Source organism: Lactuca serriola, chromosome 2 (genome assembly GCF_051521515.1).
Source record: "Lactuca serriola cultivar US96UC23 chromosome 2, Lser_US96UC23_V15, whole genome shotgun sequence".
NCBI lineage: Eukaryota > Viridiplantae > Streptophyta > Magnoliopsida > Asterales > Asteraceae > Lactuca > Lactuca serriola.
Genome location: NC_136409.1, coordinates 74,075,467 through 74,147,555, shown reverse-complemented (window position 1 = coordinate 74,147,555; position 72,089 = coordinate 74,075,467). Strand labels below are relative to the sequence as shown.

The 72,089-nt window shown below is 37.4% G+C and overlaps 1 protein-coding gene and 2 pseudogenes across 2 annotated transcripts; 1 reads left to right on the top strand and 2 right to left on the bottom strand.

Annotated features, from left to right (window-relative positions):
* The first annotated feature begins 22,469 nt into the window (after positions 1 to 22,469).
* LOC145089339 (zinc finger BED domain-containing protein RICESLEEPER 3-like) lies at positions 22,470 to 23,015 on the top strand. Its single transcript, XM_079027786.1, has one exon. It carries the CDS (start codon positions 22,470 to 22,472, stop codon positions 23,013 to 23,015), a length of 546 nt encoding a protein of 181 aa, XP_078883912.1.
* Positions 23,016 to 36,286: 13,271 nt separating this feature from the next.
* Positions 36,287 to 39,464, bottom strand: LOC145090343 (isopentenyl phosphate kinase-like; annotated as a pseudogene). The gene is made up of 8 exons (XR_013701502.1): positions 39,298 to 39,464; positions 37,410 to 37,600; positions 37,175 to 37,297; positions 36,941 to 36,983; positions 36,780 to 36,841; positions 36,626 to 36,682; positions 36,452 to 36,486; positions 36,287 to 36,407 (listed from the first exon to the last, which is right to left on the bottom strand). The product of XR_013701502.1 is annotated as an isopentenyl phosphate kinase-like (transcript).
* On the bottom strand, positions 38,037 to 39,170 carry LOC145090344 (uncharacterized; annotated as a pseudogene).
* Positions 39,465 to 72,089: the final 32,625 nt, after the last annotated feature.

Here is a 72,089-nt window from a genome sequence, read left to right as displayed (position 1 = left end):
ATAGAGATTTTTATAGCGTTCATCGTTCTTATCTTTTGTAACCGTAATATCCTCTACAGCGGAAGTTCTTCATCGAGCTCTGCTGAGGATTGAGTTAATTGAATCATTCAACACATTCAAATTCATTCTTGTGTTTTATCTTACTGTTTTTGCTTTCTTGATTTACCTGTTATTGGATCTAATTGATCAAGGAGATTTATAAACTCATCAATTGGTATCAGAGCAGGAGGCTGTGTAATTCATACACATCTCTTTTGTGAAAGAAGTGATTAGGGTTTGTTCTGCATTAACTGATATATATTGAGTCGTCACTCCATAATTGACGTATCTCATTATTTATTCGTTTTACCCTAATATTACATATTACAAGTCTGATCTTGCAACAGGTTAAACGATCAAGCATGGACGATTCTCAATCTAATCCTATCAACATCTCAAACAGTATTGGATCTACAACAAAGATTCCAATTCTTTACACTCAAGATTACGAGGTTTGGGCACATCATTTCGAAGACTACGTCATCGGATCTAAAGATAATGGGTATCTAATATGGGAAGTTATTTTGTCTTGACCATTTGCTCATTCAGGAACATCCAGAATTATTAAAACTCAGAAGGAGTATAACGATCTGTTAAAGGATGTGAAAGACGTTGCTCATGATGAAAAGGAGAAGTTTCAGTGCAACATCAAAGCATTGAGACTGATTCGATTCGCTCTTCAATCTGACACGTTTAGGTTGGTGAGTTCCTGCAGTACCGCTAAAGAAATCTGGGATCGGCTGTGAGAGTTGTATTCCACAGATGAAGATTTGGAGCACTCCATTCAGACCTTGCTTTTGTCTGAGTTTGGAGAGTTCAAGAAAAATTCCGATGAGTCGGTTACTCAGACGTTTGATCGCTTCAATCATCTTCTCAGCAAGATGATCAAACATGATATCGAAAGGAAGCTTATTGAACAGAAGGTTACCTTTTTGAATGGCTTAAGATCCGAATGGAGAGCTGTTGTGTCTACAGTTAAAGCTCGCGAACAGTTCAAATCATATTCGCTGGCGAAACTGGTGGGAATTCTAAAATCCCAAGAAAAGATAGTGATGCAAGAGAAGATTGTGGTCTCAAACTTAGGTTCCTTGGCCCTCCTGTCTAAAAGTAAGAATGCAGTAGAAGACGAAGATCTGAACCTGGAGAACTACGATCTAACTTCAGAAGATTACGCTATGATGGTGTCCAATCCAAAAAGGTTCATCAAGAAGAGGTTTCCTACCAATAAGAACCGAAATTGGCAGGGAAGCTACAGTTCATAAAAAGTAAGGGAGGAGCCGAAGACTGAAGAACAAAAGAAAGAGGTGAAGGTTGAAGCGGATTCTGGTGTCAGCTGCTATTACTGTGGAGGAAAGAATCATTACGCCAAAGATTGTGTTTTGAAGAAAATGACGGAGAAAGATGAGGAGAAAGATGAAGAGGCAATCCTGATGAAAAAGCTAGAAGAGATTAAAAGGAAGAAAGCTGCTACTAATCCTTCTATGAATGCTCTTATTGTACAGGGTTCGGCAGAGGATGATGAGTTCGGTGGCGTACAGGTTTGGTCGACCGACTCAGAAGATGATGAGGTGAGAAAGCCTTCTCATGGAAAGGCTTATGTCGCAAGAGGTGGTGAAAGCAGTGGAAAGTGTCTGATGGTGACTGACGTATCTCACATGAGGGGATATAATATTGATGGTGGAAATGAAGACACCAAGGAGCGAGAGGACTTATGCTTCACAGCAAAACCTCTCAGTGTGCAGATCAGTGAACTTGATGAACTGATCAAGAAGGTACAATCTCTTTTTATTTCGTTCAAAATTCCACAGAAATCATATGAAAAGGAATTAAATAACTTAAATTCAAGAATCTCAAATCTGGATAGTTGTTTAACTCAAACACGGGTCACAAATTCTAACCTAACTGACCAAATAAGCAGGGTGTCATCCAAGAGTGAGGAGCGAAGGATGTGGATTGAACAGAAGGAGTCGGAGCTGATTAAGTCTAAGGATGAAAACATTTATTTGCAAAGAGACAATTTGAAACTGTTAAAACAAAGGAATGTTTTTTGTTTGATTGCTAAAAGACTTTACCCTAACATTACTCAACTGCATCTGAACTGTTAAATTGGGCAGAAGATACATCGCATGATTTTACCCTTCCTTGAGTTTAAGGAGGATGAAATCGATGCTAAAGCATACAACTGTGAAAGTGTTGTATCTTCCGATGATGTGAATCCTACTTATATGTACGGTCTTGACAAAATAGAATCTTTTATAAAGTCCAAAGACCATAAGGACATGCTTAAAAATCTTTTGGATGAAAACGATAAGTTGAAACTAAGGACCGAAACCATACAAAAATTTGACTCATTGAGTGCAAATTTAAGTTCAGAAAATAAAATTGATGTTGAAAACGCATCTGAACTTAATGAGGATGATGATATGAGTGAAATTTCCGTAGAGGTTGAAGTTGACTGTTCTGAGTTTGTCAAGAGCGAACCCGAAAATCACAAAAATCTAATTTCTGAAAATTTTGTGGAATTCGCACGTTTGTCCAAAAATAAGTCCCCGGCCCTTAAAGAAAAAGCTCTTGTGTTTCAGAAGGTTAGAACTACTCCAAATCAGGTATATAAAGTCACAGGAGTAACCGAACATCAAACAGCCGAACTCACTGCCATAGTGAACGAAGATAACGCAGATGGCTGTGATGAGTTTTTCTGGTCAGCTCCTATAGATAATGTAGACGAAATAGTTGGTCTATCAGAGAGAACGTCCTGGAAAACCAAAGGAAGATATGTACCAGAGCCGCTGAATAAGCCTGACAACTTTGACGTGCCAAGTACAAGTGGCACAAAAGAAATACCTGTAGAAGAAGTCACCTCCACAAGCAAAATCTCATCTATGAAGAGTGAACCAGCTGTCAAGAAGCTCAAACAAAAAGCCAATATCCACAGACATCCAAAACAGGTGAAAAATCAAAAGCAGTAGAGAAATCTTAGATACAAGAAGAATCTCTAAGAGCGAAAGCAGTTTTGGCGTTCTCAAAATCCTCATTACTCTTACAATGACAAAAATTCTAAGTCAGAGAAAAAGACTTTCGGACCACATGAAGCTCAGAACCGAAAGGATAGGTTCGGTCCCGAAAGCAACAGCAAACGAAAAGCAAGTTTCAGTCTGCCAAGTAATAACAAGCAAAGACCTAGTTTCAGTCCTTCAAGCTTTTACAATAAAAGATCAAGTTTCAGACCACCAGCCAACAACAACCAAAAATCCAACTTCAGCTCATCATCGAGCAGCTACCGAAGGTCCAGGTTTGGTCCCTCAAATGACCATAAACAAAAGGGTCATTTCGAACCTCAAGTCAGAAGAAATTCCCATTCTAAATTCTCTTTTTCTAATTCTTCTCATTCTCAATTCTCTTCTAAACCCAATTTTGTTCCTGCACAAAATTCAAAATCATCAACGAACTTGAAAGGAAAATCGAAGATTTCCTCGATCCAGGAAGACCGAAAGCAGAATAATGCCCAAACACCAGAATCTGAATCCAAAACACCTGTAGCTAACCCTAACAAAATCAAAGTGTTTACTATTAAAAGAAAAGTGAAACAACATTAATAAAACGAACATATCTTGTTGATGTTTCTCTTACTATTCCTGTTCCTGTGAAAAGCTCACGTGGACTCAAGAAACTTTGGGTTCCTAAATCTGCTTAATTTTTGCAGGTTATAAGTGACGAGCAGTTCGACGAAGAATGGTACATTGACAGTGGCTGCTCACGTCACATGACAGGAAGGAAGGAAGAGCTAAGGGAGTTTCGATCTCTTCAAAATGGTGGGAATGTCAAGTTCGGTAACAACTCTTATGGAACGATAAAGGGTTATGGGATGATAACTAATGGAGACTTCACAATAAGAAAGGTGGCGTACGTTGAAGGGTTGCAGCATAATCTCATCAGTGTATCTCAAATGGTGGGCGGTACCGATCTCAAGGTTTCATTCGACGACGAAGGTTCAGAGATTATAGAGAAGAAATCCAACAAGATCATTCTCAAATCAGACCGAAAAGGCGAAATGTTTCCTCTCAATCTCAAACCAATCAAAGGAAATCCAGCTATATGTCTTTTGTCTAAAGCTCATTCTGACGAAAGCTGGTTGTGGCACCGAAGGCTCTCTCATCTCAACTTCAAGGACATCAACAAGCTTGTCACCGGAGGTCATGTTCGGGGTCTTCCCTTGCTCAAGTTTGATCAAGAACACTTGTGCGCTGCATGTGAAATGGGGAAACAAAGTCGTCAAAATCACCCATCAATTATAAACACAAAAGTTGTTGAACCACTTGAGTTGCTTCACATCGACTTGTGTGGTCCATCATCAATCGAAAACATTGGCGGTAGCAAGTATATTCTTGTTATTGTTGATGATTTCTCACGTTTTACATGGGTGTTCTTTCTGAAGCACAAATCTGAGGCTACTCCTAAGCTAAAGATGTTTATCAAGCAGGTTGAAGTGCAACTGAGGAAAGTCGTTCGCAACATTAGGAGCGACAATGGACTGGAGTTCAAGAACAAAGAATTTGAAGACTTTTTGGCAGAAAAAGGAACCAGTCACAACTTCTCAGCCCCCTACACGCCTCAACAGAACGGAATTGTCGAAAGGTGAAACTGATCCTTGTGTGAGGCGGCCCGAACTATGCTAAGTTTTGCTTCTCTTCCATTATATTTATGGGCTGATGCTATTGCTGCAGCATGTTTTACGCATAATAGGTCTTATCTCAACAAGCGCTTCTCTCTTACTCCTTATGAGATCATCAATAACAGGAAGCTGAACGTAAAATTCTTCCATGTGTTCGGCTCACGATGTTTCATCTTCAACTCCAAAGAACATCGTAACAAGTTTGACGTTAAAGCTGATGAAGGAATTTTTCTGGGATACTCTCTTACTTAAAAAGCTTACCGGGTTTTAAACAAGCATTCTAGAAAGATTGAAGAAACTTATTATGTGACTTTCGATGATAGCTACGTCAAGAAGCTAAAGACTACTGAAGAAGCAATTGGAGAGATCTTCTCTCAAACAGGTCAAGTCACGGTCACGATTGCTAATTTGTTCGATCAGTTTGTGGACTTATTCGATGAACCTGAGAAAGCTACTCTATCGGAAGCCAAGGCAACAGACAACAAAATCGATCATCTGAAGCAAATCATCGAAGATGCAGCCAAACAAATGGATGAAGGAGAACAAGTTCCAAACGAACCCTCCTCAGCACGACACTTTAGTTGAGGGGGAGAATCCATTTTCTTCAAACCAACCGAACTCACACTTTCAAGGGGAAAATTCTATTCCTGTAACACCTAAAAGTCCTGTAGCACCCAAAAGCTCTGCTACACCCGAAAGTCCTGTAGCACCCGAAACCTCTGCTACACCCAAAAGTCTTGTAGCACCAGAAAGTCCAGGCACACCTGAGAGTTCTGTTGCACCCGAAGGTATGAATCAACCTGAATACCAAAGAGATTCATCAGTAGAGGGGGAGAATTCCAACATGTTTTACGATAACGACAGTCAATCTGAAATGGAAGAAATGGTCAACACCGAATTGGATCCATCTTATGATCCAAATTATCCTCCTCTTATTAAATGGACCAGAGATCATCATGTATCTCAGATAATGGGTAATGTCTCTGAAAAGGTCCTGACCCGATCCCAACTGAAGGCAAAGCAATCATCTCTATTCTCCAAAGTAGAGTTATGCATGTATAATTCTTTCGTATCCAAAGTTGAGCCAAAGACAGTTAACACAGGTCTTGATCATTCCGATTGGGTACAAGCCATGCAAGATGAACTCAATGAGTTTAAAAGAAACAAGGTATGGCGCCTTATTCCAACTCCTAAAGATGCCTCAGTCGTTGGTCTCAAATGGGTATTCAGAAACAAAATGGACAAGGAAGGGAATGTAATTCGAAATAAAGCTCGTCTCGTGGTGAAAGGATACTGTCAGGAAGAAGGAATTGATTACGAAGAAACTTTTGCTCCAGTAGCAAGGCTGGAATCTGTTCGAATATTTCTGGCTTATGCTGCACACAAGAACTTCGAGGTCTACCAAATGGACGTAAAATGCGCCTTTCTGAATGGAGAACTTGAAGAAACGGTTTACGTGGAGCAACCTCCTGGTTTTGTGAATGAAAAGTACCCAAATCACTGTTATATTCTGGACAAAGCAGTTTACGGTCTGAAACAAGCACCTAGGGCTTGGTATGAAATGCTAACTAAGTTCTTAAAGATGTCAAAATTCAAACAAGGTTCGATTGACCCAATCTTCTTTCGTAAGAAGGAAGGTAACCACCTTAGGATAGTTCAAATCTACGTCGATGATATCATCTTTGGCTCAACGAATCCTAGCTTAATAGCTGAATTCAGAAAGCTAATGGAGACTAAATTTGAAATGAGCTCAATGGGTCCGATTAACTTTTTCCTTGGTTTAAATATTAGATAGGGACTCGAAGGCATCTTTATCAACCAGGAAGCATACACCAAAACTCTTCTTGCTAAATTCGGCATGATGGGAGACTCAAAGGTCAAAGTTCCAATGGCGTTCGGCACCAAGCTCACACCATCCTTGGAAAAACCGGCAGTCGATATTACGTTATACCGCCAGATGATTGGTTCCTTGATGTACCTCACTGCTAGCCGGCCTGATATAATGTTTTCTGTGTGTTATTGTGCTAGGTTTTAGGTGAATCCTCGTGAACCACATATGCTTGCCGTGAAAAACATACTCCGGTATCTGAAACGAACCACCTCCCTCGGTTTATGGTATCCATCAAACTTAGGTTTCTTTGTTCAAGCCTACTCAGATGCAGACCTTGGAGGATGTGGTTTAGACAGAAAAAGCACCACATGAGGCTGTCAATTCCTAGATGGGAAGTTGGTTAGCTGGCAATAAAAGAAACAGACATGTGTTTCTCTGTCTACAGCCAAAGCAGAGTACATTGCAGCTGCCTCCTATACATCTCAAGTGATTTGGATCCAAAGCCAGCTCCATGATTATGGACTCAATATGAAAAAGATCCCACTATATTACGATTCAGAAAGTGCAATTAGGATCTGTCATAACCCAGTGCAACACTCCAAGACAAAGCATATAGCACTGAGGTATCACTTTATTAAGGATCATGTGGAAGATGGAAACGTCGAAATTCACTTTGTTCGCACCACTGATCAACTAGCCGATATCTTCACCAAAGCTCTTCCTGAAGAAAGTTTCAATAAAATTCTACAAGGGCTAGGAATGATGGAATCGGAGTCTGTACCAAAAACTACTTCTCAAATCTAAAAGCAAGAAGCGAAATGAACCGAACGTTCGGGTTCGGTTAACATGTGTGCCGAAATGCACCGAACGCTCGGGTTCGGTCCTATTCTCTTATCTTCGCTTATCACTCAAAGGTAGTTTCTTTGGTTGTAAACCTTTTGTATCCTTTTCTCAATTTCATCTCTCTTATTTTCAAAGTCCTTTTCTTTTTCAACTTAATTTTTTTTAAACCGAAATAGACCGAACGCTCGGGTTCGGTTCCAATTTTTTGTGTTTATTTTTTATTATTTTTTATTTTTTATTTTTATTTTTTTTCTTTAAATCAAAAATCCAAAAATAAAATTAAATCAAAAACTCCAAAAACATTTTTTTATTTTTTTGTGTTCGTTAATTTTTTTTGTGTGGATATTTGTGGGCAAATTCTTTTATTAGTTAAGTGTCCCTAGAAGCATGCTGTTGTATGTGTCCAAAGCCTCACCTGATTCTGAATAACAGCCTTACTGACTTGGTATATACAAACCTTGTCTTCCCAATCAGGCTTTTATATTTATTCTAATCATGAGCTACCTTACTCTCTTCTCACATGAGATAAGAGTTTTCTGCTTGGTCCTTATTTAAATAGAAGAGGTACTATGGTTTCTTTACACCATCTCAATTATTTTTCTCCATCATATTCCGATCTCATACACGTAACCCTTGAGACTCTCAGAAATTACCACTGAGGTTTATGGTTACACAATTTCTGTGTTCATGATCTTAGCTTCGTGCCACTACGTGCTAAGTGAAACCCAAAATTCACTACCTTCTATGCATTGACGGTGAACAATTAACTTTGATCTAGCTTTCACTAAAGAATTGACGAATATAGCCTTACGACTGTACCTGGAAATCTCTGCATTTTATCTTTGTGTTCTTCCTATGAAATTGTTACATCCCATAACATTTCTTCCCATGGAATCCAGTTTTTTTTTTTTTTTTTTTGAGATTTCATCTATAAATTTTTTTTCTCACCATGTCACTTAAATTCTTTTCAAACCTACTTGTTCAACAGACTTCATTGGTCTCACAAGTACTTCAGTCGATTTCTGTCTTATGTCAAGATCAGGACTTCTGAACTGAAGCGAAGCCACCCAAATTAGCCTGATTAAAAGAAGCCTTTCAACACTTCTCAATAAGTGTTTGATCGTAATTCAACGGGAAACCAAACAAACACTTTAAGGTCTCTCTTGACTTTGAAGGTAGAGATTCGTGCCCGGGATCCATTGTTTCGTGTCTTTATTGACATCACAATTTCCCACATATGTGTTGCTTTATTTCTTTTTCTTTTACACACTAAGCACGAAAATCTTTTTGATTTTCCACAATTCTGGTTTCATTACCTACAAGGCATTTTTTTGAACGAGTTGTGGCTTACTATGTTACACGTGGTCATTCTGCTTTATGATGACAGCTAACACAAAAGGGTATAAGCTGCTGACTCAGCCGGGAGTCAAATCACTTTGATTTTTAAACGGCGCTTGAAGGACAGCCGTGCGAAGTGGAACCGTTTTTTTTCAAACGGCGCCTGATGGGAAGGCGTGTGAATCGGGACAGTTTCTTTTTTTCTCCCTCCCGCGTAATCATCGGGGCTCCAAACTATCACGCGTCAATCACCTAAGGAAACCCTTTGTATTTCCCTCGAAGATTTGAGAACAGATTCTTCTCTCTCCTCTCGCCACAGTATAAAATGTAACTTCGACCATTATTTACCTCTTTACTGCACCCAAAATTCAGAGAGCAAGAAAAGCTTTGATTATTCTACTGTTCATCATCTCTCCCAACTTCTTCACTTCAATGGCGGATTCATCTTCTGTTCGTGCCACTTCCCACATTCTGCCGATTCGTCCTCAACAGAGTCTGATCATCGATCTCACTCCACATGTTTACGATGCCTTTATGTTCCCGATCATCGAATGTCTCAAATATTCGCTGCTAGCTCCCGCTCTCACCAAAGTTGAAGCTGTTCCAAGGGAATGTTTATCGCAAATCTTCGCCACAGCTCATTATGATAAGTCTGTCGATAGAATTTTCTTCGACATTCTTGATCACAAGGCATCCATCTCCAAGCAGCGATTCTGTTTGCTTTTAGGGTTTGAACCCGATTCATCTAGGGTTAACCCTGAATCCATTCCAGTGGGTCACTTGTTTTCCATGTTCTATAACATGGGATACACTGAGGTTTTGACGACGGTCACTAAGTTCAAGAAATCATGCTTGCCTCCTCAATGGAACGGGTTATTTACCGTGTTATTCAAGGGGTTATCGGAACGCAGTGCCGGTTCAGACGGAGCGAGTCGTCTGTTCATAACGATTCTTTATGGGGTATACAACGGCATCAACCTGAACTATGGGTCGGTTTTATGGAAGCAGCTGATTCAGAGTCTTGCCTCTACATCTCGCCATTCGGAGATCTCCTACGCTCGCTTCTGGACTCTGATCACAAAATGGGTGATGGATAAGTATCACATCGCCATTGTTGCTGATTCTCCACTCTCTTCGATAGGTACTTTCCATACTACGAAGATAATTGTCTCCGATGCATCTAAATTTCAGTTCATTGGCTCCATCCCTGAGTCGATGTTTGGAGACGTTCCTAGCGACAGCCGCATCATCAGAACCTACAAGGAGTTTCGTCGCTCTGGTCCTAGAGAACTCACTCCTGATATGATTAAGTCGATCCATGAGGCTGATAGGCCCGCTCCAAGGGGAAAGAAAAATGAAAAGGGAAAAGACAAGCAGGTTGGCAAGGGAGCGAAAGACCCTTCTCCGAAGAAACGTAAACCTACCAAGGCGGCTCAATCTTCTCCACTGAAGAAGAGGAAAACCCAACCTAGGCGAAAGCTGATACTTGCTTCCTCCTCAAGCGAATCTAAGGAAGAAAATTCAGACTCCGAAGAGTCCCCCCGTGGTAACACTCCTCCACGATCGCCTACCCCAGAGGTGCATGTTTCCAGTTCTCCTGTCTCCTCTCCACCAATCACCATTTCTATTTCCATTCCCCCCATAACCTCCACCACTCAAATACCACCTACCTCTATCCCAGTACCCCCTCCCATTTTCACTGAAGCTACCACAACAACCGCTGAAGTAAGAACCAACGTATCTGATACGGGGGATCCTACTAAAGCACCCGAACCCACTCCCACTACCGCACATACATCAAAACCCGAACCTACTTCCACAACCGAGCCTCCACCCTCATCTCCTGCTCACTCCGCAGACAATGAAGAACCTTTTCTTGGTGGGGAGGACATGACATTTGACTCGGTCTATTACAGTCCGTATCAGGTGCAAAGTGACGATGATGATGATGCTCCTGTCACCAAAAAGCATCTCAAGGAGCTTCACGAGAAGATTGATTCGCTCATTGCTTCCTCCTCTTCTTCATCACAGTCTACCCTCTCTGAGGCCGCTATTCAGAAGATTGTCGATGCTTTCTCTAAAGCTCATGAAGCCTCCCTCAGCTCAGCCACTGATGCTATTGACGCCTCCACCAAGGCCTGTGCTGCTGCGATCGAAAAAGTCGAAAAACTATTTGCTGATGCTTCTTCTCTTTTGCAGTTTTTACAGGAAACTGTCGATGCCAATAAAACGAAGCTTGACCCTGTTGTCAACAAGCTGGCTACCTCAGTTGCCTCAGAACTACAGTCCTTCGCCACTCTTCGTCAAACTCTCACCGATGACAACTCCGCATTTAAGGCGACTATTGAGGAGCGCCTCACTAAGCTACAAGAAGATCTAGCTGCTGAGAACTCACTCATGGACACTCTCGCTCGAAAGACCACTGCTCTCAAGGTCAAGAATCTTCAACTCTCCAGTTCTCAAAAGGAGATTGAATCTCTTCGATCTGAACGAGCGATTGTGTCCTCATGTGTTTCGGATGTCCACGCCGCCCTTTCCAACATCCTTGAAGCACATGATCCAATACTGAATTACTCAGTCAGTCGTACTCTCGCCAAAAAGCTTGCTCCTGCCCTTTCTCTCCTGAGCAAAATTGAATGGCTCCTTGAGTTCGTGTCCATTCCGAAACAAGGGGGAGAGGATGTATCTCAACCGCCTCCCACTTCTACAGCAACAAAAACAACCGAACCTCCTTCAACAGGCCAAGCCTCAGGTTCGGGTGTCAAAGACAAGGGGAAGAAAATTGCTAAAGAGAGCGATGACGATAAAGAGACTATTGCAGATCTCTTAAAGAAGCAAGGTCGCGATAAGGATGTTGATATGAGCGCTCGCGTTGCCAGAGAGGCTGAGGAATATGAAAGAAAAATGAAAGAGGCTCATGACCTTCTTGAGAGTAGGAAAACCCTCTTTCCTCCGTGGACTCTTGAGAAGCTACTGAAAGAAGCGATTGAAACTCCCAGCATTCTGTGGCTTGAACCGGTGATTTCACTGGATCGTATCAATTCTGTCGATTCACAGTTTGATATGCCACTGACCCGAAAGGCCTTCATCTTCCATGCCTTTGATAACGTTGCTGCTATCCCTCATCCTCATCCAAAGGTTGATAGGGATCTCGTCGAATTTTACCTGAAGGCTGCTCAACCACAGTATCAAACTTGGAGCGCTCAGAAAATAATCAACGTTCGGGTCCTCGAGCCATTTAGAGAAGGGAACTTCACGAACGTTCGGTTCAAGGTGCTGAGGGGTTCTGCTATGACCGAACATGCCATATCGCTAGCTGATCTTCCCAATTTGAATCCACATGATTGGATAATTTTGCACAACATCCTCCTCACAAATGAAGCAGAATATGGTCCGATCATTGATCACTTCAAGAGGATGCTTGTATGCTACATAATGGAAGTTTCCAAGATGGATCAGGAGATCGCTAGTGTCTTCAAGAAAAATCCCACTATCTCACATGTTGGCTCTGCCAGTGACCTAAACATGATCCAGATGGGAAAGATTGACCCGAAACGCAATTTTGTCATGTTTACCAGAAATGAAGGCCAAAAATGCCTGTTCGCTTTGGCAGACAAACATCTCTACACCACTGCATGCATGGAACATGTTTTAGGAATCATTCATCGTTGCAAGCAGAATTCGGTGGATGACAAGAAGTACTTCGATGACATGATCCAGTGGTACATTCGCTTCAGACAGACAATCCTCGCTCTTATCCCTCGTCTGTTTGATACCACTAAGAAGGTTCCTGCAGCTGGACCCAGCAAGAAGAAGTGATAGTCTCGCTCCAATTGACGCAAAGGGGGAGATTGTTAGGTCCAGTTAGTGTTGCGTCTTGGGCTCGATACTTAGTCCATTTAATCTCCGATATGGGCCTGTCCATCCGTGAGTTATTTTGTAGGGTTTAATATTTATAGATGCTTGCATGCATCCTTGAACGTAAGATTTTGATAGAGATTTTTATAGAGTTCATCGTTCTTATCTTTTGTAACCCTAATATCCTCTACAGCGGAAGTTCTTCATCGAGCTCTGCTGAGGATTGAGTTAATTGAATCATTCAACACATTCAGATTCATTCTTGTGTTTTATCTTACTGTTTTTGCTTTCTTGATTTACCTGTTATTAGATCTAATCGATCAAGGAGATTTATAAACTCATCAACATGTGATTCCAACACTTGGTCAAAGTGTTTTCTAGTCCCGGAAGGCGTTTCCTTTCATATAGTTTCTTATAAACACTATATTCATGCCAATATGTGTCATTATATGTCATTTAGGACTTGTTGTGTCCCAGGACTTCATTCATGGAACTTCTCATCCTTACACGCGTACCTGTTTGAATCACCCACATCAGGTGAGTTCATACCCCTTAATTAACCTTTTAAATATTTTTAAATGCTTTTATGGGGGGAATACAAGTTGAATCATACTAGTTATTATATCAATCACATGTGATTAATAACTAGCACACAAATGGATTTCACTATACTTTTAGCTGTTTTGCCAAACAAACTACTTCCAAATTATTTCTCAAACGCTTTTACATGTTAAAACTCTTTATCAAACTTGTTTTCTATACTAAATCTTTCCTTTCAAATCCTGTTATAACTATGTTTCAGACGAGGGATTTCTTATACTTTAAACTGTTTATATCAAATGAACTGCTTTTAAATCGTTTTATAAAGTGACATCAAGTCATCAATTTAATTATTAAACTCTTCAAATGTTTTACAAAACTTCTTTTAAACTTTTATATTGTTAAATGCATGCCTATATATGTATAGTTATGTAAGTAATGTTTAAAGGACTTAGGACTGCTAACTCGTGTTAATTCCTTTTCCTTGTTTGGATGCGGCCTTAGGGTATCGGTTATTTGTCCGAATGTCGTCTAAATATTAGTTACATATTATGTTTACATATGTAGACATAAAAGTTCTATTAGTCAGTTGAGTACCTTTAGGTAGCAAAGGCATACTTTCGTTCATTCATAGTTATAAATTTTTAGTAAACTTCAATAGGTATAGTTTAGAGGTATACTACTTACTATTACTAGTACAAGGTAATACACAAGAGTCAGTTCATTCATGAATCTGTACAAATATACTACATACTGTATGAAGAGACACTAAAACACACTAAATGAAGAGACATTAATACACACTAAACGAAGAGACACTGATACACAATATATGAAGAGACACTAATACACAGTATGTGAAGAGACACTAATACACACTAAATGAAGAGACATTAATACACACTAAACGAAGAGACACTAATACACACTATATGAAGAGACACTAATGCACACTATATGAAGAGACACTAATACACACTATATGAAGAGACACTAATACACACCATATGAAGAGACACTCTTACACACTATATACTATACTAGCAAACTCACTATGATGAGGATCAGGGAAGACATACCCTACATTAGTACATACATACACTACTCACTACGAGACTGACCATCCTACACCTGGCTGCTAGCTACAGCAGGATCTGTTCATCTTAGGATGTTCTCGGTTGTACTGTTCGGTGATTTACCGTGTCGTGTTTATCCTAGACAAATGGATACGATTTCAAGGATTATACAATTTTCCTTATTACCTTTACTTTGTGACACACTCACATAAACGATGAGGTAGAATATATTTTGATACGATATCAATAATTATATAATTTTCCCTATTACTTTTATCTTGTGACACATTCACATAAACGATGAGGTAGACTATATTTTGATAATAATACTTCAAAACAGTCGGGTCTTGGTAGAAGACTACTTTTTATACTAGTAGGGAATATGAGATTTTCTAGGGTCTTTCATACTTATACAAACTTTTCCTCAAACAATTACAAGTCTTTCATTATAGCTTTTACAAATCAATGACACTAAAATACTTATGAATTCACTAGCTTAAATGCTGATCTACGCTTTCAAAATAACTTGTATTCTCAGGTCAGCAGTAGATAGGTACGATGACCAGGTTTTGAGAAGACGGAGCAGTCAAGACTCGTCTTTTATTTTGATTACTTATTTTCATGTCTTATTCTATGAAAGAACACACACTTATTAAAATTATACTATTAATGCAATGGATGATGTTGTTGCTTGTTTACTACTTTGCACTATTGTAATACTTTACATGACGTCCTCCGCCCCAGAACGTTTCCGCCGTTCTTGGTTTTGGGGTGTGACATACACGACGATCGTAAATAAAATCTTTCCTATCTTAATTCTCTTCATTACACACCAAACGTCTGAATTGGTGTATAGATAGAAATGGCAAGAACCCGAAGTGGACTCAGAAATGCAAATGGAAATAGGAATCAACAGCCTCAACCTCAAGTGATTAAGCAAGTACCGATTGTAGCAGCAACACCTGAGCCAATCACGATGATCGGGGTACAAGTGATGATCCAGATCATGTTAGATCGTCAAATGGAGGAATCAAGGCGATTACTGCTACAAGATATGGATGAACCTACGATTTCTGTTGAACAACCCAAATTGAATGATGGGCAGTCTGAGGAGGGAAACTACAGCAGGACCATTGGTCAAGCTAATCCGCCGGTGATTAGGAGGAACAACCAAGATGACAGAGTCGAGAGGAATGTATGCAAGTACAAAGATTTTCTAACTTGCAAGCCATCGACTTTCACTGGGAAGGAAGATCCGATTGGAGTTATGGATTGGATCTCGGAGATGGAATAGCCTTCATGGAATGTGGTTGCAAAGGTAAGCTACAAACCACGTTTGCAGTGCGTCAGTTCAGAGGAGGCGTTGTTCGCTGATGGAACACCCTGGGGAAGACTCTAAGCCCCAATGAGCCCCTACAACTGACTTGGGCAGAGTTTTTGGTGCATTTAAAGTGCAAGTATTGCTCAACCCAAAATCTGCTAGAGCAAGAAAGCCAATTCCTGACTTTGAAGAAAGGAAGCATGTCCATTGATGAATAAAACAATAACTTCACGGACAAAATGGAGTTTGTTTTGCGTCTTGTCCCATACGAGCTGAAAAAAATTGACAAGTACACAAAGGGACTTCCCTGGGAGTATGTGTTGGATTAGATGTCTAAGACCATAAATATTAATGGTATGTATTCGAACCGACTTGGCATGGTCCATTTGGGTTACATTTCACCAGAAAAATTGGATAGACAAAATGAGAAAAAGGATACTAGTGATTTATATTAATGTATTATAAGTTCTAATATATTAATTTGAAATCTTATTATTTAATTAGTATTGATCAAGAATTAATTTAGAATTAATCTAGTGATCAAAAAGGAACTAATTAAATATGGACTCTTATATATATATATATATATATATATATATGTGTGTGTGTGTATGTGTGTGTGTGTGTGGTGGACCAAGTTGTGGTGGACCAACTTCATTTAGGTTGGGCTAAGCTTTCATGGATAGTCCATTGAGTTTTTAACACATGGATCCTATGGAAATGAAAGGTCATGGGTATTAGGGTTTACACGAATGAAACCCTAATCCTCCACACTATATAAAGAGGTCCTTGGTTCAAGAAATTGGACTAGTGCATAGAAATGAGGGCAATGCCGATTTCATAAGAGGAACCAAAGTATCCTTATTCTCTAGTTATTCCAAGTTGGTTTTGGTGATTTGTGATTCCACTTGAGGCTTCCATACTATTGGGGCTAAGCTCTTAAAGATCAAGACTTGAAGCTTCATCAAAAAGTATGTCTTATAACTTGTTTATATTACCCAAGTATTGAAGATTGTATGCTAGTTAGGGTAATACCTTGGAAAGTTCAAGTTTGCATGTATAATAGAGAAAACATAGATCCAATGTATTTAGGGTTGCATGTACACCATAGGAGTGTTAGAATGCTTAAAACACTTCAGTGGTATCAGAGCCAAGGCTTGTTCTCCTTTATACTTGATGCAACTTGCTGAAATAGCTTAAAAATCGAAAATTCTGGCTTTCTGGGCACTGGAATCACCGAGTCCATGAAGAAAATCATCCTACTCGTCGAGTAGGTTCATACACTCGACGAGTAAGAGCCCAGACATAATCTTTTCGAGTTTTGTGGCTGGAATTGGACTAGGAACATTACCCTAAGTTGTTTTTGAACTTGTAAACTTGTTTTCATGTGGTAATGTTCATGCTAATCCATATTCATATATAATTGTCAATAGATTCATGTTTTGTATTAGTTTAATGGTTAGGCTAATTACATGAAAAAGTGTTTGATTTGAATTATCTTGTTCTTATGAGTTGATTTAGATTAATAGAAATGTTATGTGATAATATGTTTTCAATCCAAATTAATCTAAAAGTTGTTCATAATATGTGCTTTTTGCAACTTGTCCTCAAGTTATATGAAAAGTCACATTTATGATTATTAAAACTCATAAGATTTCCATAAGTTATGAAAAATGGAGAGTCTCATTTTTAAATGTTTTAAAGTCTTCCATAACTTGTCCTCAAGTTATGGAACTTGAAGAGTTTTTTCATTAAAAATATTTTAAACACATAAGTTATGGAATTGAAAAGTTTTTGAATAGCTCAAAACTTGCCCTTAAGTTTTGGAATTTGTAAAGTTTCCCCTCATGAATACTTTAATTCCGATTTAAGCCCTTAGAATTTTAAAAGTTAAAATTCAACCCTTATACTTGATACTATTATAAGTTAATAATATATATATATATATATATATATATATATATATATATATATATATATATATAAGAGAAAGTCAGTCTTACCGTTAGTAGGCCTCATTCACAAAGCCGGTCTATAAGGGGGGTATAAGGTTACTGCCTATAAAATGGCAGTTTAATGGGTGTCCACTCTCACCCACCGCTTCCTTGACTGGTGGAGGTTCATTAGCCAAACGGGTAGGACAAGGACTAGAATTCTCCCTTCATTAAAAGTATTAATGATAAATATTAAGTAACTAAACCTTTTATAAATTCCCAATCTTAGTTACTTTAGGAAAATGTGAATTTGGTGCTAACCCATGAAATTACACTTTGCACTTTGCTTAAGTTGGTTAGTGGAGCGTGTGTGCTTAACCGGCACACTAGCTTGATTTAACAAGGTAGACAAAGGGTAACTTAATGTTTATCATAATATCAATGGAACGCTTGTGGTTAACTGGCACATCGATTGAGGGGTAAATATTAAGTGTACCAAGTATATTTGCATGGTTATTCACACCTTGTTTTGTGATCATCGACATCCCAGTCACAAAACTTGAAAGGGCACAATCGAGATTGAAACATGTCATTGAAAATTTCGATGAATCTCAAAAGATCTAGGAGTTTCAATTCTAATTAAAACCTAATAAATTATTTCATTTTTCATGGTGGAAATTGGTGAATCGTCCTTCGCCTACCTTCAAATATTTTATAGCTTAGATTACGGCATCCCTCTTCCAAGTTATAAAATATTGTGTTGGGTCCTAGCCTTAATATTTCATATTAGGTGTTATATTAAGGACTTTAAATCAACTATCTTGAATATCTCCCAAAAGATGTCTGGTTCAGACATCTATGATCTTCCCAAAAACTCTTGGAACAAGCTTTCCTAATCAATATGATGTCCCGAAAATCATCCTTCACTCCCTCCACCTCCTCCAATTATTCTCCCAAACCCACAAGTTCAAGGTCACTCAAGCCCTAATGGCAAGCAAGGTCTATGCGTGCTCACATCTTGGAGATCAAGTCACATATTGACAAGTCGGGAGAGTTGGGTGTCACAGTCTTGAGAAAGTTGGTTGTCCAATCACTTTCGAAGTCACATAGTGAGTTCCATTGGGACTACTATGTAACAGAATATCACATGACCCTTAATGATCTTATCTAGTTTCTTGGTGTTGCTGAATCAGCAATGATTTGGAGTTCTGGTAAAGTAAATTTGATTAGTAGATCAACTTCCCAGACTTCCATGGACATTGACAATGGTAACATTGATTATCCAGAAAAGCTTTCTCTTCCCAATGGAAAGGGATCGGCCATAGTCAACTTGGTTGACCAAATGGTAAAGAGAAAGGCAAGTCTGAGATAGTTCAGTGTACCATTTCCAAAGGATCTATATATGTCTATTGCCAAAGGAAGGGGCATTGGTTGCAAAGCTGCCCTAACTACCTAAAAGATCTAAGAGAAGATCTAGTCAAAAGTTTGACTCTGCTTCAGGTAAGTCCACTATCTAACTCTCTTAAGTTCCTATTTGAAGATTCTTATTACATTTTGATGTATGGCAGGATCAATCAAAGGGAAGGGAACTTAAAGAAAGAGTATGTTGAATCTGATCGCATAGATGGATTTCAATTGCATGGTTCGAAGATCGGATTCTTGAGCTACTACTTAGAGAGTTATGATAGATTGCAAGGAAATATGTAATAGCGTAATTTCCATTTAAAGTTGCATTGTAAGGAAAGTTTTTCCGCATTTGATAAATAAATAAAATTTTGTTTTATTTTATATGTCCTTGCAATGGCACTTATGGAAAATTGATGTTTGTATATTTCTAGCAATAAAGGAAATATGAATTTGATTCTTTCATTTGTGGTAGTGTCTAAATTTACCAATTAAGGAAAGATTCTCATCACCCAAGTTTTCAGTTGGATAGAAACTTGGAATCATACAAGTTGTATAGTATGATGAATGAGAATTTTCATCTTTGGAAAATTAAGACTAATTCCTTTATATGTGAGTCAAGTGAAGGACTAAGGGATCGAGTACACATTCTTATGCATTGGTCAAGTCTACCACAAAAGATCGATAAGACTATTCGTCATGATTTACTAGGGACGAGCAAAAACCGAACCGAAAACCGAAAAACTGAAAAAAAACCGACATAACCGAAACCGAAAAACCGAAACCAATGCAATAACCGACAGTTTAGGTTTGAATTTTACAAAAACCGAAAAATAACGGTTTGGTTCGGTTTTGACGTATAAAACCGCCCATAAAAACCGAACCGACGGCCATATATATTAATTATTATGTTTTATATATTTTTAATATTTATTATACATAATATTTCATATTGAAATTTTAAAATATATAATAAAAATGAAATACGTAATGGCCTAACGGGGTATTGAATATTAAGACCCAATAATCAATACTCACGATATATATTCTATTATCAAATAGACTAATATGCATTGACTTAAATCCCTAAAAGTCAATATTGTTCTCTTTTTCTTCTCGTCCTTCACAGTCGCATCGGCCATTTGCCACTCATGTATTGACCCAAATCCTTGGCTGTTTCCGCTCAATCTTTTATCTTGGAGGCAACCGACTAAAGGTATCTACTCCAATCTGTCTGCTTAAGAATAGGTAATTAACTAGTTTCTATAAAGAATACATTGTTCTTTATGTTTCTTACAATGTTTGATACTATGTATGACAGTTACTATGTTTCTGTTATTATGTTTGTTAGTGTAACATCATCATCTTTAATCTTTAAGACATTAACTATTTAGCAATATGTCAAGTAATCAAGTTTGTATCTTATGTTTTATAATTTCTTTTTTCCATTGTATAGACGATGATTTTGAAATTGACTAACCTCATTATAACTTATAAAATTTAATAAGTGGTAGCTATTTGTTAACTAAATTTAGAGCTTTAGCCAAACGTGTAAACTACAACCCTACTGATCTTTGTTTTTTTTCACCTTTTTAGAACTTTTCAAAACATTACTGGTAGTCTAGTATAATGTATTGAATAAAGAATATATATATATATATATATATATATATATATATATATATATATATATATATATATATATATATATATATATATAAGTATGTGGGTCTACAGGAACAACACTCTCATCATGTTTTTAGGCACATGGTTGACAAAAACTTCTCTTTCTTGTGTTTAATATGATCACTTTTTGATTTGGATACGTAATTGTGTATGAAACAAAACACTATGATATTACTCAAATAGAAAATACGATGCACATCATGAAAGGAAATCCAGAAAATCAGATTTCCAAAAACATGTCAATGACAATTCTAGTTTGTGACTTGTGTATGTTTGGTTTTGATGTGTTACTAGTTTAAGTAGGCATGTCTTTTGTTTTGTAGATGGAAGCAACTCAAGGAACCGGTAATGAAGTTGAAAGTAGGATTAACCAGCAAAGTAATCCGGTTATTGATGTTGATGCTGATAACAAAAATGATGAAGAAAAGAAGGGTGGTACCGGTGGTCGAAAGGTATCCTTCGTATGGGGACATTTCAAAAAAGTGGTGGGAAAAGACAAAGTAAAATGCACACATTGTAAGACGATGATGCAAGGAAATTCGAAACAAAATGGTACGAGTTCAATGGCCAATCATTTATACAACGTAGGTAAAACCTCACCTCTTTATAAGAAAAAGACTGATTCGAAAAAACAAGCCACGTTGAATTTTAAAAAATCAGGGGAATCGGGTGCTACTTCTTTGGTATCTCATAGCTTTAGCCAAGAAAAGTGTAGGAAATCCTTAATGCGTATGTGTATCAAAGATAACCAACCATTTAGTATAGTTGAAGATGAGGGGTTTAGAGAATACTCATGAGATTTGCAACCCTTGTTTAAAATACCGTCGAGGTGGACTGTTGCAAGAGATTGTTTGAAGTTATACAAAGAAGAGGCATCAAAGCTTAAGGACCTTTTGAAAAATCAAACTGTGTCTCTTACCACTGACACATGGACGTCTGTGCAAAATGTTAATTACATGTGTCTTACGGTACATTGGGTTGATGATCAGTGGGTTCTGAGAAAGAAAATTCTCAACTTTTGTCAGATAGCAAATCACCGGGGTGAAACTATTGGGAAGCTAGTTTACAATTGCTTGGAGAAGTGGGGTATCGAGAGAGTGTTTACAGTAACCGTGGATAATGCTTCATCTAATGATGGGGCAATTAGATATTTAGCGGCCATGCTCAAGGGACCCCATTCTTTCTTGGATTGCAAGTATTTGCATCTACGGTGTTGTGCTCATATCATAAATCTTGTGGTGAGAGACGGTTTAGAGGAACAATTCTCATCTATCTCAAAGATTCGAAATGTTGTAAAGTATGTGAGGTCGTCTCCTGCTAGGGCTGCGAATTTCAAGGATTGTGTTGAGAAAGTGAAGATCAATTGTAAAAGGAAACCAAGCCTAGATGTTGATACACGATGGAATTCTACATTTTTGATGTTGGAGACGGCAGAAAAGTATGAAGCTGCGTTTAATAGGTATTTTATGGGGAATGATTTAATTTTTAGGTGTTACACTATATTAATTTTTCTTATATTTTACATACTAACATTTTAAATTGTTTTCATTTTTACTATTAGGCTTCATTCTATCGATTCTGGTTATAGAGTTTTTTGTAGAGCTGATGTCGATGAGGATTATGATGGCAATACGAGAAAGAGAAGAAGAAATGATAGGGTTGTGGGGGCTCCTAATGATCATGATTGGGAGAATGCTAGGTATTTTAATTTTATATCTTATTTCATATATATTAGGTTTATTTGTGTTTAATGTTTGTCGGATTGTTTGTATAGGTATTTTATTGATTACTTGAGGATTTTTTTCAATGTCACTAAAAAGATTTCTGGGTCTAAATATGTGACTGCCAATATGTTTTTTGGTGAACTTGTGACAATGCATGCAAGCATTTCACAGATGTGCTCTTGTACAGATGAGAAAAAAAACGAATGGCTATCTCAATGAAAGAAAAGTATGACAAATATTGGGATAACATTGATAACATCAACTTCTTGTTATATGTTGATGTGGTTTTAGATCCCCGCAACAAAATATGTTATCTAGAGTATTGTTTGAATAAGATTTATGGTCCAAATTCTTCCAAAACAAAAGAGATTTTGGAGCGTGTGAATAAAACATTGGAAGGGTTGTTTGAGCACTTTAAGTGTAAAATGGAGAGCGAACATTCTCAAAAGACAATGGGTTCATCATCTTCTAGGTGTGTGCCTAATTATTTTGAAAGTGGCGATGAGGTTAATTTGGAAGATGATTTTGCAAAGTTTTTGGAACAACGTGGTCGTGGGGTTAAGAAGACGGAGGTGGAGATATATTTGTCAGATGCAATGGAAAAGAGGGTAGAAACGTTTGAGGTCTTATCTTGGTGGAGAGTCAATTCAATAAAGTTTCCTATACTTTCACAAGTGGCTAGACACGTGTTAGGAATGCCAATTTCTACTGTTGCATCAGAGTCGCCTTTAGTACGGGTGGTAGGGTGATTGATCAATATAGAAGCAATTTAATTGTTGTGACTGCAGAAGCTTGGATCTGCACCCAAGATTGGATACGGTTTTCCCCGACTGATATTGAGTAAATAACAATGTCGCCTACTGCTTTGCTAGAAATGCAAGATATGCTGGAAAAGATAGAAATTGGTATGTATTTTATGATTGTGCTTTTATATTGTTACAACTCATGCTAATATTATTTGCTATTTTTGGTTGTACTTTGTAGAGGAGTTACGTAACGAGCAAAGCACGACTGACTCATGTATGGATTTAGATGAGGATTGACATTGTTTTATTTAAAGGTAGATCAAAAGTTTTACCTAATTTGGACTATTTTTCTACAAGTTTTAAACTCTTTTGTATTGTGAGTTTTTTCATCATATTAGTGTAATATAATTATAAAAAAAGTTTTATTGTTTGATTGTAGAAAGATGGTGATTGAAGTGGAGGTGAGGAACTAGCGGAGATTAATGGATGATTATAAAAATCAAGTCGTGTTAAAGTTTTTTGCTATTTCAACTAAAACTTCTAGTTTTAGACTTTAGACTTTTTCCCTTTCGTACTTTTTTATTTTTAACAAACTGTTAATGGTGTTAAACTTTTATCTTTTGAACTCTTTTATGCTTATAGAATACTAGAATGCGAACTCTTTATTTTAGTATATTTAAAGTAGATACAATACTATTTATCGCAATATATTTTCACTAGGTCTAAACCCAAAAACTAGAAAAAAAAGGAGCTCATAAACCCACGGTTTAAAACCGAAAACCCATAAACCCAACCCGGAAAACCGAAAAACCGAACCATGCAAAAACCGAACCTATATGGGTTTAAAAACCGAAAAACCGACGAGTATGTCTTTTGTCACACCCCGAAAACCAAAGGCGGAAACATTTCCGGGGCGGACTCCTCGTTGACTATCAAATCCAATGCACATAGTAAGCAAGTAAACAACCATTACATTACATATTAGAATTTACATCTGTTAAAAGTAAAGTATTACAAGTGATGATATATATATATATATATATATATATATATATATATATATATATATAGAGAGAGAGAGAGAGAGAGACAAAAGTAGAGACGAGTCTTCTGTACGCTCCGTCTTCTCCAAAAAGGATCGCTGGGTACCTGTCTAAAATGGACCTGAGAATACAAGCAGTTTGAAAATCAGCATAAAGCTGGTGAGTTCATAAGATGTTTGTTTTCTGAAAATGTACAAGTTCCCTTTGGTTTTTCGAAAAGATTGTTATCCAAGAAAATCCTATATTTTCTTATATGTAAAGTTTGATTAACTGTTTTATTACACAATTCTGGTTATGAACAATTGTTATCCCAAGAAAATCCTATATTTTCCTAAAAGTAAGTTTAGTTATTGAATCCCAATTGTAATGTTTGATTGTCTATCATACTTGTTATATTAGCTAGATATTCTGATATCTTAATTATGTTACACTTGAATGTACCTAGATGCATGCCTTTATATTCGTATTCTTATTCTTAATCATATTCATATTCGTATTTTATATTTGTATTCGTATTTATATTTGTAGTCCTATTCGTATTCGTAATCGCATTCGTATTCGTATTCCTACTCCTAATCCTAATCCTATTCGTATTCGTAGTCGTATTCGTATTCGTATTCGTATTCGTATTCCTAGTCCTATTCCTAATCCTATTCGTATTCGTATTCGTATTCGCATTCGTATTCGTATTCGCATTCGTATTCGTATTTCTATTATTATCTTCGCATTATTACTTTAGTATTCCTATTCGTTCTATTCCTAGTTATACTTCCGTATTCATTCTGTTCCTAGTTGTACTTTTCGTATTCGTTCTGTTCCTAGTTGTACTTTCGTATTCGTTCTGTTCCTAATTGTATTTTTAGTATGAATTATTCGTAGATTATGAAATATAATTTAGATTGTAACACTTTATCAAAAAATCTATGATTAGTCTGAAAGCTAACTTCGTAATTCGAACTATTTAATTTAACACAGTTTTCGATATTAAAAACATATAGAATATAGACATTTAAACTGAAAACAATAAGTTTCAGTACAATATTTCCTTGTACTTTTGCTTGTATTCCCCCTGAAAACATTTGAAAAACATTTGAAAAAGGATAGGGGTATGAACTCACCGGTCGAGAAACGTGTCGGATTGGATGCTAAGTGTCGATTCTGGTCTTGATAAAGCGCGAGGTTCCTATGTAATATGAAATGATATAAAAGCGTATCTAATTAGACTTTAAATCACTAATTAGATATGATTATACACTCCAAGACGCGAAAACACTTCAAATCAAGTGTTTGAAGTGACCCGGGTGACATCTACGGACGTATATGGCTTGGATAAAGTGTTTACTCTTTGAGAGTAAACTCCTTATGGAGTTTTCGGCCCTAAGACCAACTCCACATGAGTTCACGGCCGTGAACTCATGGGTGAGGGTTTTATGGTGCTAAATGGCCTTATATGACTTGGGAAAATTAGCTAGGATCAAATCTAGGGCATAGGAATGTATTTTACTCACTTATGGACCATTTAATGGAGTTTACGGCAATAAACTAGGCGTTTACGGTCGTAAACTCCCCCATACCCATTCCTTATGTGTTTTGGGGGTGCTAGGACAATCATATGCGATTTGAACTCATTTTACAAGCTTTGGATGGAATTTTGGGCATCATTTGACTATGTTATAGGAGTTTACGGCCCAGGAACCCATCCTTAGGGGGTTTACGGCCATGAACTCCTAAGGGAGGGGTTTTCATTGAGTTTAAGGCTTCTAATTCGTTTATGGTTGATTCTAGAATTTATTCCAAGGCTATTGGTGTGTTTAAATGGCATTTTAACACTTTAAAATGAGTTTACTCTCCATGATATGGAGTTTATGGCCCAAGCATGTTCTTGGGCAGTAAACTCATGTTTACTCTCTAAAAATTAGTTTCAAGGTGTTCTAAGTCCAATTCCATAATTCTACAATCCATATCTAAGTCTCAATGGTGTTTTGGAGGGGTTTTAAGGCATAAATACCCCCTTTATATGTGTTTACGGACCAAGCATGTTCCAGGGCCGTAAACACATGAACAAGGTCCTAATTCATGATTTGAACTCGAATTTGAATGCTAAGGATGATATAATAGGAGTTAGGGAAGATACCTTGATGATTAGAAGCCTTAATTTGATGATTTTGGACCCTTAGAGTTGATTTGAGGAGAGAGGTTAGAGAAAGAGTAGAGAGAGAGAGAGCAAAAGCTTCAAATGGAAGCTTAATCCCCTTTAAATAGTTTCCAAGATTTGGACACGGTGGAATTCTACCCGATACCGACATTAAACGGGGCTTTTGGTCGCACCCGATTAAGTTATCGTAATCCGACGGGATAGAATTTAGAAATTTTCAAATTAATGATTTTGGGCCATTTCTATGAGTTTCTAAGGGATTTGAACACTCATGAGATTAAAATAAACTTATAAGTTTAAACAACTTAGCCCAAAAACGGAATAGGAACGAATCGCTATAGACGGGTTTTACGGGCGGAACGGGTTTTGGCAATGGACAACTTCGGGTTGTTACATTATCCCCCTGTTAGAGGGAATTTCGTCCCGAAATTCAAACTCTAGATACAATGTATGGATTCGAAAAGAAATACGGATACTTCTACTTTATTGGATTTTTGCGCTCTCAAGTGAATTCGAGTTTTAGTGTGGCTTTCCGGCGAATCTTCACTGTTGGGATATGAATTTGTTTCATACGTTTGGTCTTTCGATCTATGGTTTTGATTGGTTCTACCATGGGGTTCAGACTTTCATTGATTTCGGTCTTATCGAAGGAATTTCTAGGGTTTCATCGAGTAGACACTCCTTAAGGACAGAGACGTGGAATACCGGATGGATGCTGCTAAGTTCTGAGAGTAGTTGGAGTTTGTAGGCTACGGAATCAATCCTAACGAGGATTTTCGAAAAATTCTATGTACCTTGGGATACGCGTTTCAGAATGTAACACGCCATCTTTCTCATTGTTGGCTACCTTGATGGTGGACGTTTTGGTTACTAATTGAGGACTATGTTTATGAAGAGGTTCGAATGAATAGGTAACAGTTTATCTTTCAGGTCTAGAATTGAAAAGGATTGCAAGCAGAAGGGTTGTTGGTCTTTGAGTTGGGTCTCTTTCTTGGAGGCATCTTGATCTAATAAGATCAGGAAAGAGAGGGTGATAAGTCCTCCGAATTGAATTAATAGATATGATACAAGGGATATCTCATTATGACGGATATAGAATTCTATTAAGCGATAAAGCAGGAATGAATTATCAAAACAGATAAATTATCGCTAAAGGAATGATTGAGGAGCAACGCTGGGCTAAGGATCTCTATAACGGATTTGGCTCGAGAAATACTCCCATAGTATTTCTTGATTCGCTGTGACGACGGCTCGTTGTTAGGGGTATTAGGGTAAGTTTTAGGCATGTTGAACACCACAGTCATTCCCAAGCACATGTTGGTCGTGTCTCGAATAAATATAGTTGGCCAGGCTATATTGATCCTAGACACGACTACATAACTGCCCAGGTTTAACCGCAGTACACAACACCCATTTACTTATGTTTTGTTCTACTTGTAGTTACGGATCTTGACGGTTCGGTATACTTATATACTTTTGAAAATACTTATATTTTGAAGGATACTTTTAGTTCAGAGCACTTAGGCCCTTTAATGTTTATAGTCTTATACCATGTAAGGTTTGGTATACTCAGTTCACTATAAACAAGGGCTCTGATACCAATCTGCCACATCCCGAAAACCGAAGGCGGAAACATTTCGGGGGTGGACTCCTCGTTGAGTATCAAATCCAATGCACATAGTAAGCAAGTAAACAACCATTACATTACATATTAGAATTTACATCTTCTCAAAAGTAAAGTGTTACAAATGATGATACATATGTATATATATATATATATATATATATATAGAGAGAGAGAGAGAGAGAGACAAAAGTAGAGACGAGTCTTCTGTACGCTCCGTCTTCTCCAAAAAGGATCGCTAGGTACCTGTCTAAAATGGACCTGAGAATACAAGCAGTTTGAAAATCAGCATAAAGTTGGTGAGTTTATAAGATGTTTGTTTTCTGAAAATGTACAATTTCCCTTTGGTTTTCCGAAAAGATTGTTATCCAAGAAAATCCTATATTCTCTTATATGTAAAGTTTGATTAACTGTTTTATTACACAATTCTGGTTATGAACAATTGTTATCCCAGGAAAATTCTATATTTTCCTAAAAGTAAGTTTAGTTATTGAATCCCAATTGTAATGTTTGATTGTCTATCATACTTGTTATATTAGCTAGATATTCTGATATCCTAATTGTGTTACACTTGAATGTACCTAGATGCGTGCCTTTATATTCGTATTCTTATTCTTAATCATATTCATATTCGTATTTTATATTTGTATTCGTATTTATATTTGTAGTCCTATTCGTATTCGTAATCGCATTCGTATTCGTATTCCTACTCCTAATCCTAATCCTATTCGTATTTGTAGTCGTATTCGTATTCGTATTCGTATTCGCATTCGTATTCGTATTCCTAGTCCTATTCCTAATCCTATTCGTATTCGTATTCGTATTCGCATTCGTATTCGTATTCCTATTATTATCTTCGCATTATTACTTTAGTATTCCTATTCGTTCTATTCCTAGTTATACTTCCGTATTCATTCTGTTCCTAGTTGTACTTTTCGTATTCGTTCTGTTCCTAGTTGTACTTTCGTATTCGTTCTGTTCCTAATTGTATTTTTAGTATGAATTATTCGTAGATTATGAAATATAATTTAGATTGTAACACTTTATCAAGAAATCTATGATTAATCTGAAAGCTAACTTCGTAATTCGAACTATTTAATTTAACACAGTTTTCGATGTTAAAAACATACAGAATATAGACATTTAAACTGAAAACAATAAGTTTCAGTATAATATTTCCTTGTACTTTTGCTTGTATTCCCCCCTGAAAACATTTGAAAAACATTTGAAAAAGGATAGGGGTATGAACTCACCGGTCGAGAAACGTGTCGGATTGGATGCTAAGTGTCGATTATGGGCTTGATAACGCGCGAGGTTCCTATGTAATATGAAATGATATACAAACATATCTAATTAGACTTTAAAACACTAATTAGATATGATAATACACTCCAAGACGCGAAAACACTTCCAATCAAGTGTTTGGAGTGACCCGGGTGACATCTACGGACGTATATGGCTTGGATAAAGTGTTTACTCTTTGAGAGTAAACTCCTTATGGAGTTTTCGGCCCTAAGACCAACTCCACATGAGTTCACGGTCGTGAACTCATGGGTGAGGGTTTTATGGTGCTAAATGGCCTTATATGACTTGGGAAAGTTAGCTAGGATCAAATCTAGGGCATAGGAATGGATTTTACTCACTTATGGACCATTTAATGGAGTTTACGTCAGTAAACTAGGAGTTTATGGCCGTAAACTCCCCCATACCCATTCCTTATGTGTTTTGGGGGTGTTAGGACAATCATATGCGATTTGAACTCATTTTACAGGCCTTGGATGGAATTTAGGGCATCATTTGACTATGTTATAGGAGTTTATGGACCAGGAACCCATCCTTGGGGGGTTTACGGCCGTGAAATCCTAAGGGAGGGGTTTTCATTGAGTTTAAGGCTTCTAATTCGTTTATGGTTGATTCTAGAATTTATTCCAAGGCTATTGGTGTGTTTAAATGGCATTTTAACACTTTAAAATGAGTTTACTCTCCATGATATGGAGTTTACGGCCCAAGAATGTTCTTAGGCAGTAAACTCATGTTTACTCTCTAAAAATTAGGTTCAAGGTGTTCTAAGTCCAATTCCATAATTCTACAAGCCATATCTAAGTCTCAATGGTGTTTTGGAGGGGTTTTAAGGCATAAATACCCCCTTTATATGTTTTTCCGGCCCAAGCATGTTCCAAGGCCGTAAACACATGAAAAAGGTCCTAATTCATGATTTGAACTCGAATTTGAATGCTAAGGATGATATACTAGGAGTTAGGGAAGATACCTTGATGATTAGAAGCCTTAATTTGATGATTTTGGACCCTTAGAGTTGATTTGAGGAGAGAGGTTAGAGAAAGAGTAGAGAGAGAGCAAAAGCTTCAAATGGAAGCTTAATCCCCTTTAAATAGTTTCCAAGATTTGGACACGGTGGAATTCTACCTGATACCGACATTAAACGGGGCTTTTGGTCGCACCCGATTAAGTTATCGTAATCCGACGGGATAGAATTTAGAAATTTTCAAATTAATGATTTTGGGCCATTTTTATGAGTTTCTAAAGGATTTGAACACTCATGAGATTAAAATAAACTTATAAGTTTAAACAACTTAGCCCAAAAACGGAATAGGAACGAATCGCTATAGGCGGGTTTTACGGGCGGAACGGGTTTTGGCAATGGACAACTTCGGGTTGTTACATCTTTGTTACTAAAAAACAGATTTCAAGCATAATAACTACCTTATGTCCCAAAATAAACATAATTGTAGCTAAAAGTATTAGAAATATGTACCAAATACATGAATAATATGCACATATCACTGACACGAAACGATTATTATTGATTATTTTATTTTTATCGGATTCACTTAATTGGGGAACCACATTATTTCATGCTCTAGACTCAGCCACTGTGTAGAATATTTACTAGTTTTAACATAAAAAGTTAGACCCCAATGATCTTTATAAAGCTCTATGAATCCTAATGTATACAATTTTTAAAAAACATTTTTAGATACAAAACATTACGCCATGCACTAGGTTTGAAGTGTTAATGGTACAAGATCGGGGGAAAGCATGCGTATGGCTTGGTGTTATGCACTGTAGATGAGGACGAAAAGAAAATTTTGAGCAGGGTGGCTTACGAAGTAAATTAAGTATAAGAGCAAATCCAATGGTTAACCCATGTTATAACTTAAAGTTATTGTCACCTCATTATTTTACCTCTAAATAACTGACTTCACCAATGGTTAACCTTATTTTAATAGTTTTTCTATAAATTTACCTATTTTACCCTCATCTACATAAAATGTTTTATAGAACATCTAATTTAATTAATCATTTTTTAAACACAAATCATTTCTTAATATGAATATATAAAATACAACTATATCAAGGATTTATTTATATATCTAAAATATGACAAATTATTATGTTTTAGTCATAAAAATACAACAAAAATATTGAAAATATTATAAAATAGTTATAAAATGAAATATGTTTAAAGTGGAATGGGTTAAATGTACAACTTATGATATTATATTAACCACTCAAATATATATTGAGTGGTCAAACAAAAGAACAAACAAAAAAACAAAAAATTGTTTGCTCAGATAGTGTTAAGTGGTCATTTAAAAGACCAACTAATAATACACTATAAAAATATATGGCATTAAAGATACTCTAAAGGTAAATTATTCATTTTACATTGGATTCACGAATTAAAACAAAATTATCTTAGTTGTGGGACTGAAATATCCGAAAAGGTTACATAGTTTTTTAATATGATAATCACAAATATAAAAAAAATGTACGAATTTAAAATATAATATATTTTTCTATTATATAGGCTTTGTAACATTGTATACTATACTATTTATTTATAAAACTAAAGAATTTTTCTATCCAAGTTAGTTTGAATTAGTCATTTTGATCCATATGGTAGTAAGTTCTAGAAAAAAAAATTAACTTGTTTTCCAAATCTTCTAATTTTCAATTGTTTTTATAGTAAATTAGGATGGGATTTGTAAATTTTGTTTAAATATGTTTTTATATGGTTTAGCAATGTAAATTGAAACACTCTTTTTCCATAAAAATAATTATACATATTTTGTGAATTTGTTATTTATGTATTCTATATGAAAGATAAAATGAGACATAAATGTGTAATTGAGAAGTCTCTTTCAGTGTAAATTAGAAAAAAAGTTGGGAAGAAGATTGATGTACACATTAATCTCATTAGAACTTAAATAGTTGTATTCTTTACAAAATAACATAAAGATCTTTAGGTTGAAATACTTCATACTAGTAAATTGATTACTAAGTTATTTAAATAGTAAAATAGGTTTTCTTTATTTGTCATTACATTTAAGTGCAATTGTAATCATATATTTGCTTTTTGAAGAGACACAAAATGATACAATTACGATATACTAGGTATGTATAAAGGTAAATTAAAATGAAATAATTTAAAATTATTTAATAAAATATAAACAAATATAACATTGTTACTTATGTCAACTCAAACAAGTTGTACAATATATAAAATAATGGTACTAATGTATAGTTTTCAACATAATTACATCTTAACTACCATATTTAATAACTACATACATAAATCCATATATATAGAAGTCATGATAAAAAGTTTCAAGTCACGAGTGGAATATTAAGAAAAGCTACATAGTGTATCTTAAGCTTTTAAAGGTTGTTATTGTATCGTTTTTGATTTTCACAAGTGACATTGTTTGTGGTAAAAAGCTTGTTGGAGAAGAGAAGAAAATCCTAGAATATAGTGAGGACATTATTAAGAGTGGTTGTGATTTAAAAACAAGTTTATCGTGTCGTGTTCGTGATGAAATGCATGGAGTAGGGCATGTTAGAGATTACATTAAAGATGAGGTCCTCAATAAGTTGCGAGGAAAGGGCCAAGGTAAAGGGGAAGCAATGTTAAAAGGAAGTATAACAATAAATATGGATGATGATAGTCAATCGACGAATGGAGTTGCGATCAAATAAATTAATATAAGAAAAACGTCAACTAATTCAATTTACAATGTTGCACTTAGCACTGAAACTAATACCAATCAACAATATTCCAGTCAATATCCTAACACTCAAGTGTCTTCTAATGGAATGCCTAACAACCAAGATGTAGGTTTAGGTGGTGGAGGAGGGGGAGGCGGATCTGATGGTGGAGGCGGAGGAGGAGGAGGTGATGGTGGAGGAAGAGGAGGCGACGGTGGTGGTGGTGGTGGTGGAAAATAATCTACTATAAATTCAAATGCAACATCTATAATAATAAATTATAGAACATCATAAAACGCATATTAAATTATAATAACATTTGCATTGTTTGAATCTATATTATATATGCAAGTAATATCCTGTGGTGTACTATACAAACATAATTTAATCAATAAAGTTATCGATGATATATATATATATATATATATATATATATATATATATATATATATATATATATATATATATATATCTTATTGTTAGAGAAATGTCGACTTACAAAATAAGTTAGTTATATTACTAATAATACATATGTATATTGCATTGCACATAATCTGCAATCTAAAATAAAGAGAATAATAAATATGAGATAGTTTCTTATTTATTAATAGTTTGGTAGTTTAATAAGAAACTATTAAAGCAATGGACTAGATTTTCAATTGGTCGAATTTAATTAAACACCACATAATTATCTATTCTACTCTAATAAATGAATGTTTTTTTGCCACTTGTCATACTCTTATTCAATTTGACACATGTAATTTTATGGTTATTTTAAATTAATTTTTATTCCACATGCTATTTTATGGTTTTTCTATTTTATTAAATGTCAAATATTATTTAAATCTAATAATAAATGCATATCAATTTCATAAATGGACTTTACTTCTAATTTCAAAATTACTAAATTAAAGTTTCATTAATTTCCTTTATTTATTTATTTAAATTATTTGTTTAAATTTAAAAGAGAAAAAAAACATTTTAATTTTTATAATTCAATATTTTTCTCACTTTCTTATAAATTCAAACTTTTCAAATATTTTGAATTTTATATTAATTTGTTTTTAAATAAACTCATGTGATACATGAGTCTTACACCTAGTTATCTAATAGATAATTATGTTATAACTTAAATTGGATTGCTTTATGATCAATAAAAATTAAGGAGAGCCTTTATAAGCTTTCCGTTTCGCAACCAAATGTTAACATCTTCCATTCGATCTATCTCTCCCTTCTCTCTCTCTCTCTCTCTCTCTCTATATATATATATATATATATATATATATATATATATATTCACTCTTCCTCAAACTTGCAACGAAATCTAGAAACCAAAGATAAGGTGTATCTCTTACTCATTTAACAAGAAAGTAACATATTTATCTGTGAATCTCTAGTGGTTGAGATTAGAACGACAATGAGGAAGTATTGAGAGAAGAACTTAGTCATGGAGATTATGATGCGGAACTACAGTTAATCTCATGGATCTTTAGGTTAGCTAAAAAATAAATAAGTGTGGAATTATAAGAACAACTCATAGCGGAAACATAACATCAACATAACTAAATAAATATTAGCAATATATAAGAAGCCTTGTTGAATTGTAACTAGGTTTGGATGCAAACACTAAGTTAGTAAATGAAGAACAACAAAAGCATAAATGGAGATAAGGAGGCTTTGTATCTCATATAAACTGACTACAAGGAAGAAATGAAGCTTAGACACACTTTTGAATACTAACTCACGCCATCTATTCATGGTGAAACAATGTACTAGCTATTTACTGGATAATACGAAAAGGTATGGAGAACAGGTGGCCATGCTTTCCATGTCTGTTCTAAAAAACATCACGAAACACTCAAGGTTATAAAACGTTGGTTGGTGTACTCTAATCCTCACAATACAAAAACACTTGAACTCTTCGCGTTGTTTCCTGATTTCTAGTCTTCACATATCTTCACCAACAATATTATTCCCATAACCAAAACACTTCTCGCATTTATATACTTTAAAAAGGACTTTGCATGTCATTTCACTACTAGAAAAACAACCTTTTACGACGTGCAATGCGTGTCGTAAAACGCTCAGACAACGCGCAAATACGTGTCAAGGAAGGCCATGTCATAACGAGAGACAACACGCTTTTGCGCGTCGTCTATTTACGACGTGCATTTACGATGCACATTTACGACACGTATTTACGACACGCAATGTGTATCAAGGAAGGCTCTGTCATAAATGAAGACGACACACATTTGCGTGTCATAACCTTACGACGCGCCTTTAGGATACGCATTGCGTATGATTAAATCCCTTGTCATAAATGAAGATGACACGCATTTGCGTGTCATAAACATCAGCAACCATTACGATATGCATATACGACGTGCCTTTACGATACTCTTTTACTCATAATACAAAAATATAAAAACACATAAATCCCAAGACATTCAATTTCATCCAATAACATCATGTCAAAAAAATGTAATACATTAATATTAAAGATATCTTATTGTACATTGTTATTAAGAGGTTTTCCCTAACTATATAACCTAATACTACATTGCTATAAAGGGGCACCTTCTTGTTTCAGTAACTCATCATTTAGCTGTCTGAAGAAGCTCTAAAACCCTTCATGTATCCAACCAATCATCATGTCTCTTAGCTTCAATATCAATCCCAACTCTTGATCAGAACAACATGGAATTCCTACACAATAATCATGCCAATTGTACAACATCAATATCAACTAATTAATAATACACATGGTATGTATGAGAGTGGAATCAAAATGATCTACCAATAAGAGTTTTGTACTAACTTGAATCAAAGTAGTTTTGGTGGCCTCAAGGGCAGCTTCCAAAGGATACTCCTTGCATGTGCCATCTTCCTTTTGAATTTGCAGGAGAGTGTCTAGTAGTTCAAATCAGAAAATAAAACCAATGAGTGTCATGCAAAGTGTTCCCCTTTTTCTACTCCTTACATAAAAACTTAATTGGTAAAATATCAAATGTGACATAAACCCTTAAATCAAAATGTACAGCTGAACACGGTAAAAACCAACCTTTAATATAATGCAACCTCTTAACGTCTCCAATCCATCATATCACCATTTTTATAATTTACTTTGGACTAAACACGGTAAAAACCAAATAACATGGGGATCATTTTTATGATTTACTCTAAAAAAATATATATTACCCTGTTAAAAGATTTAGAAGCTTGATCTTGACGCAAACGCAACTACAAATTCGATGAGCTAATGTCTCAACAAAAAAAAAGCTTTAATAACTTTTCTACAAACACCAATCGTTCTTGTACCTGTATAAAACAACGGAAAAAAAAAATCACTTTTCGTTTTAACCATGATAAAACCAAAAGGTTTCTTTTACCACTTAGGAAAAGTTTTAATAACTTTTTTTATTAAAAAGATTCAACAGTTTAGTGCATATGAAAATTTTAATGTTTCATTATTTTTTTTTGACTAAGTAATCTATTTTGTTAGTTATACAAAATATGTTGCACGATGACTTATAATTACATCTCCACTTAGTATAGTGCATACATTTACAATTTACAATTACACCCCTATTGTTAGATGCTACTTACCAGTGACTCATCGAGTATTGCATCCCCATGCAAAACCTACATGGCAATAGCAAATTATCATTGTTAGAATTATGTAACAATATCATATATTTTTCAAGGTCGTATTGTGAATGAACACTCTGAATGACAGTAAATAACAATTTTACCCTTCTGTGTTGAGAAACCTAAAACTTACTGGAACAAAACCGCAGTCAAGGGCAATAACCACTGTTGACACATCAGCAGATGCTATCTGTAAAAACAAAAGATTGTCATTGTTGCATTGTTGTGTAAAAGGTGTATAAATTTCAAATGAGTTGATGGAAGATGGTTTTTGAGTGCTTCCTAACATTTCTTTCATGGGTTGATTAAGCACAAGAAAATGGAGACATTGCAACTAATGGAATACCCTCTGCAAAAGGAGTTAAATACATAAGTCAACATGCAATTGGATATCCAGAAGTCAAAATTAAAATGAGTGGAAACTTTAGCTTGGTAATGAGAAGTCTACCTCTTGCAAGTGCTCTAACTATTTCAAGATTGAGGGATGTCACCTAATAAAATGAGAAACAGTTAGATACATAAATTTAGTAGTAAATGAATAACATAAGATATACTAAAAAGGCAATGAAGGTGAAGTTTACACAAAAGTAGATATTACAACGATACAACTTGAAAAAAAACAGAATGAGGGTATAGCCTTGAAACAACAATAATAAGCTAGTGGTACAGAAATAGAGCTTACAGAAATCCTAGTAGCAACAAAGCCAGCTTTCACAAGAGGTTTATTTAACCCCCCCCCCCCCTTTATGAACATTGGATTTGCTAGCTTGGAAGTGACCAAAAGATCCTGAAAAACAAAGTGGCACATATAATGGATAGAAAAAGGAAACTTGATTGTTAATGAGCCAAATAATTGGAAATTAATTGCAGTGAATTTTTTTTTATCATAGAGAATGAATAAGCAAGCAAGATTCTTTACTCACCAGCTCCATGAATAACAACAAAATTGTTGTAGTCAAAATCTTCTTGTTCTTTAAAAGCGTCCACTGTAACTGAAGTTTCTGAAATTCCAGGGCGTTTGCTCCAATCCATTTCAAGAACTGGCCCAGATGAACATCCAGGCGAAGAAACCTCAACAAGATTGCATGTGATTGCGGCACCTCCTAATACGCAAAAACCCCAATCAGTAGTGAACATAGACAAATTGAGACTAATCATGATTTTAAAGAAGAATAGAGAGTACTTTAGGAATCCCATTTCCCCTAGTTCATAAACATAGAATAAAAAATATAACTGAAACAAGAACAAGGTTAACTCTCTTATTAATTCATTTTTAATTTTTAATAAACTAAATACAAGAACTTGGTCAACTCACCTGTACGTATTTTGATTTTTCGGCAGTCAATTCCTCGATCAAGATTGTTAACCTATATAAGGAAATATATATATATATATATATATATATATATATATATATATATATATATATATATAAATTAAATATACTTCCTAATACATGAAAAGGAAATAGAAACATATGGTTTTACTGGAACCCAATTTATATTGAGTAACAAGTAACAACTAGATTGTAGCTCAGAAACCTTGGTAAGCAGCAAACGTTCTCTATCAGAAATTTCAACCTGAAAATAATTACCATTTAAAAATTAAATTTATATTTATGGACCTTTGGAAATGCTTAATTGATTATTTGAAAGAACACAAAGTAGTAATGCATAATAAACTATAAAGGAGTGGAAGGAAGTAAGTCATGAACATATAGCTCCATTATTCTTAGAGCTGCGAGGCAATAGTGGCAATTTCCCATTTTGAGAAGCTGAAATACAACCAAACAACATATTTTACAACCATATTAAAGGGTTAAAAATGAAAGAAATAGCAACATACTTTCATTGATTTTTTTATTGTTTATTATAATAAATGGAGAATTTAACTCGCCTTCTGCTGATACCTCAGCTGGTTGCAAGCTATTCAACAGATTCAAGATAAGATCCTGGAGAAAGAACACCATGGGTTGATGAATTTTTTTTAACAAAAAGTAAGCATAATTTAATTAGTTTACCTGTTGAAGTGATGTCTGCTGAAAGAGGTTTTGAAGGTGGGGCATGAGAACTGATGCAGGTAATTCAGTAATTGTTATGTATAGAAACAAAATTGCTATTCATCTCTCTAGGTGTAGGCTGCCAAACACCAGAAATGTATAATTTTGCATCAATGCATGAAATTATACAAAGTAAGCCAAAAAGGAAAAAACTTGTTCTGAATCAAATATCCACTCTCCTACACTCGCAGACTTCCTCAGTAATGTATCCTATTTATATTGAATAATAATGAATCACAAGCCATTAAATTAAAATAGCATAAAAAGAAATTACTTATATACAGATAATTCCATATTTGGAATTTTATTTTACCTGGAGGGACCTTCGAGGAACTGTACATAATGGAATATCCTTTACAAGATCTAGGTCTTCTGATGTCACAGAAAACCTACCTTTTAATTGTACTAAATTTGCTTTTGACTTATCATCCATAGAATCCATGTATCATGTGCAAGTTAAATAATATATAAAAATTATATAATCTCACATGTTAAAAAAAACAAGGGTTTTCATTAATGTTGAAATGAATAGTAATACCTCCTGGTGGTTTAATTGGCGCTGACAAACTGTTTCCTGAAGCCCGGTTTGGAATGTTTAAACAGTAGGATCAGTAGAGGTGGTACCACTACATATTAGATCAATTGCAAAGAAAGTTCATCAGATTCGGTAACTAAATAGAGGAAATCAAGTGAAAATCAACGAAACTTGAATATTTTAGGGTAAAATAAACGATGCCTGATCGAGTTTGATGATGCAACGAATTGGAATTTTCAGTTTAATATCAGTTTGCTTCGTCTCCATTCTCCTGCTAACTGGTTCTTGTTACTGACTTGCTTTAGCTCTGTTAAAATAAGAAACCAAGGCCACTGGAAAGCTGCCAATTACAAAAAGGTAAAACAGAAAAATAAGAGAAAAACAACTAATATAATAACTCTAAGGAGAACTAGATAATTACAAACTCCCCTCAGGAGATAAGCCCCAGATGAGATGCCATCAGGAACACCACTAGATAATATTAGAGGGGAAATATCACTCCAACAAAGCTCCGAATGCAAAATCAATAACAAACTAGGCCCAAACAACTTTCAAAACAGCTCCAGGGGCAAAAATGTCATAAAATGGCAAGAGACAGTAGTGTGCAATGTATGAACTGGGACATAAACACAAAATCTTTGAAGGTAGCACCTGCAGACGATATCCATAAATAGAAATATCCATGAAGCTTATCAAGTAAATATGTAACAGAGGCAAACACAGATGTTGTATTAGAACTCCAACTTCTTGTTTGATTAGAAGTAGAAGCATCAGTATCACGCGGGTTAGAATTTGGAATGAGAAGAACATAAAAGATTTGGTGTCCACTAAAATGTATTTCAATGCAACATTAGTTTCAAAAGTTGAAGAGGAAGATCCTAAGGGAACATCTACTATAAGAGAGATTTTAGAAAGGTAAACTTTAATTTTGAAAAAAAAAAGTTTGATGATTATGCTCAGCTGTTGTGAATTTGAGGAAACGGATGCTACAAGTTCTCCAACTGGAAACATCTTCTATTGCAAGTTCTGCAACTTGCAAAGCATAATCATCAATTATAAATAAAATAAAGGCTTACAGCTCCGGTAAGAGGGTCAATTTAGAAAATAAAGGTTGTATTGAACGTTCAAAATAATTCCCCTCAAACCTCCTATAGGAACATCAAACATAAATTCTATTTAAAAAGTTCATACTGAAAAGCATGTAAATAATCTAAATGCTTGCTTACAAGGGTACAGATGACCTAATTTTTTTAAAAGAACTCTAGAACTGATACGTACAGTGTAATAACCAAAGCACCGTTGAAGGCCCTTTATCATCTTCCACTGCCCTTACTTCCTCCAGTGACAATTTCGAACATAACCCAAAGATTCCTGAAAAAAAATAGAAGAATTAAAACCCTAAATCATACAATCAAAGTTTAGGGTTTACAAAACTCATCGATTGTAAATCATATCACCCAAAAAACTGTAAAATAACATGCAATTTAAGAAGCAATCAGCATCAATTTTGAATTGGGTAAACAAACCTTAGTTCTTTTTTCTTTGCCATGGAAAAGCACACAAACGGAAGGATTTCTATGATGTTTTCCTTCGAGATCTTCACCTTCATGGATTATAACAACAAGCAAGCCGCCGCTCTCCGGATTTATCATATGCGAATCATTGAGATCCATGTTCTTGAGAAGATTGAGAGTCAGGGTTTTTGGTTCTTCAGGAGTTAGATCTTTCAAAGGTACACGATTCATCCCCATTTTATTATGCTTCCCTATCGATTCCTAATCGAAAACCATGGTTTCTAGAGCTTGAACTTCAGGATCTTTCACAACTAGATTGAATTCTTTATTCCATTCAGGATTCAAGTTCTTGTGTTTTACAATCGTCTTCTTCGATGGAAACTTATCATCTGCGATTTTGGAACGGCGGAACTCCATGGCGAAACCAATAGTAGCTTGGAACGAGATTCAGTCTACCGGTGTTCCGACACATAAGTCCGACTTGTATGCTTTCGAAGTTGTACTTCTAGAGATATTATCAGGTAAAGAAGGCAAGTGAGGAAAGAAGGAAGGAGTGTCGATAACTAGGGCACGACGACAGTCAATGTCTGGAGGGGGAAGGAAGGAGCATCGTAACTAGGGCAAGAGGGAAACAAAATTGGAGGATAAAAATGAAGGCAGGTTTTCAAAAAAAAAATTTCTTATGACACTAATTTAAGGGCACGCAATAATGCGTGACCTAAATCCTTAAATTTTTTGAAGAGATGGCACATTTTTAACGTCACTCTCTTTTGCATAACATAAATCAATGAGTGTCGTGGTTTGAGCGTCGTAAAAGGGTCTTTTTCTTGTAGTGTTTGAAATCTGACAAGGGTCACTTTATGCATCAACTGTTCCCCTAAGTTACCTTGAAACTAATACCTTCATTTATCAAGTTTGAGAAACTTGATGAGAATCTTCCAAAATTTCCTTACAAAAACCAACCAAGTAATCCTTTCTTGCAATTGTTCTTTAACTTCTTTCTTGCAATTATAACTCTTTGATCTGGTACTCTCTCCCTTGCTTCAATCTTTGTGACTCTTTGAGCGATGTCTTCAATGTCGGGAAGAATTGTGATCTGCGGTGGAGGACGTAGTAGATTTCTGACTGCGCTCAAGATTTGATCTACTCTATCATCTAACCCAATAAATTATTTCCTTGATACCGTAACCTTCTTTTCTTCTTCTTCTTCTTCTTCTTCTTCTTCTTTTCTTTCTTGGTGACAAATAGCTAAAAAACACTAGATTCCTCATTAGAAAGGAACATCTGAAAGTCACCATCTTGAACATCCTTTTAAACCTCATCTTTGTATAATTCATATCCTTGTGAAAAGCAAGGGTTTTGCACGAAAAAGGTTTGAAAACTCAAACCTTGAATTAACTTAAGATCAATGATTTCTTGTAATATAGTTCCAGTCAAGTCTGGTAAAGCAATCTTATCTCAGATTATATAAACTCAACAAAGTTCTCAATAAAGAGAAACAATAAGTATGAACAATGTAAATCAACAAGAAAAAGAAGAGTGTAAGAGATAATCATTGAATGAATGATTCTTTGATTGATGGAATAAAAAAGGTGCAAACTTCTCTATCTGGTACAAATGTTGACAACTCCTTAAATAGTCGAGGAGTTAATACAAGACAAAACTGATAAAATGTGCATGGACTGACAGACGACTGGAGATCAACAGACGGACACATCCGTTGTTATTGATCTTGTCTCTTGTACTATAGTAAAAGACATTAAGAACCATACAAAATAGTACTTGACACAATTAATGCATTACAGACACAAAATACTTTCAAACAATGATTGATCTTGGACAAGTCTTCACTTTGGAACTACTTCACTTCAGACTCAATCTTAATCTCGGGCAGCGGCATCTCAAATTTCATAAGGATCACTTTTTCATGTTCCAACCATCTCACCCTAAGTGACCATATAAATCACTTGACTCTTTACTTGGCTTCATCGCAAACATACAAAAGCACCATGGAGCCAGCTTCGACCTCAATATACCATCGAAGATAGTAAATAAATTTATTTTTTACATGTTCAAGGGAATCACTCTTGATGGAATTAGTGATGAACTTTTGAAGAATCTTTGATGGAACAAGATGTTTTTCAAGAACTCGGAAGAATTCTTTTTCTATTTGTCTTTTTCTTAAGATAGACAAATTCGAGTTTTAGTTCTTGAATATGGCCTCCGTCCAAGATTTATGCTTCTGGAAGCTCGGTGCTAATCTTCGCCAATAGATTCTCAGTCTTAAATAATTGAGTAAATTCCACATCGAATCCATAGTATTCAGCTATGTAGTCCTTTAGGAAGCTGATAGTAGTGTTGAAATCTTCGATGATAGATTAATTTGATTGTTGATTTTTGAGGTAACCAATAATGGTGAGAATGTCATTGGGGCTGATTGAAAGAAAATCCACATCAGTGATTAGGATGGTGGATTCCTTGTTCTAAGACACATAGTATATGTAGAGAAGACAATCGAGATCAAACTTGATTTAAACCTTTTTACCATATCCAACAAACTTGGTAATTCTGTTATGAGACCACACTTGTGACATGCTCAATTTTACAGCCAGAAAAGACCAATTTGTTTATACTTTGTTTTAAAATCAGAGTAATCGTTTAAAGAAAACTGTTGCGGAATTTGTTTCCAAACCAAAATGTGATAAGAATTTATCAAAGCATTTCTTTAAAGAAATGTATTTTCATTAAATAACAAAATCTCGGGATGTCATGTTCGATACAGAACAAAAGCATAAATAGAACAAAATAGACCTTACAACAGTTATTTATAACGACTGGCCTATAATCCAAAATCTCTCGTTATTCCAGCCAACTTATGCTCTCGTGCCATAACCTGTAATACAAAGAAAACTAAGTGGGTCAGGCTTGGGAGCCTGGTGAGCATATAGGGTTTTCAACCCACAATGTTATATCATATATGTATATATATATTAGAACTCACAAACTTATACAATTTCACCATATAAAAACAACTCTTATCCCACCCCGTCGATCCTCACAATGACACGATCTAAACTCTCGTATCAAAAATTTTCCTCTTTACCTGATCCCTACTCACGGATCTAAAACTAACCTCTCCACCTGATCCATACTCCCGGATCTAAAACTAACCTCTTGATCTGATCCATACTCCCGGATCTAAAACTAATCTCCTGATCGGATCCATACTCCCGGATCTAAGACTGTGCCCAATCCATACTCATGTACTAGGGACAATTAACTATGTCTTAATCCATACTCGCAGATTAATAACAAGTTTATCTCATTTATTGACAGTATCATGTTCGAGACCCCTCTCACAATACATGTCAATGGGTTTTTTTAGAGTACACCGGTGAACATCAAGTTCACAACACCTACAAGTTGTGAGTCTGCTAGTGTTCCACTAGCCTGTCTAGAATAGTCCGTGGTTGTCATCCCTACTCTGCTGAATGAAGGGGGTCATCGTTTGGGTAAAGGTTTCACTCATTTTTCACCTGTCACCCTCACCTCAAGATCTATATCACCTTTTACCTCATTATCCAACTCATCTTTTATCACACACCAACTATCTCATCTACCCCTGTTCCACCCAACATATTTGTAGATATAAAATACATATATAGTTTAACTCATTTAAAAACTATATAAAACATCCATTCCACACTCATCTCAAATAAACAACAATATATAAACACATAGCATGTCTTTCATAGCAGATACTTCATATTTATGTGTTAGAAGAAAGTGACTACACACTCACTCATAACATAAATGTAATACATTTCAACCAATACTTGTATTAAAATCGTGTTTATGAAAGGGACTATACACTCACTCGATAAGACTATGCTCGGAAAACACTTTGGCTCTAAAAGTAGTATTCTATGGTGAAACCGGGATGCATTCTTGAAAACCAGGTTTCTCGCGGGCAGAGTTTCGGCTCGGGAACTCTGTTTCTTAGGATCTTCGGGGCTTCGGGTCTCGGGATGATACCGGGGATTCGGGGGTATAAATTGCATGTAATTCGAGGTAATACAAGAGAGAGAGAGAGAGAGAGAGAAGAAGAAGAAGAAGAAGAAGAAGAAGAAGAAGAAATTTGGCAACCAAACTCGGTTGCCCTTGTGATCTATTTATAGGGGCTGGCCAGGCCGAACGCAAGGTGTTCCCCAGAGGAACGCATGGGGTTCCCTGAATGTTGGGCGTTCCCTTCAAACGCGGAGTGTAGGAGCCGGGTTCCATCTTATCTCTTATCCGTTTAACTCTGGATCGACGTGGCCAATCCGGAGCTAAGTAATGAACGCGGGGCGTTCCCCCTTAGGGAAGCGTGCCTTAAACTTTAGAAAATCATAACTCTCGCATACGATCTCCGTTTTTGATGTTCTTTATATCCACACATAGGTGAGATTATACTCTACAACTCTCGTTTAGACTCTGTCGCCTAACTTTGATTTTATTATATTATATTATTTTTAGTAGGCCGGGACAGGAAAACTCCGTTATAAATTCATAACTTCTTCATCTGACGTCCGTTTTCGTCTGTATTTTTACCGTTGCACTACTATCGACGAGATCTTCGATTCACATTTAGATTTTTTCGGCTAGAAATCACTCGATCTTAAATCCGAACTTCGGGCTGCATACTGCTAAGCTGAAACTTCGGAAATTCATAACTTCCTCATATGAAGTCAGATTTAGACGTTCTTTTTATGTACGCTCTCGGTTTAACATATTCTACGAATTTCGTTTAGATTGCTAAGGCCAAATATCACTCTATCATAAATTCACTATTTACGCCGCACTGTGTCGTGCCGGTTTTGTCGCGAAACTTCGACAGGCCATAACTTCTTCGTTATAACTCGAATTTCGGCATTCCTTATATATCTGGAATCCTTGTCACGACCACTACAACTTCGTTAAGATTATTCATTTTAAATAATCTTCTATCAAAAAGTCATTTTTGATGCTCATTGTCTCTAAATTGACTTGCTCTGATCTACAGGCGTTACAACACTTGTTTTTGAGGTTGTGCGTTTGAAGAATAGAAGGTATTAAATCTCTCACGTTCAATTTTGATGACAATTTTTGGATCATCGGATGGATGCAATGGTGCGAACTTGGCATAAAATCGTCTGTGCGGAGAAATTGGTAAGTTAAGTTAATCTGAATCGTTGGTTGGAAGCTCAAAACTCATGAAGGGCACAAAAATGATGTCATGTACGATTCCTTCTTGGAAAATGGAGAAATGACCAACATTTTATTGGTATTATCATTTAACTCTTGAATCCGAATGCTTTCTTCAAGATCTTGTTGCATTTGTTCTTTACACCAGCCCTCAGACTTTTTCGACAACTTCACTGGTTGTTTGCTTTGGTTGCAATCTTTTCCCTTTGTCTTTAATTGGATCTTATTTAGTAGAGATGGAGGAGATAATTTGATGACCAAATTTAGTGATGAGCAGCTAGGACGGAGGAGGGCCAAGGGCTCTTTAGGAAGTTCATCAAGTTTCCTGATGGGTCAACCTTCATCAACTGGAACAACCATAGAGCACAATTTGGTGGAGGCATTGGCCTATTAGCTCGAAAAGCATCAATGGTTAACTTGGTTTTCAACTTAGCCATATCTCGACTCCTTTTAAACGTTTATGCTAGAGTTGATGGCCAACAGACTTAGGACCGTTTCTTATTTTCCTCTTCAGAGAGGACTTTCGTGATGGAAGGTTGTTCCTTACAAACATTTACTAACTACATCCTATCACCAAAGGATATATATTGTTACACGTAGTATAGTGAGGAAAATAAGTTGAAGATCACACACACGAATCCTCAAAGAAACCAACTATAAACCACCTAAATCAAATAGAGGACAAACCTCAGTATGAAGTCTAGCAAAAATTGACCGAAAGTTAAACGAGTAAAAAAATCAACGGTAAATTGGTCAAAGTTAATGGTCAACAGTCAATGCGCCTCAACCCAGCTCTTGGTCGCGTTGCGAACACTAGGCGACAAAATAGTCGTGACAATCCTCCAAGCTTCGTGTCGTGACCCTTTCTTGACCGCATCACACTTTTCTAGGAAGAAACCTTTTCTTGTTAAGCACCTAAGCTCTTAAGATAAAATAAAAAAAAAGTAATATAAAAGGGAAAATAAGTCATTTTTTGTAGATTAGACACCATTCGTGTATGTAACGTCCGTAGATCAGGGCTGGTCAATTTAGAGATAATGAGCATCAAAAATGACTTTTTGATAGAAGATTATTTAGAATGAATAATCTTAACGAAGTTGTAGTGGTCGTGACAAGGATTCCGGATATATAAGGAATGCCGAAATTCGAGTTATAACGAAGAAGTTATGACTTGTCGAAGTTTCAAGACAAAATCGGCACGACATAGCACGGTGTTGTTGGTTCGTGTTTTGTATAAAGTGTTGCGTCTATTGGGCTCGTTAGTTAGTCCATTTTGTATCTCCGGTATGGGCCTGTCCATCCGTGAGTCTTAGTAGGGTTTAGTATAAATATAGGTGCTTGCATGCATCTTAGAAAAAAACGATAGAATAGAACGATCAGAGCATTATTCAGAAGTTTATTATTATCGTTCCTGTAACCCTAAATCCTCTACAGCGGAAGTTCTTAGTCGAGCTCTGCTGAGGATTGTTTGATCTAATCATTCGACATATTTTGATCCACTCTTGTCTTATTTATTGTTTTGTGTTCATCGCAATACCTGTTACAAAGATCTAATCGATCTTCATGTTTGTTATTATAACTTATCAATTGGTATCAGAGCAGGAGGCTGTGTAATTCATACACATCTTTTCTGTGAAAAAGGTTGCGATTAGGGTTATTCCGCATTAACTAATATTTATTGAGCCGTCATCCCATAATTGACGTAACTCAGCATTTATTCGTTTTGCCCTAATTTAATATATTACAAGTCTGATCTTTTAAACAGGTTATTCGATCTAGCATGGACGAGTCACAATCAAACCCCATTAACATCTCAAACAGCATTGGATCAACGACGAAGATTCCCATCCTTTACACCCAGGATTACGAAGTCTGGGCACATCACTTTGAAGATTATGTCATTGGATCTGAGGACAACGGATATCTTATTTGGGAAGCAATCGTGTCTGGACCATTTGCTCATTCAGCAACATCAAGAATCATTAAAACTCATAAAGAGTATAATGATCTGTTGAAAGATGTAAAAGATATTGCCCAAGACGAAAAAGATAAATTTCAGTGCAATATTAAAGCATTGAGACTAATCAGATTCGCTCTTCAATCTGATACTTTCAGGCTAGTGAGTTCGTGCAACACTGCTAAAGAAATATGGGATAGGCTGCGAGAGTTATATTCCACAGACGAAGATCTCGAGCATTCCATTCAAACCTTACTTTGGTCCGAGTTTGGTGAATTCAAGCAGAGTCCTGAAGAAACTGTAACTCAGACGTTCGATCGCTTCAATCATCTTCTTAGTAAGATGATTAAACATGATATTGAAAGGAAGTTGATTGAACAAAAGGTTACGTTTTTAAACGGTCTTAGATCTGAGTGGAGAGCGGTTGTGTCCACTGTTAAAGCACATGAGCAATTCAAATCTTACTCATTGGCAAAACTGGTAGGGATTTTGAAATCCTAAGAAAAGATTGTCTTGCAGGAGAAAAATGTAGTTTCAAGCTTGGGATCATTGGCCCTTCTATCCAAAAGCAAAGGTGTGATGGAATATGAAGACCTTAACTTAGAGGACTATGACCTTACCTCTGAAGACTATGCAATGATGGTGTCAAACCCGAAGAGGTTCATCAAGAAAAGGTTTCCTACCAATAAGAACCGAAATTGGCAGGGAAGTTATAGTTCTGAAAAGGTCAGGGAAGAACCGAAGGCAGAAGAACCAAAGAAGGAACCGAAAGCTGAAGGAGATTCGGGTGTGAACTGCTACTATTGTGGACGAAAGAACCACTATGCCAAAGATTGTGTCCTCAAGAAAATGGCAAAAAAGGATGAGGAGAAAGATGAAGAAGCTATGTTAATGAAAAAGCTGGAAGAGATCAAGAAAAAGAAAGTTGTCACTAACCCTTCAATGAATGCTTTAATTGTGCAGGGTTCGGTAGCAGATGATGAGTTCGGTGGCGTGGAGGTCTAGTCAACCGACTCTGAGGATGATGAAGTAAGGAAGCCATCTCATGGAAAGGCTTATGTTGCGAAAGATGAAGGAAGCGGTGGAAAGTGCTTGATGGTGTCGGATGTATCTCAAATGAGGGGATACAACACAGACGATGGGAATGAAGACACAAAGGAGTGAGAGGACTTGTGCTTCACAGCAAAACCTCTCAGCGTGCAGTTTAACGAGCTTGATGAATTAATCAAGAAGGTACAATCCATTTTTGTTTCATTCAAAGTCCCACAAAGTTCATATGAAAAAGAATTAAAAAATGTAAATTCAAGAATCTCTCATCTAGACAGCAGTTTAACTCAAACACGGGTCACCAATTCTAACCTAACTGACCAATTAAGCAGGGTGTCTTCAAAGAGTGAGGAACAGAGGATGTGGATAGAGCTGAAGGAGTTGGAGTTGATCAAATCCAAAGACGAAAACATTTACTTACAAAGAGACAATCTAAAACTTTTGAAACAAAGAAATGTGTTTTGTTTGATTGCTAAGCGTCTTTATTCTAACATCACTCAACTTCATGTTAACTGTGAAATTGGACAGAAAAATCATCGCATGATTTTGCCCTTCCTTGAGTTTAAGGAGGATGAAATCGACGCTGAAGCATATAATTGTGAAAGTGTAGTTTCGTCTGAGGATGTAAATCCGACTTATATGTACGGACTAGACAAAATCGAATCTTTCATAAAGTCCAAGGACCATAAGGACATGCTGAAAAACCTTTTGGATGAAAATGATAAATTGAAACTAAGGACCGAAACCATACAAAAGTTTGACTCATTGAAAGCCAACTTGAGCTCAGAAAATAAAATTGATGTTGAAAATGTATCTGAGCTTAATGAGGATGATGATATGAGTGAAATTTCTGTAGAGGATGTAGTTGACTGTTCTGAGTTTGTCAAGAGCGAACCCGAAAACCACGAAAATCTTATTTCAGAAAATTTTGTGGAGTTTGCTCGTTTGTCCCACCAAAAGTCCCCGATCCTTGAAGAAAAAGTTGTTGTATACCTAAAGGTAAGGACGACTCCAAATCAGGTGTATAAGGTCACAGGAGTAACCGAACATCAAACAGCTGAACTCACAGCCATTGTAAACGAAGATAATGTTGATGGTTGTGATGAGTTCTTCTGGTCCGCCCCTATCGACAATGCTGACGAAACCATTGGTCTATCAGAAAGGACGTCATGGAAAACCAAAGGCAGATATGTGCCAGAGCCTTTTGAACAAGCCTGATAACTTCGATGTGCCAAGTACTAGTGGTACAAAAGACGTTCCTGAAGAGAAAGGAGTTCCTGTAGAAAAAGTCACTTCTTCAAGCAAAACATCATCAGTTCAGAGTGAACCAGCAGACAAGAAGAAAAAGCAAAAAGCCAACATCCATCGACAGCCGAAGCAAGTAAAGAATCAGAAGCAGCAAAGGAATCAGAGATACAAGAAAAATCTCTCTGAAAGAAAACATTTTTGGCAATCTCAAAATGCCCATTTTTCTTATCATGACAGAAATCCAACGTCAGAGAAAAATGTTGTTAGGAAGCAAGAAAGTAATAACAACCGAAAGGAAAGGTTCGGTTCTGAGGATCACAACAACCAAAAGGAAAGGTTCGGTTCAGAAAACACAAGCTACCGAAAGCATAAGTTCGGTTCTGAGAGCAAAAGCAACCAAGGTTCAAGGTTCGGTCCCACTAATGATCAAAAACAAAAGGGTCACTTAGAACCTCAAGTCAAGAAAACATCTCAGTCTAAATTCTCTCGTTCTACTTTTTCTAATTCTTCTAATTCCTCTCAACCACATTCTAAATTCAATTCTGTTTATACTCAAAATCCAAAATCTTCAACAGATCTGAAAGGAAAATCGAAGGTTTCCTCAATCAAGACCGATCAAAAGCATTCCAATGTCCCAGTGCCTAAACCTGAACCCAAACCGACTGTAACAAATCCCAATAAAATTAAGGTTTTCACCATTAAAAAGAAAGATGAAACAACTTTAATAAAAAGAACATATCTTGTTGACATCTCTCTTACTATTCCTGTTCCTGTGAAAGGCTCACGTGGACCCAAGAAACTTTGGGTTCCTAAATCTGCTTAATTTTTGCAGGTTATCAGTGACGAGCAGTTTGACGAAGAATGGTATATTGACAGTGGCTGCTCAGGTCACATGACAGGAAGGAAGGAAGAGCTGAGGGAATTTCGGTCTCTTTCAAACGGTGGAAATGTCAAGTTCGGGAACAACTCATTCGGCACGATAAAAGGCTATGGAATGATAACAAATGGAGATTTCACAATCAGAAAGGTTGCATACGTTGAAGGACTACAGCACAACCTCATTAGTGTATCTCAGCTTGTTGGAGGAACCGGTCTCAAGGTTTCTTTCGACGATGAGGGTTCAGAGATAATTGAAAAGAAAACAAAAAGAGCAATTCTCAAATCGGAGCGCAAAGGCGAAATGTTTCCCCTGAATCTCAAACCTATCAAAGGAAACCCAGCTATCTGCCTGCTATCTAAAGCACAATCTGACGAAAGCTAGTTGTGGCACCGAAGGCTCTCTCATCTCAACTTCAAGGATATCAACAAACTTGTCACAGGTGGTCATGTTCGAGGTCTTCCATTGCTTGAATTCGATCGAGAACATTTATGTGCTGCATGTGAAATGGGGAAACAGAGTCGTCATAGTCACCCATCGATTGTAAACACTAAAGTTGTTGAACCATTAGAGTTAATTCACATTGACTTGTGTGGTCCATCATCTATCGAAAGCATTGGCGGTAGCAAGTATATTCTTGTCATTGTTGATGACTTTTCGCGTTTTACATGGGTGTTCTTTCTGAAGCACAAATCTGAAGCGACTCTCAAGCTAAAGATGTTTATCAAGCAGGTTGAAGTACAGCTGAAGAAAGTCGTTCGCAACATCAGGAACGACAATGGTCTAGAGTTCAAAAATAAAGAATTCGAAGAATTCTTGGCCGAAAAAGGAACCAGTCACAACTTCTCAGCTCCCTACACCCCTCAACAAAACGGAATTGTCGAAAGACGAAACCGATCTTTGTGTGAGGCGCCCCGAACCATGCTAAGTTTTGCTTCTTTACCTTTATATTTTTGGGCTAATGCTATTGCTGCAGCATGTTTTACGCAGAACAGGTCATATCTCAATAAGCGATTCACTCTTACTCCTTATGAGATCATCAACAACAGGAAGCCAAATGTCAAATTTTTCCATGTTTTCGGCTCACGATGTTTCATCTTCAATTCTAAAGAACATCGTAACAAGTTCGATGTCAAAGCCGATGAAGGGATATTTCTGGGCTATTCTCTCACTTCTAAAGCCTACAGGGTATTAAACAAGCGCTCGAGGAAAATAGAAGAAACTTATTATGTGACTTTTGATGATAGCTATGTCAAAAAGCTAAAGGCCAACGAAGACACAGTTGGAGAAATCTTTTCTCAAACAGGCCAAGTCACGGCCTCGATTGCAAACCTATTTGAGAAGTTTGTCGAGTTATTCGATGAACCAGAGAAAGCTACTCTCTCGGAAGCCAGTGCAGCAGACAACAAAGTAGATCATCTGAAGCAACTCATCGAAGATGCTGCCAAGCAAATGAATGAAGGAGGATCAAGTTCTAACGAACCTCCACAGCACGATGCTTCAGTTGAGGGGGAGGACCCATCTTCGTCATCGCAGCCGAGCTCACATGTTGAGGGGGAGAACAGTTCTCAAGCTGCTCCCGAACGCACAGCAGTACCCGAAGGTGCTACAACACCCGAAAGTGCTACAACACCCGAAGGTGCGTCAACACCTGAAAGCTCGACACCACCCGACACCCCAGTAGCTCCGGAAACTCAAGACACACCTGAAACCTTATTTGTCGAGGGGGAGAATGCCGATATGCTTTATGACGATGACAGTCAATCTGAACTAGAAGAGATGGTAAACGCTGAATTGGATCCATCTTATGATCCAAATTACCCTCCTCTTGTTAAATGGACCAGAGATCATCCTGTTTCCCAGGTTGTCGGTAATGTCTCTGAAAAGGTCCTGACCCGATCACAACTAAAGGAAAAACAAACTTCCTTATTTTCAAAAGTAGAATTCTGTATGTTTAACTCCTTCGTCTCAAAAGTTGAACCAAAGACAGTTAACACTGCTCTTGATCACTCCGATTGGGTTCAAGCTATGCAAGACGAACTGAATGAATTCGAAAGGAATAAAGTTTGGCGCCTCATTCCAACTCCTCAAGATGCCTCAGTTGTTGGTCTCAAATGGGTCTTCAGAAATAAGATGGACAAGAAAGGCAATGTGATACGAAACAAAGCCCGTCTGGTGGTGAAAGGATACTGTTAGGAGGAAGGAATCGACTATGAAGACACTTTTGCTCCTGTAGTTAGGCTGGAATCCGTTAGAATATTTCTTGCCTATGCTGCACACAAAAACTTTGAGGTCTATCAAATGGATGTCAAGTGCGTATTTCTAAATGGAGAACTTGAAGAAACGGTGTACGTGGAGCAACCTCCTGGATTCGTCAATGAAAGGTACCCCAATCACTGTTACATTTTAGACAAAGCCGTATATGGACTGAAACAAGCTCTGAGGGCCTGGTATGAAACGCTAACCAAGTTTTTAAAGATGTCCAAATTCAAACAAGGTTCGGTTGACCCAACCTTCTTTCGTAAGAAGGAAGGTAACCACCTTATGATTGTTCAAATTTATGTCGATGATATCATCTTTGGCTCAACGAATCCTAGCTTAACGGCTGAATTCAGAAAGTTGATGGAGACTAAATTTGTAATGAGCTCAATGGGTCCAATTAACTTTTTCCTTGGTTTAAATATTAGACAGGGACCCGAAGGCATCTTTATTAATCAGGAAGCTTACACGAAGACTCTCCTTGCAAAATTTGGCATGATGGGAGATTCAAAGGTTAAAGTTCCAATGGCGTTCGACACCAAGCTCACTCCATCATTGGATAAGCCAGCAGTTGATATTACGCTATATCGCCAGATGATCGGTTCTCTGATGTATCTTACTGCTAGCAGGCCTAATATAATGTTCTCTGTTTGTTGCTGTGCTAGATTTCAGGCGAATCCACGTGAACCTCATATGCTTGCAGTGAAGAACATACTCCGTTATCTCAAGCGAACTACCTCTTTAGGTCTATGGTATCCATCCAACTCAGGCTTCTTCGTTCAAGCCTATTCAGATGCAGATCTTGGAGGTTGTGGACTAGACAGGAAAAGCACCACGGGAGGCTGCCAATTCCTTGACGGGAAGTTAGTTAGCTGGAAATCAAAGAAACAGACTTGTGTGTCTTTGTCTACAGCTGAAGCAGAATACATTGCAGCTGCCTCCTGTACTTCTCAAGTGATTTGGATCCAAAGTCAACTCCGGGACTATGGACTCAATATGAAAAAGATCCCATTATATTGCGACTCTGAAAGTGCAATTAGGATATGTCATAACCCAATGCAACACTCGAAGACTAAGCACATAGCACTGAGGTATCACTTCATTAAGGATCATGTGGAAGATGGGAACGTCGAAATTCATTTTGTTCGAACCACTGATCAACTGGCTGACATCTTCACCAAAGCTCTTCCTGAAGCGTCGTTCAACAAAATTCTACAAGGGCTAGGTATGATGGAATCGGAGTCAGTACCAAACATTACCTCTCAAACTCAAAAGTAAGAAGCGAAATAGACCGAACGTTCAGGTTCGGGTCTTGTACTAATGTACCGAAATGAACTGAACGCTCGGGTTCGGTTGAATAATCTACTTTTCGCTCATCAATCAAAGGTAGTTTTCTTGGTTATAGATCTTATGTATAATTGTTCCAAATGCATTTATCTTATTGTCAAAGTTATTCTCTTTTTAAAACCTATTTTCTTTGGCAACCGAAATATACCGAACGCTCGGGTTTGGTTCCAAAATTTTTCTCACCCGAAATAGACAGAACGCTCGGGTTCGGTTCCAAAGTTTTTCACAACCGAAATAAACCGAACGCTCGGGTTCGGTTCCAAATTTTTTTCTCTGTATTTTTTTTCTTTTGTCTTATTTTTTATTTCATTTTATTTTTATTATCAAAAATTCCAAAAATATTTTTTTATAAATTCAAAAACTCCAAAAATATTTCGTTCTTTATTTTCTTTTTTGGCTTTAATTTTATTTGTGTGTTCGTTTATGGGGAAATTGTTGAATTAGCTAAGTGTCCCTAGAAACATGTTGTTGTATGTGTCCAAAGCCTCACCTAATTCTGAATAATAGCCTTAATGACTTGGTATACACAAACCTTGTCTTCCCAATCACGCTATCATATTTATTCTAATCATGAGCAACCTAACTCTCTTCTCACATGAGATAAGAGTTTTCTGCTTGGTCCTATTTTTCACAGCAGAGGTACTTTGATTTCTTACACCATCTAAATTGCATTTCTCCATCACATTCGTTTCACAAACGTAACCCTTGAGACTCTCAGAAATTACCACTGAGGTTTATGGTTGCACAATTACTGTGTTCATGATCTTAGTTTCGTGCCACTACGATCTAAGTGAAACCCAAAATTCAATACCCAATACGAATTGACGGTGAACAAATAATTTGCTCTAGTTTTCACTAATGCATTGACGGACGTACCTCCATGCAATCTCAAATTTTTCTTTTGTGTGATTCCTATGAAATTGTTAACACCAATAACATTTCTTCCCTTGGGATCCAGTTTTAAATTTTTGTTGAGATTTTATATACATATTTCCTAGCCAAATTAAATTATCTCCAACCTACTTGTTCAATAGACTACACCGGTCTCACAAGTACTTCGTTCGCTTTCTATCTTATATCAAGATTAGGAAGTTTGAATCGAAGCGAAAGCCACCCTAATAAGCCTAGTTAAAAGAAGCCTTTCAACACTTTTTAATAAGTGTTTGATCGTTATTCAACGGGAAACCACACAAACCCTTTAAGGTCTCTCTTGACTTTGAAGGAAGAGATTCATGCCCGGGATCATTTATTTCGTGTCTTTATTGACATCACATATTTTCCCAAAAATATTGCTTTATTTCTTTTCTTTTACACCCTAAGCACGAAAATCTTTGATTTTCCTAAATTCAGGTTCTATTAATTACAAGGCATTTTACTTGGATTGGCGGTTGATTAAAGGCTGTGGTTGATTTTAATCCACATGGGAGCATTTTTCAAAAGATGGCGTTACAATTTAAAGGGATAGGATGATGACATGCTGACTCAGGCGGGAGTCTAATCGATTTGATTTCAAACGACGCTAAAAGGGAAAGCGTGCGAATCGGAACCGTTTCATCTCCAAACGGCGCAAGAGGGGCGCGTGTGAATCTGAACCGTCTCGTCTCCAAACGGCGCTTGATGGGAAGGCGTGTTATTAGGGACCTGACATTCTCTCTCATGCGTGATCATCGGCAACCCCAACTGTCACGCATCAGTCAACTCCGAAAAACCCTTCGATTTTCAATCGAAGCTTTGGGCAGATCTTTCTCTCTCCTTAAACCCCAGTATAAAAGGCAACATATTCCTTTGTTTACTTCTTTACTGCAATTAAAATTCCCAGAGAGCAAAAAGTCCTTAATCCTTCCTTGTTCATCATCTTCTCCACTTTCTTCAAGCAATGGAAGATTCATCTTCCGTTCACGCAACATCCCACATTTTGCCCATTCGCCCACAACAAAGCCTAATCATCGATTTAACCCCTCATGCTTACGACACCTTCATGTTCCCCATCATCGAGTGTCTAAAGTTTTCTCCGATCGCTCCTGCACTTACCAGAGCTGAAACTGTTCCGATGGAGTTCTTGTCACAGATCTTTGCGACCGCTCACTATGACAAGGTCGTTGACAGAATTTTTTTTGATGTCTTTGAGCACAAGGCGTCAATTTCAAGGCAAAGGTTTTGCTCGTTGTTAGGGTTTGAACCTGATTCTTCGAAGGTTAACCCTGAAACGATTCCAATGGGTCACCTGTTCAATATGTTCTATAACATGGGTTATACGGAGGTGTTTTCTACGGTCACGAAGTTCAAGAAGTCGTGCCTACCTCCACAGTGGAATGGGATGTTCACTGTTCTCTTCAAGGGGTTATCCGAGAGAAGTGTTGGATCTGATGGTGCCAGCCGTCTATTTTCTCACCATAATGTATGGAATCTACAATGGCATCAACATGGATTATGGGTCTGTTCTATGGCAACAACTCATCCAGAGTCTCTCCTCTACTTCCAGACATTCAGAAATTTCATATGCTCGATTCTGGACCATTATCACGAAATGGGTGATGGACAAGTACCACGTCCCCATTGTCGTTGGTGCTCCAATGTCTTCGATTGGTACCTTCCATACCACGAAGATCATTGTGTCGGACGCTTCAAAGTTTCCGTTCAACGGGTCTATTCCGGAAACCATGTATGGGGATGTTCCTGCTGACAGCCGGATTATCCAGACGTACAAAGGGTTCAAGCGTTCTGGTCCGAGGGATCTTACTCCAGAGATGTTGAAGTCAATACATGACGCCGACAAGCCTGCTCCAAGAGGCAAAAAGGCTGATAAGGGGAAACAGGTGGCAAAAGGAGCAAAAGGCCCATCTCCAAAGAAGAGGAAACCCACCAAGCCTGCTCAGTCTCCACAGCAAAAGAGGAGAAAAACCCAACCGCGGCGAAAGCTGATTATCGCTTCCTCCTCAAGCGAGTCTGAGGGTGAGAGTTCAGATTCTGATGACTCTCCACGTGGCAACACTCCACCCAGATCTCCTACCCCAGAAGTTCATGCATCTACTTCTCCAATTTCCTCTCCACCTAAAACCATTCCTATTTATATTCCCCCCATAACTTCCACTACTTCAATACCACCCACTTCCATCCCAATACCAACACCAATATTCACCGACGCAACCACAACATCCACTGCATATGTTAGAGCCAACGTATCTGATACGGGGGTTCATACTGATGCACCCGAAACCACTCCAGCACCCGAAACCACAAAAGCACCCGAACCTACACCAACACCCGAAACAACCCAACCCGAACCTACCCATACTACTACACCACTAGCTTCACCACCACCACCTTCTTCTGGTCATGCTTCAGAGGGAGAAGAACCATTCCTTGGCGGGGAGGATATGACGTTTGACTCGGTCTACTATAGTCCGTTTCAAGTATAGAGTGATGACGATGACGATGCTCCTGTCACAAAAAGACATCTCAAGGAGCTCCATGACAAGATTGACTTGCTCATCACCTCCTCTTCCTCTTCTCAGTCATCCCTATCTGAAAATGTAGTTCAGAAGATTGTTGACGCCTTCTCTAAAGCTCAGCAAGATTCCATTGCTTCTGCAACCTCCGCCATAGATGCCTCAACAAAAGCCTGTCAGGCTGCGACCGAAAAAGTCGATAAACTATTTTCTGATGTCTCTTCCCTATTAAAGTCTTTACAGGAGAGTGCAAATGCTGCCAAGACTACGTTGGAACCTATTGTTCACCAGCTGGCAACGTCAGTATCCACTGAGTTGAAGTCCTTCGCTTCTTTTCGTCAAATGCTTTCAAACGACAACTCAGCCTTTCGCACAACCATTGACGAGCGTCTCTCGAAGCTACAAGAAGATTTGGCTGCTGAGAACTCTCTTATGGATGTTCTTGCCAGGAAGACCACTGCCATGAAGGTCAAGAGCGTTCAACTCTCCAACTCTCAACAGGAGATTGACTCTCTTCGGTCTGAAAGGGAGGTGTTAAAGTCGTGTGTTTCGGATGTCCACTCTGCCATCTCCAACATCCGCGAAGCACATGATCCAATTCTTAACTACACTGTGAGGCGTGACCTTGTAGAGAAGCTCGCTCCCGCCCTTGCCCTGCTCAGCAAACTCGAAGGGCTACTTGATTTCGTGTCCATTCCAAAACAAGGGGGAGAGAAGGAAACAATGTCTCAACCACCTCCTACTTCCACAACTACTCACACTACCGAACCTCCTCCAGTAGGCCAAGCCTCTGGTTCCGGTGTGAAAGACAAAGGCAAAAATATTGCTGAGGAAGAAGAAGAAGAAGAAGACAAAGAAACAATCGCTGACTTGTTGAAGCGTAAAAGTCGACGCAATGAGGCTGATATCAGTGCTCGTGTGGCTAGAGAGGCTGAAGAAGCAGAACGAAAACAGAAGGAAGCCCACGACCTTCTTGAGAGTAGGAAAACTCTTTTTCCTGCCTGGACTCTCGAGAGGATGATAAAAGAAGCCATTGACACACCGAGTATCTTGTGGCTGGAACCTGTGATCTCTTTAGATCGTTCCAACACTGTCGACTCACAGTTCGACATGCCACTGACCCGAAAGGCGTTCATCTTTCATGCCTTCTCCAACGTTGCAGAGTTCCCTCATCCTCATCCACAGGTTGATCGGGACTTAATCAATTTTTATCTAAAGGCTGCTCAACCTCAGTATCAGACTTGGAGCGCTCAGAAAATTGTCAACGTTCGGGTCTTGAAGCCGTATAGTGAAGGGAACTTCATCAACATTCGGTTCAAGGTACTTCGGGGATCTGCCAAAACCGAACATGCTATTTCCCTTGCAGATCTTCCCAACCTTAATCCCCATGATTGGATTATCTTGCACAACATCCTACTCACCAACGAAGCTGAATACGGTCCGATCATCGACCATTTCAAGAGGATGCTCGTGTGCTACATCATGGAAGTTGCACTGATGGATCAGGAGATTGCAAGCGTATTTAAGAAGAAACCTACAATATCTCCTGTTGGCTCTGCCAGTGATCTCAACCAAATGCAGATGGGTAAAATTGACTCGAGAAGGAATTCGGTCATGTTCACCAGGAACAAAGGACATAAATGTCTTTTCACCTTGGCTGACAAACACCTCTACACCACTGCTTGTTTAGAGCACGTTTTGGGGATCATCCACAGATGCAAGCAAAACACAGCAGATGATATCAAGTACTTTGATGATATGATTCAATGGTACATTCGGTTTAGACAGACTATTCTCGCTCTTATCACACGTCTGTTTGATACTGTAAAGAAGGCTCCTGCTGCTGGCCCGAAGAAGAAGTAGTCTCGCTCCAATTTGACGCAAAGGGGGAGATTGTTGGGTCGTGTTTTGTATAAAGTGTTGCGTCTATTTGGCTCGTTAGTTAGTCCATTTTGTATCTCCGGTATGGGCCTGTCCATCCGTGAGTCTTAGTAGGGTTTAGTATAAATATAGGTGCTTGCATGCATCTTAGAAAAAAACGATAGAATAGAACGATCAGAGCATTATTCAGAAGTTTATTATTATCGTTCCTGTAACCCTAAATCCTCTACAGCGGAAGTTCTTAGTCGAGCTCTGCTGAGGATTGATTGATCTAATCATTCGACATTTTTTGATCCACTCTTGTCTTATTTATTGTTTTGTGTTCATCGCAATATCTGTTACAAAGATCTAATCGATCTTCACGTTTGTTATTATAACTTATCAGGTGTAAATAGTGAATTTATGATAGAACGATATCTGGCCTTAGCGATCTAAATGAAAGTCATAGAATACGTTAAACCGAGAGCGTACATAAAAAGAACGTCTAAATCTGACTTCGTATGAGGAAGTTATGAATTTCCGAACTTTCAGCTAAGCAGTATGCAGCCCGAAGTTCGGATTTGAGATCGAGTGATTTTTAGCCGAAACAATCTAAACAAGAACCGAAGATCTTGTCGATAGTAGTGCAACGGTAAAAAGACAGACGAAAACAGACATCAGATGAAGAAGTTATGAATTTCTAACGGAGTTTTCCTGTCCCAGCCTACTAAAAAAATATAATACAACAAATCAAAATTAGCCGACGGAGTCTAAACGAGAGTTGTAGAGCATAATCTCACCTATGCGTGGATATAAATAACATCGAAAACGGAGATCGTATGTGAGAGTTATGATTTTCTGAAGTTCGAGACACGCATTTCAAAGGGGGAACGCATCGCGTTCATTACTTGGCTCCAGATTGGCCACGTCGATACTGGGTCAAATGGATAAGAGATAAGACGGAACCCCGATCCTACGTGCCGCATTTGAAGGGAACGCCCTGCGTTTTCCTGGCCATCCCCATATATATAGATCACAACGGCAGCCGAGTTTGGTTGCCAAATTTCTTATCTCCCTCTCTCTCTCTCTCTCCCTCCTGTATTACCTCGATTTACATGCAATTTATACCCCCAAAGCCCCAGTATCATCCCGAGACCCGAAGTGAGTCCCAAAGCTACGAAGATCCCGAGAAACAGAGTTCGCGAGCCGAAATTCTGCCCGCAAGAAACCCGGTTTTCAAGGAAGCATCCCGGTTTCACCGAAGAATACTACTTTTAGAGCCGAAGTGCTATACGAGCATAGTCTTATCGAGTGAGTGTATAGTCCCTTTCATAAACACGATTATAATACAAGTATTGGTTGAATGTATTACATTTATGTTATGAGTGAGTGTGTAGTCACTTTCTTTTAACACATAAATATGAAGTATCTGCTATGAAAAACGTGCTATGTGTTTATATATTGTTGTTTATTTGAGATGAGTGTGGAATGGATGTTTTATATAGTTTTTAAACGAGTTAAGTATATGTATTTTATATCTACAAATATGTTGGGTAGAACGGAGGTAGATGAGATAGTTGGTGTGTGATAAAAGATGATTTGGATAATGAGGTGAAAGGTGATGTAGATCTTGAGGTGAGGGTGATAGCTGAAAAATGAGTGAAACCTTTACCCAAATGATGGCCCCCGTCATTCATCAGAGTAGGGTTGACAACCACAAACTATTCTAGACAGTCCAGTGGAACACTAGCAGGCTCGCAACTTGTAGGTGTTGTGAACTTGATGTTCATCGGTGTACTCTAAAAACCCATTGAAATGTATTGCGAGAAGGGTCTCGAAAACGATACTGTCAATAAACGAGATAAACTTGTTATTGATCCGGGAGTATGGATTAAGACATAGTTAATTGTCCCTAGTCCGGGAGTATGGATTGATCACGGTTTTAGATCCGGGAGTATGGATCAGATCAGGAGATTAGTTTTAGATCCGGGAGTATGGATCAAATCAAGAGGTTAGTTTTAGATCCGGGAGTATGGATCAGGTGGAGAGGTTAGTTTTAGATCCGTGAGTAGGGATCAGGTAAAGAGGAAAATTTTGATACGAGAGCTTAGATCGTGTCTTTGCGAGGATCGACGGGGTGGGATAAAAGTTGTTTTTATATGGTGAAATTGTATAAGTTTGTGAGTTCTAATATATGTATATATATGATATAACATTGTGGGTTGAAAACCCTATATGCTCACCAGGCTCCCAAGCCTGACCCACTCAGTTTTCTTTGTATTACAGGTTATGGCACGAGAGCATAAGTTGGTTGGCATAATGAGAAATTTTGGATTATAGGCCAGTAGTTATAAATAACTATTGTAAGGTCTATTTTGTTATGTTTATGCTTTTGGCCTGTATCAAACATGACATCCCGAGATTTTGTTATTTAATGAAAATACATTTCTTTAAAGAAATGCTTTGATAAATTCTTATCACATTTTGTTTTGGAAAAAATTCCACAACAGTTTTCTTTAAACGATTACGTTGATTTTAAAACAAAGAATAAATAAATCGGTCTTTTTTAGCCGTGAAATTGGGGATGTCACAGTTGGTATTAGAGCATTAGTTTAAGCGAACTAGGAATTTGTAGAATTTCTAGACTTAAACTTAGAATGTTAAGTGATGATTGTGAGATGAGTGTCTACCATATTTTAGACACGAGCACTAGTTTATTTTAGGAAAGATGCCTAAAATGCTTTTGTGTGCTAAATGCTATATGTTTGCCATATATGAAATTGCTTGTTCGGATTTATGGTCTGTTGCCGACCGGATCTGGAAACCTTATGTGTTTAGGATTCTAAGCGTACGACTATGATATTAGAACTAGCATGTAAATGTTTCAGAGTGATAAGGATGATTTGAATATCTACCGTGAATGAGGATCTAAAATCACCTTATTTGGTATATAGATCAATTATGGCAAGAACCAGGAGTGGATCTGGAAACGTGAATGAAAACAAGAATCAACCACCTGTGATTGAGCAAGTAGTTGTTGTAGCAGCGCCACCTAAGCCGATGGAAATGGCTGGAGTACAATTGATGATTCAAAAGATGTTAGATCGTCAGATGGAAGAAACTAGACGTCTGCTTCGGTAGAATCATGAAGAACTTTCAATACAAGTTGAAGAGCCCGAAGTGAATGGAGGACAGTCAGAAGGAGGAAACTTAAGTGGGATTATTGGTCAAGCCGACCCACCGTTAGTTCGACAGAACAACCAGGATGGAGGAAATGATGGGCATGGGTGCAAGTACAAGGATTTCATGGCATCCAAACCGACGTGTCTATCTGGAAGCCCAACACCAGTGGAAGTTATGGACTAGATCTCCGAGATGGAGACAATGTTTGAGAGTTGCGAGTGTAACAACAGACAGAAAACCGCTCCCGCGATACCTATGTTAACGTCTGGAGTGCTGAGCTAATGGAAGCTACTAGTTGGTTCGATGCCCAAGGGAGAAGTTGGTAAGATGTCTTGGGAAGATTTTGTGGTGCAATTGAAAATGCAATACTTCTCTGAGCAGGATCTTCTGGAAATAAACAATGAGTTCCAGAATCTGAAGAAGGGAAGATTGAGTGTCATCGAGTATGCTATTAGTTTTACGGAGAAGATGAAGCTTGTTACTTACCTAGTTCCAACTGAACTCTCCAAGGTTAACAAGTTTGCCCGAGGATTACCAACGGACTTTGGTATGATGGTCAAGAAAGCAACCACTTTGAAAGCCGTCATCTAGGCTAGCTACTAAGAACTTCGAGACCCAGATAAGGGTAAAGAATCTAGAGAGGACTGAAGTGGGCGAGAAAATAAAGATTGAAGGATCCTCAAGGTCCGATGAGAAGAGAAAATTCTTGAATTCTGATTCGAAGGAGTTCGAAGAAAGAGCACAATGGTGTGATAAGTGCAAGAGGAAGCACATTGGGAGATGCTCGAAAGAGATGACCTGCTTCAAATGCAGGAAGACTGGTCATTACGCCAGTGAATGCACAACCAAAAGAGAAGCCTGCTTTAAGTGTGGTGAAGAAGGACACTTCAAGCAAAACTGCCCAAGAAGAGAAAAGGCTACAAGGCCGAATGTGCTGCCACAACCAAAGACAAGAGCATTTCAAATGATCCTCGACGAAGCAGATGACAATGTGAGGAATCAAGGATGAAGACTTCATATCGGGATATAGCTAGTATCAAGAAGTGTAGCCTATTAGAGGCATAGTATAGGGTGAACTTGAACCTCTGTGTAATCATTTCAAGAAATAATATAAACCCTAGTTTTGTTATCTGGTGTGTTAGATGATTGTGTGATTTTCTTGTGTGGTGACTTGGATTGACTGCGGGAAAATACTTGGGACGAGTATGAGTAGGTGTGAATGGTAGTAGAGGCTTATACTACCGGAAGCACATGACTTGCACTTGGATCGAGGAAAGTCACAAGGTTACCAAAAAGCTAGTAATTGATTCCGTTTTATTCAGGTATGTCATTGCCATTGTTTTGGTAATGACTAGTAGGATGATTGTTATTCCGACCCTAGTGGTCATATCAAATTGAGTCTGACTACGATGAGTTTGTTACATGGTTCCAAGAACCAATTTCGATGTAACATCTGACTTAAGTTAGAAGATTGAAATCAAAGCGATCAATAGTATCACGCTCGTTGTTAGAGAAATTGGTAGCTAGAAATGCTACATGCTAAAATGTGATTATATCGCATTAGAATATGAAGGAAGGTATATTCCATTTTGGAATTTAACTCTAAAAGACTCGAGTCTAAGCGTTGCATCATTCGATGAAAGGCCATTAAAGCACGACCCATCGGTATGTTACAATAGATAAAGGAAAGTATTTATCCTAAGAAGAAGAAGGAGTCCACAATAAGGACTTATTTTGTAACTTGAAGGTTATGATTGAAAGTCCAACATAGTACGAAAAGCAGATGCAAGATTGAGCATCGTCTGCAGTCAAGAAGCCCTAGAGTTAGATACTCTTTCGAGGAAACATAGAAGTTACGGTTATTACCTAGGATGAAGAGATAACGTAAGGAATCATTATTCAAGTCCTATTTTGTTGATGATTCTGGTACGTAATCATCCTAAGGGGGAGATAATTGTAACACCCGTAGATTAGGGCTAGTCGATTTAGAGACAATGAGCATAAAAAATGACTATTTGATAGAAGATTATTTAGAATGAATAGTCTTATCAAAGTTGTAGTGGTCGTGACAAGGATTCCAGATATATAAGGAATGCCAAAATCCGAGTTATAACGAAGAAGTTATGACCTGTCGAAGTTTCGCGACAAAACCGACACGACACAGTGCGGCGTAAATAGTGAATTTACGATAGAGCGATATTTGGCCTTAGCGATCTAAACAAAAGTCGTAGAATACATTAAACCGAGAGCATACATAAAAAGAACGTCTAAATCTGACTTCGTATGAGGAAGTTATGAATTTTCGAACTTTCAGCTTAGCAGTATGCAGCCCGAAGTTCATATTTGAGATCGAGTGATTTCTAGCCGAAACAATCTAAACGAGAATCGAATATCTCATTGATAGTAGTGCAACAGTAAAAAGACAGATGAAAGCGGACGTCGGATGAAGAAGTTATGAATTTCTAACGGAGTTTTCCTGTCCCGGCCTACTAAAAAATATATAATATAATAAATCAAAATTGGCCGACGGAGTCTAAAAGAGAGTTGTAGAGCATAATATCACCTACGCGTTGATATAAAGAACGTCGAAAACGGAGATCGTATGTGAGGGTTATGATTTTCTGAAGTTCGAGGCACGCTTCCCAAAGGGGGGACGCCCCGCGTTCATTACTTGGCTCCGGATTGGCCATGTCGATGCTGAGTTAAACGGATAAGAGATAAGACGGAACCCCGCTCCTACACGCCGCGTTCGAAGGGAACACCCATGAAACATCCCAAAAATACAAGCCAAAAATTTCGTTTTCAAAATCATTTATCAAACATAGATATCATTGCCATAGTGTAAAACCATAGAACATGTATCTTGAAAACTCATAAAATCTTATAACATATACGGTCTCATAACAAATATCAGAGTAAACTCCCATGCTAATAAACTGTGGTGTGTGTGCCATGCCATCAGCTCGAGCCCTTCCCTTTACTAGCTGAAGCACCTGAAACCAAAACTGAAACTGTAAGCACGAAGCTTAGTGAGCTCCCCAAACTACCACATAAACATACAAAGCACAAATAGCAAATAACATAACTCTGGGACTCTTCCCAACTGCATCGGGATGAATCCCGACATCGGAATCCTATCCGGCACGGGCTCACCCCGGCATACGACCGCATCGGGCATCGAGCTTGCCCCGGCACCAGGCTTACCCCGACACATACTCAACATAACATATATATCATAAACACATAACATAATCACGCAAACTGCATCGGGCTTACCGTGACATCAGATCGAAGTCCGGAACATATAACATATAAACTAGCATACTTCGGGCTTACCCCGAATACATAATACATGGCATAATGACAAATATACGTCGGGCTTGCCCCGACATCGGGCTTACCCCAGAACACATAGCATATAACATAGTCACATATACTATATCGGGCTTGCCCGAAATCGGACCAGAGTCTGGAACATATGACACATAACACATAAACATGCATGAATCACAAAGACATCAAGCATACATAACTACTTCTCGGGACCGCCCCGGCATCGGACCGAAGTCCGGAAACATATAAACTGCATCGGGCTAACCCCGACATACTCTACTACTTAAACGGGCTGACCTTGGTGCCTTAGACCCGTTCATACTGGAGGGAAACTCACCTCGTGTGATTGACTACTGCAACTCTCGGTGAGAAATCTCTGTCTGCTGCTCCGGCGACTCTCCGGCTATAAATTCCATAAAGACACATAGTCAAAAACTAATACTGATCTTAGGGTAAAATGACCATTTTACCCTTAGCCAAAGTCAATCATCCTGGTCAAAGTCAACATCCAGTTGACTCGACTCGCCGAGTTGCCCCCCAACTCGTAAAGTCCCTATTCCTTCCCTTACCCCCAACCCGAATCTACTCGTCGAGTATAGCAAGAACTCGACGATTTCTCCTTTAACTGATATCGGGACAATCTTCAACTGACTCGCCGAGTTCGAACATGAATCATTGAGTTCATCTTCATCATAAGTGCTACTAGTCTGTGACTCGCCGAGTTGTATGAACAACTCGCCGAGTCCGTCTTCATGGGTTGGGAGATTACCTTGGACTCGCCGAGTACCAAGAACGACTCGCCGAGTCGACCATTGTCCAAATCCATTACTCGATTTCTGATGTACAACTCTCATCCAAAAGGTAGATCTGGGCTCCTTAAGACGATATAACACGTAAAGTTATGAACTTTACGTACATACATGGGACTTTTAGCTCAAAGGACCTAAAAATGAGGTCTATTGGATGCATGGGGCTATCATGGCCATAAAGCTTGCATCTTTATGCCATGTACTCCTCCCTTGAACCTAGATCTGAGATATGAGCCACTTGGGACGTCCCAACCATCAAGGACCAAGGTTTTGAGCCAGAACCCTCTTAATATGGGGACAAATAGATCTAAGAGGAAGAAGACCAAGTTGTAAGCTTGATTACCAGAAAAGATGGAAAATGAGGTGTAGCTTCTGGATCTACTCCTTCTCCCATGGGTCTTCTATCTTCCACTTCTTGCTCTAGCTTCAAAACACACCAAGAAACACTAAAAACAACCAAGAAAGCTCAAGATCACTTATAGAGGATTAGCGTTTCGGGTGAAATGCTCTGGGGGTGAAGGAGGTTGGGGTGGAAGCCTCATAAGATGTTTAAATAAGGTGTAAACCCTCCAATTTAGGGTTTCACCCAGATAGCTCCTACTCATCGAGTCTGACTTCCGAATCGCCGAGTAGGTCACTAAATCCCCTGATCCGGAGTCGATCCTACTCGACGAGTTGAGCCCCCAACTCACCGAGTCCAAGAGTAAAATATGGAATTTGACTTTAATTTAAATGTGTACCTGAGACCGGGTGTTACAGCCCAGCGTTCAGGGAACGCCCTGCCTTCGGCCTGGCCAACCCCCTATAAATAGATCACAAGGGCAGTCGAGTTTGGTTGCCAAATTTCTTCTCTCTCTCTCTCTTTCTCTCTCCCTCCTGTATTACCTCGATTTACGTGCAATTTATACCCCCAAAGCCCCAGTATCATCCCGAGACCCGAAGCGAGTCCCGAAGCCCCGAAGATCCCGAGAAACAGAGTTCCCGAGCTGAAACTCTGCTCGCGAGAAACCCGGTTTTCAAGGAAGCATCCCGGTTTCACCGAAGAATACTACTTTTAGAGCCGAAGTGCTATTCGAGCATAGTCTTATCGAGTGAGTGTATAGTCCCTTTCATAAACATGATTTTAATACAAGTATTGGTTGAATGTATTACATCTATGTTATGAGTGAGTGTGTAGTCACTTTCTTCTAACACATAAATATGAAGTATTTGCTATGAAAAACGTGATATGTGTTTATATATTGTTGTTTATTTGAGATGAGTGTGGAATGGATGTTTTATATATTTTTTAAACGAGTTAAACTGTATATGTATTTTATATCTACAAATATGTTGGGTAGAACAGGGGTAGATGAGATAGTTGGTGTGTGATAAAATATGAGTTGGATAATGAGGTAAAAGGTGATGTAGATCTTGAGGTGAGGGTGATAGCGGAAAAATGAGTGAAACCTTTACCCAAACAATGGCCCCCATCATTCAGCATAGTAGGGATGACAACCACAGACTATTCTAGACAGTCTAGTGGAACACTAGCAGGCTCGCAACTTGTAGGTGTTGTGAACTTGATGTTCACCATTGTACTCTAAAAACCCATTGAAATGTATTGCGAGAGGGGTCTCAAAAACGATACCATCAATAAACAAGATAAACTTGTTATTAATCCGGGAGTATGGATTAAGACATAGTTAATTGCCCCTAGTCGGGGAGTATGGATTGGGCACAGTTTTAGATCCAGGAGTATGGATTACATCAAGAGATTAGTTTTAGATCCAAGAGTATGGATCAGATCAAGAGGTTAGTTTTAGATCGGGGAGTATGGATCAGGTGGAGAGGTTAATTTTAGATCCATGAGTAGGGATCAGGTAAAGAGGAAATTTTTTGATATGAGAGTTTAGATCGTGTCATTGTGAGGATCGACAGGGTGGGATAAGAGTTGTTTTTATATGGTGAAATTGTATAAGTTTGTGAGTTCTAATATATATATATATACATATATGATATAACATTATGGGTTGAGAACCCTATATGCTCACCAGGATCCCAAGCTTGACCCACTCAGTTTTCTTTGTATTACAGGTTATGGCACGAGAGCATAAGTTAGCTGGCATAACGAGAGATTTTGGAATATAGGCTAGTAGTTATAAATAACTGTTGTAAGGTCTATTTTGTTCTGTTTATGTTTTTGGTCTGTATTGAACACGACATCCTGATATTTTGTTATTTAATGAAAATACATTTCTTTAAAGAAATGCTTTGATAAATTCTTATCACATTTTGTTTTAGGAACAAATTCCGTAACAGTTTTCTTTAAACAATTACTCTGATTTTAAAACAAAGCATAAATAAATCAGTTTTTTCTGGCCGTGAAATTAGGGATGTCACAGTGTAAGTTTTAGAAACGACAATAACCATTTGTGTAAGTTTAGAAACCACATTGACCATTCATATAAAAATTATTGGGACTAAAAATGTGACATTTAGTAAATCACATTGACCATTTATGTAAATTTGTCTAAAAAATTAGAAAAAATAACCATAATAGCTATTTCTTAAAAGTTTTTACCATAAAATTGCTATAAAAATAAACAACTGGTTTATTTTTTGGTGTTATAATGATTGTTAATCCACGAAAAGAGAAACCTAAAGGTGATCAGACAAATACCAATGAAGAGTTAGAAAAGTTGAGGCAATTAGAGATTGAGCTAAGGCAGAAGGAGTATAGCAATTAGAGAAATAGGTTGCACGAATCACTTTTAAAGCTTTATGGCTAACATGGATTGTGGAAAAGACGATGGACTTGGCGATTAAGCATGTTCAACAATATTGGCTTAATCTGAGTTCATTTTTTTTTGTTATTGATAAGAAAGATGATTGTCATCTGGAATTTCAAATGACTCCAAAGACATTCTTGTGGAGGAGTTTTCCAAATACTTAAGGGATTTCGATGTCGAATGGAAGTATGAATCGAAAGCTCTTTGAGTTTTACCATTCGCAGTCAAGGCCACGATCTGAAGTTTGGATCTTGAAGAAAATACATGCCGTTAGTGACTGCCAAGCTGAAGCGTGTTTAAATGATGAGTGTGCCAACTACAAGTTCAAGGCTGTGAGAGGAAGTAACAATAATGAGTTTATGTTTTCTTATGCTGATCTACCACTCGTGAACTCTCATGACTGGTTCATGCTGTTTTCCGTCTTTGATATAACGTGTTTGAATGATGAGTTACTAAACTACAAGGTCAGGGCTGTGAGGAGAATTAACAATAAGGAATTTATGTTTTCTTTTGTTGATCTGCCCCTCATGAACCCTCATAAATGGTTCATGTTGTTTTCCATCTTTAACATGGACAATGAAAAATATGTGAATCAAATCATTCATTTGAAAAAGATCATCAAATTTTACTTCCTAGAGATTTGTAAGATGGATGTTGAGTTAGCTGAATTTTTGAAGAAGGAGAAGACATTTATCGGTCCTTGTGATAAACCTAATACGATTTAGAGTATGAAGGATGTGCATATATAAAAAGAGCCATGGGGAATAATATACAAGACTTTATTGAGTAAAATTTTGAAGAATCCTATGATGTATATGTAAGAAAAGCATTGCTACAAGACTACAACACTAATGACATTCTTTCGAAAGTTGAACTCTATAAAATGAACTCGAATAATGAAATTAAGCTTGTGCTTGATATGATGTGATGGTGGATTATAGTTCGACAGTAGTGCTTGGCTTCACTCCTCAAAATTTTGATGAAAGTACGTGAATACTTATTTTCGCGACTCGAAACAATGGGGACATTGTTAGGTCTAGGAGTCTATATGTGTTGTGTTTGAGTCTGATTGCGAAAGTTTTCACAATTGTATCTTAATCTTTTTTTTTTTTTTTTAAATTTGATTGTATGTTTGGTTTCGAAGTTTTGTACACCTTAGGTTTGCAGTAAACGTTGTGTAATTGTTTTACAACATGTCGCTGCCTAGATGTCGTAACCTTATCGGTTATTCTCTAACCGACTCTCTTTTTGTTAACCTATAAATATGGATGTGAGAAAACTTACTTGAATGAATAGTTGAAGATCACACACACAACTCCTCAAAGAAATCAATTGCATAAACCACCTAAATCAAACAGAGGCCAAACCTTAGTCTATCATTCAAGTCTAACAAAATTTGACCAAAAGTTAAATAAGTCAAAAAGTCAATGGGTAATTGGTCAAAGTCAACAGTTAATGGGCCACAACCCAACTCTTGGCCGCGTCGCTTACACTAGGCGACAAAATAGTCGCGAAAATCCTTCAAGCTTCGCGTCACAACCCTTTTTTGGTTTCGTCATGCTTTTCTAGAAAGAAGTCTTTTCTTGTTAAGCACTTAATCTCTTAATATAAAAGAAAAAAAGAAAAAAAGGACAATAAGTCATTTTATGTAGCTTAGACACCATTTGTGCAAATTTAAAATCCATAACGACTAGTTGTATAAAAATTAAAAATGACTAAAATTATGACATTTAGTAACGACAAAATAATCATAATAGCCATTTCTTAAAAGTTTTTACCATAAAATAATTATTATATAATAATAAAATATAAACAAAGTGGCCATAATTTTCGCAACTGGACCGTCTACAATTGTAAAACAAATATTTTTTATATATTTGTTTGTTGTTTATATATTATAGTTTAAAATTTCTATCAATGTATTAATTAAAAATGTTAAATCATATTTTAGTATTGCTATGATCGCCTAAAAAAATATTACTTTGGATAGAAAAAAATAGGCTGCTTATTATTTATTGCTTAATGTTACTGCAATAAGCAAATTTAAGTGTTTGGATATGAGCCTTTAAAAATCAGCTTATTGTGGTAGGAATAAGCTAAATAAACTGATTTTAATAAGTAAGGGG

What these genes read in the sequence shown, in the direction of transcription:
- LOC145089339 (XM_079027786.1), top strand. Translation starts at nt 22,470, where the DNA reads ATGGCTATCTCAATGAAAGAAAAGTATGACAAATATTGGGATAACATT.